The sequence below is a fragment of the Macrosteles quadrilineatus genome, unplaced genomic scaffold, assembly GCF_028750875.1.
Source record: "Macrosteles quadrilineatus isolate MER2022 unplaced genomic scaffold, UCM_ALF_1.0 Scaffold_1__1_contigs__length_201487025, whole genome shotgun sequence".
In the NCBI taxonomy this organism is placed as follows: Eukaryota; Metazoa; Arthropoda; class Insecta; order Hemiptera; family Cicadellidae; genus Macrosteles; species Macrosteles quadrilineatus.
Genome location: NW_026542594.1, coordinates 88452829 through 88510077, shown reverse-complemented (window position 1 = coordinate 88510077; position 57249 = coordinate 88452829). Strand labels below are relative to the sequence as shown.

Below are 57249 nucleotides of genomic sequence, written 5' to 3'. Positions count from 1 at the left end.
GTTGCTGACTCATTCAATAACAATTTTACTGGTATGCCGGATAAGCTGATTAGAGAATTGTATGGGCCGGGATTCCCCGCCATGCCGGATATCGGTCTAGCGTGCAGCTCAAGGTTACGTTTATCTGAAATTACTGAGGTAGAATTAGAAAGTTTAATCTTAAGCAAACCAAATAAACAGTCTGTTGGCTTTGATGGTATTTCCATAAATACTATAAAAGAAAATGTTAAGATTTTTGTCCCAATATTACGTCACATTTTTAATTTATGTATAAAGCTAGGTTACTTTCCTTCTAGTCTAAAAACAGCACTCATTGTTCCAGTATATAAGGCAGCTGATCCATTGCAAATGAATAATTACCGACCGATCACTTTTAAATACCTTTGCTAAGCTGTTAGAAACTTGTGTGAAAAGCCAATTACAGTAGTTAAATATTTTTCAGATAACAATTTATTTTCAAATAATCAATTTGGGTTCATGAAAGGTAAAAATACTGACCTAGCAGTTGAAAGACATATAAGCGAGATAGTTAATCATGTTGATGAGCGTAAACCAACAATAGGAGTTTATCTTGACTTTACTAAGGCATTTCACTTAGTTAATCAAGACATATTATTACATAAACTAAAGTTATATGGAATTCAGGGAAATAGTTTTAAGTGGTTTGAGACTTTTTTAAATGAAAGAAAACGGATGGTTAAAATAAAAAAATTTTGTGTTTATTACCATGTTAATCTTATGGAGAAATACGAAACTTTAAAGGGCTCCAGGGCCTCACTCTCTAATTATTTCCCTAAAAGAAAGTTTCCTGCACAACTTCACGTTACGGTCTTTCCAATGACACCAAAAACATGTCAATCGGTTCAGTAGTTTCTGAGGAGTAATTGTCACAAAAAACCTGCTTGCGTATTAAATAAGTAAAATATAGATATATGGATTTGCTTATGTTAAATTTATTATTTTAAGAGCAACCATCACTTAATTTGAAGACGATAATTAAATAATAAATAATAATTAGTTGATTTGGAATTAGGTAGCTGGTGCCCATTCTACGTACGGGAATCTTAGTAGACATTTCTTAAATTCAGAACAGGAGTTGGTTTCCATATTTAGTGTGCACTTTTCCAGATATGCTGGGAAAACTATTACTGTATAGGAATACATATAAACCTTCGCAAATACAATATCTGACAGTTTCAAGCCAAAACGAATGCTTCGCAATTAAATGTTACCCAATCTTGTTAGTCCATATTTTATATCTAATGAAGGAAGCAAAGGAACTGCTTTATAGATCTACTAGCAACAGTGCCCGTTATGGTTAAACACAACGGTCTCTAGTAAAATAATGGTTATGAAATCCATACACCACTTTACTCACTAATATTAACTAGTGCACATGTTGCTCGAATTCGAGCAATTGCAAAGTAATACAGGAGTTATTTCAAAACGAATAACAGTCATATTTAAAATGAGTTTAAAAGAGTCAACTCAAAGATTATCAACGTGTAACAAAAAAAGCTATTCACGATTTATATAACTTATCAACGTTTCCTGTAAATATTGCATCATATTTCATACCCTGGAGTTGCTTTTTAATGTTTTCGACAATCATTTCTTGACTTATAGCACAGAAAACATACTAATATTTTCTGTGTAAATAGCCATATAAGGTTGTCCATGTTTATCTTTGTTATTGATAAACCTAAAGCATTACGGCCGGTTTTCTCCTTCTCAAAATGCCTCGCTGTACAGGCAACACAGGTCATTGATAGGGGATCAATTGAGAACGAAAAGTCGTTTTGGGGCGCATTTGTAACCTAATAGTTGAGATTGTCCAGGGTCAGGTGCTGACTGTGATGAGTTAAGCCTTTTACGCGCCACTGTTCTGTAGCTGCGGTCGTTATCACGATTACGCCTCCTGTCTATGTTTCGTTGTCGTCGCGTCGGTGGCATTTTAAAGATAAAAAACAACAAATAAACAAATTATAGCTACACAAAACAACGATAAATGCAAAAATTTTAGTTACAATCATGCTAACCCGATCCTTCATAGCGACACAAAAAAAAAACAACGATAAATACACAAATTTAAGATACAACCTTTGACTATTAATACAACAACATACAACCATACTAACACGATCCGTCTTATGGGTTATGTTTACACAGACTCAAATAGTAAATAAATGAACTCAATGCGTTTCATTGAATTGAAAAATAAATAACAGCAATTAAATTATACAGCTGATCAAAATGTAAACAATTATGTTCTTCATAAGGATAACATGGGAACTTTCAAAGCCACTGGGGCAGAGCCCAAGGGTCTTTTAAAAAAATGTAAGGCCAGTTTGCAAATTTACGCGACACGATCTTTTCAATGAGACGTCAATGGATAAAATCGGTTAAGAAATGGCGGAGGAGTTCAACCGACAAAGTTTCATGTAGCGTATTAATTATATAGATGGTACAGTTTAAGCACATAACATTAGAATGTTTAGAATGTAGAAAATTTAATCAAAGAAAAATTAATTAGATAACAATAAGCTGTTGAATTATTAACACATGTTTCGTATGATTAGATTATACATACTGGTAAACCAATTATTACCATCTATAAAAATAATTGGTTTTTCTTTTCCGAGTCGGGTTAGCTCTTCTACCCGACCGATTTTCATAATTTTGGCCAACTAAGGACGTACCGCAGATTTATTTGAGCTACTGTATTGTTTATTGAGATCGGACTACCTAAAGCACACTGCTGAATCACGAATCAACGATAATTACCTATCTGCAATCAATGATACGTAACTCTATTTTTATTTAAGTTATTTTATATGTCTTAAAATACTTCAAAAGCTTTCACTTGAGATATTGATAGTTTTAATCAATTAAGTTCAAGATACTGTATCGCTCAATCATAAAGTATAAATTGCATTATATCTTGGATATGGAATTTAGTTTTAAATATATTTAATTAATTCTAACTACGTTATTCTATTTGTTTTGACCTAAGAACCTTCATTGAAATACCACTCCCATTTCATTAAAGCACACAGCTAAATCACGACCAACACAAATTGTTCAAAAAATTGAGTTCTTTATCATCGATTTATATCCAAACGATCTTGCTTGCAACCTCAACAGTACTTTCATAATTATTTGCAAATACAGTGTATTCACAAATTAGGTTATCCAATGACCTATTAATTAATAAAATCGGTTCAGTAGAACTGTAGATTTAATTGTACAAAGCTTAAGAACAACATCTTTAATTCAGTATTTTCTCACTACTATACATTTGGAGGTTGCTTAACGTTTTTGCAAATAACTTTGAAATGGCGAGGAAATCGACCAAAGTGGAGCGTGATATTCTGAAAGAGAATAACATTTCCTACAAATTACCATTATGTATTTCTTGAAATTACAAGAAATACATACTGTTTCATTAAAAAGTAGTGTAAAATTATACATATTGTCATATTTGATAGATAGATTGGCATTAATTTGGCTAGTTACGTATACAGACAAATTAATATTTACGTAACAAACAATTTACAGTATTTATTTTGCTTTTTGGAAATGCCACATTGCTATTTTATTTGCATCATTTGTTGCAAAAGAAGCCACATGACCATATAAACGAGTAAGCCCCTAACATTACGTAGAGAGATTAATTGACAACTTTATGTAGCCTATGTATAAGGCTGAGACAACTAACTGACATCCCCCATGTCAATGAATTTTAGCTTTAACAGTAACCCCACAACCAATTTCTCAAAACTATGATAGAGGGTTATTCATTTGCACAGAAGTACATATGTACGATATGAACTGACGCGACAAGACGAAGGAAAAATCAAAAACGGATATACATCCCTTTGAAGTTACAACGTGCCTTCTCAACAAACAGATATTTTTTCTTATATAAAATCATAGATTAATCTGCTTTACACTGGTAAAATAGCGGACATATAGAAATCACTACTAAAAAATTATAAAAATTTAGCATTTTTTTTTAAACCAGAGCAGGTAAAGTGTTTAACTGCAAAAGATCCACCAATACGATTTCAATAAACCCTGCTATAGTAGTGTGCTGCTCCTAGTATATCGAGCTCTAAATATTTGCGTTACCAACGGAAGCGCAAACAATGGCATTGTTTCCTATTGTACAAGCCTTCGAGCGCCCGGTTGGCGGTTTTTTGCTGTGTCTGTCTACTCACTACTGCTTGATTTCATCGCAGAGGCGCAGTGTGCGTGATGTTAAGCGTCACAAAAATGCAAATACCCCATTTATATTATTGAGCGAAGCACTTATAATTTTGTGCTTATTTTTGTATTTTAATTTATAAAGGCATTCTGCACATCCACAGGAAACTATCTTTCTAACAGTATGCGTAGATTTTCCCTGCGATGCACATAAGCTGAGATAAAAGGTTTTAAAGCATACTAGCTGTTACCCACGGGCTTCACCCACCCCGTTTTAATTCATAAGTATTAATAAAATTATTGATTGGTTAAGTTAAACTTGAATAAACAAAACAGAATACAGAAATACAAACAAATAATTACACCTGATTTTAATAAGGAAATACATTGAAAGAATAACATACAAATAAGGACAGCTGAGGTTTTTTTTTAACATTATGTATAAGGAAAGTTCCCTTTGGAAAGAAATTACGACCTTAAAGGGTGATTTATGAAATAATGGATAGTTTTGCGCAAGGTTTTTCTCGTCATGACGAACATTTTAAGTTTATGGTTTATGGAGGTGTGACTTGTAGTTTTCTCAAAAGTTCATGGGTACTTTTGGCTTTATATATAGATTTCTGCTTGCCTATTAATATGTAGATTCACTTAGATCAAGCATCTGCAGTTGTTCGCATTTCACGGATTGTGGCCCATTCTGTAAGTAACAGCTGTGTTTAAGTCGTATACATAAAGTTGGGCATACTTTGGTTCAATGTTAGAGGGTATTAACGGTCCAATCAGATAGTAGTATGTTTTCTGTGCCGATGGTAAAAGTAGTCCGAGTACTTAAAGTTATATAGACTAATTGAATGATGTCGATTCATTTTGACACATCGTTTTTAAAAATCCATCCATTATTAACGGAGGAGTGGTGTTTCGTAGAAATCACCTTCACGTATTATACAGTATATAAGGAGTACCATAAGATATTTTTATTAACATTTGATATTATTACACACCAAGTTTAACATGGAGGATTCGAAATGTTTAATGTCAAACTTTGTCTCAACTAATTTGAGAGAACGGCTTGATAAATAAAGGCATGTTTATTTATTATTTGTTTTATTAATTAGTTTGAAATAAATAGAAGTAGGGAAACTTCTTTTTTTTAGCAGTAGCAAAGCTCTGCCAAAACAATTACATATAAAAACCGATGTTCATAGTTTGGTTTACTGATATCAATATTTAAATGAAGTATGATAGCATTACTAAGGGACAAATTATCAGTTCACTGAGAGATTATGTGAACACGAGACATCTTCTATATAAATAAAATTAGAGTTTTGTCTGTACATTATTTCTTAGTACGATCTAGGACTTGCCTGAAATATTGTGTTCAACTGTTACGGGCTAGAACTAGCGTAAGATGTGTTGGTGGGATAGAAAAAAGGTAGAAAAATTACAGGGTCACGTGACTTTCTCTCAGTAACACTCTTAAATTGTATTTTAGCTTTTATTATGGTTTAAAACGCAATACCATAGATCCAAAATGTTATAACACACATATTTTTCCTTTGTTCAGTTGAATTAGTGATTAGGGTAGAGGCAGCGTAAAGAAAATGAGCAAAATACAGGGCAGATAGTGGCGTACACAGGGTAGTATTTAAAGGCTAAAAATAGATCGTTTAAGGAGTTTTCTTATCGAATAAATTCCTACTGTGTGTATTGATGTCATTAGCATTGTTTTTCAAACGTGCTATTATCTCACGTCAAAAATGTGCTAGTATAATTAACGACTAGTGTACATGTTGCTCTAAATCAAGCAATTGCAAAGAAGTAAAGTAGTTATTTAAAAACAATTATTAACTTATTTAAAAACGAATAAAAGTAATAATTTCCGATGAGTTTAAAAGACTAAACTCATAGATGGAACGTACCTAACATTTCCATATAATAGCCTAAACATTTCTTGTAAATATTTTACCATTTTTCAAAAGCTGATCTGGTTTTTAGTGTATTCTACAAATATTTCCCACTTATAGCCACATAGGTAGTCCATGTTGATCTTCGTCAATGATAACGTAGTCAGCATGGTACTACCCATTGTCACCAGTACAAATTTCAGTAATTTTTTTATAGAGATACAATTTTGTTTACAATAGGTACTTAAGAACTGCTTGATTTTCTGCATAACCTCTCTGTCACAATTTTATTTGCCTCAATTGGCATTAATTTGGCTAGTTACTGTTACAACGTAAGTTATATTTACCTGAAAATATGCAGAATTGTAAGGCCTACTGTTGTTCAGATGGGTTTTTGTTTCCCTTGAATGTGAATAATGCGAATCCTTCAATGCAAGTTTTAATAAGGTTTCTTGGATGTAGTCATATTATTTTAAAATCACTTGACTTTTATGAAAACATATATAATGTCCTTGCCGTACCAGTTTAATTCAGCCTTAGAGGGGTTTCCTTTGCAAATCATCATAAAGTTAAGTCCGTGTTTCCTACAAAATAGTAGCACTTCCGATAACATCCTTGTTCATTGTTTGTGGGAATCTTCGTATTGTAGGTGTTCTTCTTTTATATAGGATGATAACGATAATATTTTTAAAAAATCTCGATTTCTGCTACTTGGTGGCGTTCTATGACTTTCCTATGTTTCCTTGGAAAGCAATTACGACCTTTAAGGGCAGTTTATGAAATAATGGATAGTTTTGCGCTAGTTTTCTCGTCATGACGAACATTTTAAGTATATGGTTTATGGGGGTATGACTTGTAGTTTTCACAAAAGTTCATGTGTACTTTGGGCTTTATATTGATAAACTAGTGGCTTGTAGGGACATAAGTCCCTAAAAAGCTCAAATGTAAAACAAACTATTGTAATATTTAAACAAACTCAGAATAAAATTATCTATGTGTCAGAATCGATACAGTGCTACAATACTACATGTACTCATATTAGTACCCTGACCCAGTTATTATTTCTAATATTATAGCTCTACTCCTTTTGTAAAGGCACAACTGAATTAGTGTAAAGGCTGCCCTATAAGTTATAGTTGATTATAGTTTCGTTTCTGATCAACATAAAATATAAACTACTCTCTGTGTCAGCTTATGTGGTGGTATTCCTCCTAAAGCTGTGGTTGATTTTATACACTCTTTAAAATAGGCCAATTTAAACGTTCAATGGGTTCATAGTTTGTTAAGACCATAGTAAAGTATTTATTTGTTAATCCGTTATAATTTTTAAGTTAATAACACAGCGCTGTCTGATGTTATGATGCAATGTACAGATAGCCGACAGCTAAGCCATATCAGCTATAGTCATGTTAATAGTATATTATTTTTCATTCAATGGATGTAAATTTTGTTTGAAAACATTTTACCGTTTATATTATTTATTTAGCCTACAGTTAAAAAAGCGAATCATCGACTGATTACTTGCCATTGGTTAGGGTTCCATTATAATGTTAATGAAACCAATCAAGAAAACAAATTCATCAGCATTGATATAGGTACATATTTTTGGTTAGTGAAACATAAAGAATCGGAAACTACCTCCAGGGTTTACTGTTATATATTCTATCTTTACTATCTATATAGATTGTATATATATACAATGCATGTTGGGCTATATTATTTTAACCTTTTTTCCTTGGAGCAACAGACAGTAGATACCTGGTTAAAATCTACTCCAAACAATTTTATTTTTCCGCCCATTGGAATTTGTTATAGTAATTAATGAAAGGAATATATGTATTGCCTGTACAAACCTATTTCAAATTTTATTCCCAGGTTATTCTCTAGAGTAACTGTTAAGGGGATCCAGGCTTCAGAAAGTGAAAAAATTGCCAAAATTCACTTCTTTTTTTTATAGTATTTTATTGTTATTTGGTTATTTATGTACAAGAAAATATAAGTTTTATAGGTATCCTACACGTTTTTCATAACAAAAAATATATTTTCCCCAGATACTACATGCGCGCGTCTTAGTATTTTCTAGGACTTCGATCGCGATTCCCCGAAAGTTGTGGTTTTTAGTGTTTTGTAACAGAAAATTTGATATATCTCAGCCAATTTTTGTCCTATCATGTTGAAATTTTTACCAGATGTTCTTTATAGTATTTACAAACTTTTGGGTATAATTATTAATATAAGTCAAATAGTTAAAATAATAAAAAAAATTTTATTTGAAATATAGTATAAGATTTTTTTTTTTGTTTTTAACCTTTATAAAATAAAAACTAATTATCCTACAAACAAAGTAATACCCAGGATTTCAGTAAGTGTACATAGCTACAAAAAGACACCTAGTTGAACAAAATTGATCAACTATTTTATGAGTTATATCAAAAATAAAAATGTGTTACGTTATGATACATAAAAATACATAAAATGGTACTGTGGTACATAGAGTGGCTACAACAAATAAAATAACAGTTTTTAGGCCCATTTGATATAATAAATATCTTAAAAAAATGATAAACATAAAAAATTTAAAAAATGTATTTTCTGAAGCCTGGATCCCCTTAAGGTTATTCCACTCGATAAAATCATAGATTAAACACTACAATTACGTGTCAAATTAAATGTTATGAAATTTAAAACAAAAGTTTTGAATAAATTTTCAACATATGTTTTGAAATAAAAACAAAACAGAAGTTTTCTAACTAATCTTGCATCGTTGATTATTTAGTCAATGGGGCTATTTCATGTTAAACATTCCTTCAGCACAACAATAACCTACTAATGTGAAGAAATGTAATCAAAGTAAAATAATTTTGTAAACTTCGTGAACATATGTTTAAAGAAACCAAATCTTAAATGTTTCAGCCATTCTACTTCCATTTACTTTGATTTTAACCATCTCCCACGATTCTACTAAATTTCATGCGCTTGGCTAATTTACATACAAATACACAAATTTGCAAATTGCACAGTAAAATTAATTTCAACATTCTAAGACATAACGACAAAAGTCTCAATTGTAGGTAACGTCATCCCTGGTTTTATATAGTATACAGTACATTGCAGAATTTACTGGCAAATGAGTTAAATCCAAATGTAATATTGCTTACTGGCTTAGATGAATCACGATCAGCTGTATTGAGGTAAACAAAAATCAACAGACAAATGGCTTCTAATGCTATTCTTATGGAGAACATTTTACGTTATATTATTGACTAAGTCAAAGGTTTTATCTAATTTTGTGTTAAGATTTGGGGAATTTCACTATTTTTCCGGGATCGAGACCTTTAATTTGAACCCTCTCCCGTCGTTCTACGACTACCCAGTCGCCCACAATTTTGACGCAAAGAATCGGCTTTCGTAATTAATATATAGATAGATATTTAATTTCCACAAAATCAGTTAATGTAACCAATGCGTTTCGTTGAATTGAAAAACAAAGAACACAATTAAATTAAACAGCTGATGTAAACAATATTATGTTCTTCGAAAGGATAACATGGGAACTTAAAAAGCCACTGTGGCAGAGGCCAAGGGACTTTTTCAAAAAATTTAGGCCAGTTTGCAAATCTACGCAACACGCTCTTTCCAATGAGACGTCAGTGGATAAAATCGGTTAAGAAATGGTGGAGGATTCAACCGACAAACTTCGTGTTCGCGTATTAATTATATAGATTTCATATGTGCATGAAATGTTGGTGTGAAACCAACTTGTATAACTTTAAGCTAAATGGTTTAAGTTACCTGGCTTCGTCAAGTGATCCTTCTTCAGTATCACACTACTATAGTTTCGGACTTGAAAATAAGTCCATCTTCAGAAAACGTCAATAGGTCATCTAACCAAATTGGTTAGATGACCTATTGACGTTTTTGTTAACCTGAAGTCGGACTTCCAGAGGCTACCTCACCATGTATACCTTTGAAGTAGAGGCTATATTTATTCCCAAAAGGTATCAAACGCCAGATCCTGATCAAATCTTTTCTATCACTTTAAAGTTTGTTTCGTGTTTTTTGTCTTCACGTACAGAGACTTAAATCTTTGTATTAAATTGTTAGCAATCATAAATCGTGGACAGAATCTTCCACAAAAGATAAATACAATATAGTTCAACACCCTAGAACTCCTTAAAAAAAATATGTTTTGTTAAGGCTTCGTCATAATGTTAAAAATACTCAATACAACAAATTCATTAATTTTACATATGTAAACGTTGATAGTTGTGTGCGTATTGTATTTTAATATATCTTCTGTATACATATAGTCCTCTATATTTTCTGTGTACACAAATGCTTCTGTATACACGTTTTTGCAACTCACAGTAACTGAGAAATATTCTAAACTGGTGAACTGTTTTTATAAATTTTTGCCATTATTTCTCAACCCGTGCTTAAAAAATTAGTGACTCGTGGATAAATCCAGATACGAAATTTAATCTAAATCGGACCACAGGTTTTGTCTGTAGCTCTGTATCTGGATCATACAAGTGTGTATTATATAACCTGATATTAGTCAAAATATGTTTTATTCTATAACGTTTAATTTAATCAAACATAAAAGTCATGCTCCCTCCATTTTTAAAGTATTCAGTCCAAAAATGTAATAAATTTACTTGTGCATACATATTTATTTCGTTTTAATAAATAATTGAGGTGATGCAATACACTTATGTAGGCAGTCGCAGCAGTCGAATCCGGGCATAGCGCCTAAAGTTTCACGAACGCAAACCGCGCAACGAGTAGCTAAATGAGCCGTAGAGTAAGTGAGCCATCTAATATTTTGAAGAGGGTTCACTTACTCTACGGATCATAGTGCCAATGAACTGTAGAGTAAGTGAGCCATCTAATATTTTTCTCCAGGCTCGTATAGTATACGAGCCTATTCCTATAATTTATATTATTCATTATTTTGGCTCGTATACTATACGAGCCGATTCCTAAATTATCAAATAATTCGTAAGCTTGGCTCATAGTCACTATGATCTGTAGAGTAAGCGAACCTTCCTACTGTATTTTTAAATATAATACACGAGGCTCATAGGCACAATGATTCGTAGAGTAAGTGAACCCTCTTCATTTATTTTTTATTTTCGATAGGCTCGTATAGTATACGAGCCTGTAGTGCAAGTGAACCTTCAATATTATTTAAAAAGCTCGTATAGTCTATGATCTGTAGAGTAAGTGAGCTGTCCCCGGTATCCACTGCCCTGAGCTATAATATCTCAATGGGGGTATCATACCTTATAAAGGCATAGCTTATAATCGTGAATTTTTTCCATAGCTTACAGTCTTGAAAAAGTGGCATAGCTTATAATCAGTTATAAGCTATGCCACACTTTCACGACAAATTATAAGCTTACAATTTCTCTAAAACGTTATAAGGTATAAAACGTTTTAGGTTTCACAACTTATAATGGTGAAATAGAGGCACAGCTTATAATTCCAATTTTGTTCTATAGCTTATAATCCTGATTTTTAGTCATAGCCTACCTATAATTCTGATTTTGTGGCATAGGTTATAATCGAGAAGAAAAAATAAATATAAATAAATAAATAAAAAGGTCTTTATTTAGCAAGCGTTTTTCAGATACGATATTTTTTTCTGCTTTTCAAAACAACTCTTGTCCTTAAGTGGTCACCTTTGAGGTTTGAGGAAGGCTGTATTTTTCAGGATTAGTTTTGCGAACAGTGTCATTTGGAGGCTTCAGATTGGCTGTGGGAACACCATTACCAAAACAAAACGATATGAAGAGATGACATCGGCCTCGGTGGTCTAGTGGATAGCGTGCCGGGCTGCGTCATTTTTATTTCAATATGAGTTGCGGTATATAGGGGGATTCAGTATATTGATTGGCTTGAGAGAAGACCATTACCGCAACGATACGGTGAGCAGCCATCGGCTTCGGTGGCGTAGTGGATAGCGTACCGAACTGATAATCTAAAAAGGTACCAGGTTCGAATCCCAGTCATGGCACTAACTTTTTGTCTAAAATTTTTTCACCATCAGAAGGTTTGGTTAGGTTATGATAGTTTAATTTTATAATTTAAACATTATAAAAATGAATTAGAGCCATTTAATTATAGTTTTATTTTATAAACATAACTATTTTTTTCGATTAGTAAACCTTCATTGGATTTTTTCATCGTCAGCAAGTTTGGTTGGTTTGGTTAGGTTATGATGGTTTAATTTACAATTAAAAAGTTATAAAAATGAATTTGAGGCATTTATAATTTTATTTTATGAACAGATATATTTTTTAGATTAGTAAACCTTCATTATAGCCAGTCAAGCCTCCAAATGACTGCATTATGCCCTATATGCCGGAACTCCAATTGAAAAAAATTACGCTGCCGGGCTGATAATCTGAAGATACCGGGTTCAAATCCCGCTGGTGGCACTAACATTTTTTCATCATCAGCAAGTTTGGTTGGTTTGGTTAGGTTATGACAGTAGTTTTATAATTAAAACATTATAAAATTAAATTTAAGTCATTTATAGTTTTAAGTTTGGTTAGGTTATGACAGTTTAATTGTATAATTAAAACTTACATATTTGTAACTTATTTGTTACTAATTTGAGGCATTTATAATTTTATTTTTTGAACAGAACTATTATTTTTCGATTAGTAAACCTTCATTATAGCATTGACTATAACACTTGTAGGGTTATATAGTCAATGATTTATAGTCAATCAGAAGCCTCAAAATGACACTGTTGGCAAAAATAATCCTGAAATAAAAATTGTGCTTGAGGAAGCGCATCGATGTTTTGTGGTTCCTCGTCGTCTGCTTTTGTTTTGGTTTTTTCCACGGAGTAGATTTTTTCCAGCTCAGTCAGAGACGTCAGAGTCAGAGAGTGTCAGTTCAGTTGGATAACTGATAACTTCTATAATAAGTGAAAGGGGAAGACAATGGGAGTTGTTGTTGTTGCTGACATATTTATAAAGAAATTAAAAGTATGTAAATACATTTTATGGTAGCCTATTTTTATTATTATTAATTATCTCAACAAGTTGTTACAATGTTCTACATATTTCTGCCTAAGCATAATTTCTCTTAAAAATGTGTTACGAAGGTCACTCGGTGAATGTATGCTGATGCTGATCCCAGAGTAAAACGTGAAATGTTGTGTTAAATATGCTTTTCTTGGCCAAATACTGTAATGTTATAACCTATTCCGTAATTAAAATAGCATATTGTACTAAGTGTTTGTATCTATATGGGCATTTTTGGCGGCCGTTAATTAAGTTTACCCAAATACATTCTAATGTTGCCACATTTTTTATCTTGTTTTGGTGCCTCAGGGTTTAGTTCTAGTTTTCCTAACACTCAAGTTAATGTTTGCGAAATCAATTTTTGACAGATTCGTATGAAGTCTTAAAGGAAAAAAAACACAGCAATTAGCATATTTGAAGTCATAAATATTTAATTGTTGGAATTAACGGCAGAGATTTTATTGCTGGAACTTAGCCTAACTTAAACGTCAAAACTTCAAAATACTGCAATAGATTTGTTCGTAGTAGGTCCTATCTGGTCAATCTAAATTAGGCCTAGCGATTTATTCATTGTTTTGTGATTAATAGGATTTGATTCAATAACTTAACCGTAGGTGTATGGCTCTGGGGAGTGGGATTTTTTGACCGATATTTATCTCTATTCGGGGAATAACTTAACAATTAAGTTAACTGATAACTTGTAGCCTTATAGCCTAAATTCAAAAGTGTTCTATCATTAATATTTAATCATGTAAGAAACCCAGTGGGTAGGCCCTACAGTTCCACAGAGAACCTGCGATATATTATTGTATTATATAGGTAAGATATCAGAATAAAATATTAAAAGGGTAGCCTAGACTTCCGCATCTGTTGGCACAAACAACCGAATGAAAATATTGGTCGATATATTGTTTGGTTAGTTAAGCTGGGTTTTCCTAGACGCGAAAGAGGAGAGCGGAGGGTGGAGAGTGGAAAAGCAATTAATATGGCGTTCTGCTCCGCTTCTAGGAAAACAGTAACATTACTTAAAAACTACTTAAGACAAGAGGAGTCCGCTCTCCGCGTTCATCTCTCCTCGCTCCGCTTCCGCGCCTGGGAAAACCCAGCTTTAGGTAAGGTTCCTAACAATATATTGAATGAAACAATAGAATAGCCTAATCGATATTTTCATTCAGTTGTTTGTGCCAACAGATACCTACGTAAGTCAACCCTATTAAAATTTTTAACTTAAAGGCCCCTATAGGCCTAGCCTACCTATAAAATATTGAAAAATATCAGTTTTTCGATAAACCTTCTTCCAAGGGTAGGAACCTCAAATAACTTAAAGGGCTGTAGGCTAAGTATTTAATCACATTTAAACATGAACCATCGAGTTTGGTACCGGCTACCATTTCGAACAATAGTGTAACTTAGTTGCAATTTTTTTCAACATAGCCTACTGTAGGTATATACATTAAGAGGCGGTTTGGAAGCTCGGTATTAGCGCTAGTCCGTGACTAAGAACCGGATATTTCCGGTATTTAAGCTGTCCTAGAAAACGGGTTTGGGAGCTCGAGATCAGTTAGGCGCGCGCCTAACTTGTGCAGGTATAATCTCGCGCCTAAATATTGTTGGTTTAGGAGTCAAGTAGACTTAGGCACCAGCCTAAGACAGACTCGGTGGGTGGGTTTGGGAGACCAATTTCGGGACTAAGAGATATATTTTTGTCGTAAAAATTAGTGAGTTTAGTCCCCAACTTTAGTCCTGCCAGGGGGCAGGTCTAAGTCGACATCATGCCGGTATTACCTCATTAGCAAGTTGATTGTTTACGTATTAACTAAAAGAATGTTGTATTGGAATTCGTTATTAAATTCCGAACGATTTCATTACTCTCAAAGCATATTTGATAAACATTTTTTTTTAGGTTTCTGTTGTTCAAAATAAAACAAAAATCTTGAAGGAAGCTAAATTTATTGAAATATTAGGCCTTTGTTTTTTTAGCGAATTTCCCTATAGGGAAGTAGCTATTACCGTAGGTGGCACGGTAAGACCTAGACCCGGGACCGCTTTACTTTTTTATTTTGATGTCACCAGAGGCCAAAAACACCATTCGTTCAAATTTTTATATATGTATACGGGGTTATATATATATACTGGGGGTTTTATGGGGTAAAAATTGGTTTTTCTCATTTTTGACCCTCAAAACACAAAATTTCCCAATTTCTATTTAGACCTTTTATAAGAGCTTAAAAAAACAAATAATTTAGTATATTAGAGTATTTTTGTTCGGTTTAGTACGGTAATGGAGAAAATTTAAAAAATTGTAAATTTAAAATTTCCATGTTATTCTTATGGAGAATATTGTCAAATGTTGTAGTTTGCTTGTTTATGGATATATTTTGATCAAACTTGACAAATTTATTTATTTTGTACTAAGCTATCAATATTTTACTAAAATAACACACTTTATTAGTTTCCTTGTAGCAGCAAACCTAGGTACTCGTTAAACCTAATGTTATTAAAATATATTTAACTGAAAATCAATTCAGACAAATGGAAATTCGCTTAGTCGGCAGGTTTGCTGCGGCGGGGGTATTTGTTTTTACTGTTAACTGCAACGAAAATATGGACCCTAAAATAGAATTTCTTTCAACTGAGAGTTTGGTTAAGCATCCGTACCTTAATTATAAATATTTTATTAGCTAGGAAAAAATTAGCAACCACATACATACCCACTCACCCCCTACGAAAGAGTGAAGAGATAGTAAACAAAACATATAAAAAATACTGCAAATAGCTCACAGTCATAATCGTTTTCTTTTAATTGCGTTGTGATTGAGCTCAGTTCAGTGTCATTGACCGAGTGCTAGTTACATCAAAATGGAGTACCTAGATTATTTGTAGTATAAGAAAACAAATACAGTATATCAATAACCCGCCACAGAAAACCTGAAGAATAAGCGACTTTACAATAACCTAATGGAACTTTCAATTAAATTTATTTAAATAGCTTTAGGTTTAACAAGTACCTAAAACTACCTACGTGTAGGTATGCTACTACAGGGAGGGTAATAAAGTGTGTTTTTATCAAAATATTAACAGCTTTATATAAAATAAATAAATTTGCCAAGTTTCATCAAAATATATCCATAAACGACCACAATACAACAGTTAACTTATTCTCCCTAAGAATCAAATTTACAAATTTAAATAAATTTACAATTTTCTGAATAGTCTCTGTAGCCAATAACCGTACAAAACATTTTAAGATACTAATTTGTTTTTATGCTCTTTAAAATATTTTAAAGATAAAGATTTATGTTATAGGGGTTAAAATGGAGAAAAAAACTATTTTTATCCCATAAAACCCCGGGTTCCCATGGTCTGATCATGCTGGTTCGCGAACTCATTAAGGCGAATCGCGCCTTACATTTTCATGCCAAATTTTATCAAAATCAGACAAAAAATACTCTAGTTATCACGTTCATGGACGTATATATAATATAGGCTATACACATATAAAATTTTGAACGAATAGTGTTTTTGGCCTCTAGGGACTTCAAAATGGAAAAGTATATCGGTCCCGGAACTAAGTGCTATCTACGGTAATAGATACTTCCCTAGGAAAATTAGATAAAAGAGTGTCATGTAAAAAAAAATTAAATCGACAAAAATTTTTTTCTAAGTACTGTATTAAAAGATATATTTTACATTTTTACCTTGGCTTCGCACAATCATAACCTCCGCAATCACTTTTTATTTTTTTCGTCAATACCCCTATTACTGTGAAATTACTGTTTAATTTTGAAGCTTTTTATTGAATGAAACCGAGTTTCAGATGTTAATCCTATGTTGCTCTGTACGCATTTATAAGGTGTAGTACTTAAAGACAACTGATTAAATAATTATAAATCGTAAAGTGAAAATTAAGTTAGATCTTAAAAGAATTTAATATAAAGAATTACGGTTCTTCAGTCATTGGGATGTAAAACAACGATCTTACAAAACTAAATTTTTGCAATGGTACAATGCAGAAACTACACCATAGTCTACTAATTAGCCACCATTGATAGGACCAAGATAAAATTGTATCCATCTTTAATAATTGTTCATCTTTTGCTGTTGTCAAGGGAAACGGGTTCTGCAATGGCCGTAGCCAACGTCAAAACCTGAATTCCCCACGATTCCCTGTCCATCTAGCCGCACTGCAACTTAAGCGCGACTATACTTGATCTACGACCATTTCAACTTAGGCGCGAGCTCCCAAGCCTGGTTCCTTGTCCGGGGACTAAAGTTAGGCGCGTCTAACACCAGGCGCGTACTAGCTGGGCTCGAGCTCCCAAACCGCCTCTAAGAGTCCTTGGAGGCTAGTGGCCATCTTGGATGATTTCAAACAGCTGCTGAAGATTTATTTACTGTCCAAAAATATTTTTTCAAACACCAAAGTGATCATAATTTAAATATCTAGTAGGGCCTATAGGCCTACTGTGAAATTAGAAATGTTCTTTGTAGTTTTGAATTGTTCTCCAAGGGAGTTCATGGAAGCCAAGCGGCCATCTTGGATTTGCCCACCATAAGAGCAATGTTAATTTCGTTAATTTCAAACAACCGTTGAAGAGTTATTTACCATCTCAAAATATTGATTTCAAACACCAGAGTGATTGTAATTTAAATATCTAGTATACTGTGATACAACAAATTGTCTTTGTAGTTTTTTATTTGTTTAACGAGTTAGAACATCTAGGCTCCAAGGACTCTTTAAGTACAACATTTTAATTTTAATTTTTCTGTAAGTTAGTACCGTAGGCTATTCTTTGGTCAGTTAAGTTATCATCCTCTTTTGTCCGGGTAAACAACAGTTGTTTTTGTATTCAGGAAGCCATTTAGCATCTTATCGGTGTAAGAAATATACTACTTTAACGTGTGACGTCTGTGATCGATATAATTACCATAATAATGCACCTTACTCATAATAACTGAATTATCGATACACAAATTAATTGGACCTACCTACTCTATAAAAGATGGTAGCATTAGGCCTATGTGATAAAGTTGTAAAATATTGTGTTAACTTATTAATTTTTTTACCCATGAACTCTCTCTCTTTATTTAGTTTCAAATATCATTACCTCCTAAAAGATGAGTTAGTAGCATTCTTTATAGTAGGAACATATTTTCTTCACAACTTAGGCTAAATCGTTCAGTAAAAATAGTTGAATTAAAAAAATTCTGTACCGGTAGGCCTACTTATAACATAATTCGCTCAGAAAAATAAGTACCGGTACTTAGTAAGTTAGGCCTAGACCAATTTTTTTCATTCCTTTGTAGGAAAATAAATTGGAAACACTCTGTTTTATCTTGGATTTTCGTTGACAATTTAAAACTTACGAAAATGTAAAAGCTTTTAACTAAAAAAAATGTATTTTTAGGTTAGGGGCCTATATTGTTTCAAACCATTTTTTTAAATAGTCCTATTTATAGTTCAGAAGGTAATTGCCATATTGGTTTGAATTAATATGAGTTTAAAAAATATGTCTGCATTGTCCCAAAAGTTTTCTTGCCACTTTACTAACTTATGCGAGTTAACTGTGCGCCAGATAGAGGGTTAAAGGTTACTCAATTAATCAATTAATTTACTATCAATTTATTTATTAATCAATTAATCAAGTAATTAATTTTGTGGTCCTTTCAACTCATAAGAACTCACAATTTTGTTTTCTGTTCTAGGTTGGGAAAATGTCTTCGTCATATTCCTAGTTTACACTAGAAATTATCAATATAGTTTTCTATTGTTGTTATACAGTACGTGTTCACTCAGTCTACCAACATTTTACTTTCCACATTAACTGTAAAGAATGGCTTCATCAGACTCAGAACGTTCTATTGCTGGAATTTCCCTCCCACAGTGGATGAAAAATAAGATCAACGACCGGTGAGTTTGATTTAACCTAGACTAATAAACTGAAAACAAATATTTATAATGGTTTAAATACCTGCATTCAGTAATTCATTATGCTGCTTGTGGCAACTATAGTTTCGGTTCACAGGGAACCATCTTCAGGCCGTACAAGGCGTCGTTATTCACTTCCATATATGAAGGTCGTCATAAGTACATAGAACACGAACACACGAAAACACACATTGACACGAACATTTAACATTAAAAATACCGAGTATATATTTTTTTTTTTTACCGAGTATACTCGGTATTTTTAATGTTAAATGTTCGTGTCAATGTGTGTTTTCGTGTGTTCGTGTTCTATGTACTTAATGACGACCTTCATATATGGAAGTGAATAACGACGCCTTGTACGGCCTGAAGATGGTTCCCTGTGAACCGAAACTATAGTTGCCACAAGCAGCATAATGGATTACTGAATGCAGGTATTTAAACCATTATAAATATTCAAACGTAATCCGGAGGCTAACAACTCTTAAAAATGAAAACAAATAGCCTAGATTACAAGGAAAGATATGAAATGGGAATATATTATCTTAAAATGTTTAACTATTATTTTAATTAGATATATTACCAACTTCAATCATTATAGTTTAAATGCTACAAACATTGAAAGCGAAATAAATAGTTAGTACCAGATGACCGAGCCTTGCTCGGCCGTGGTAGATTGGTTTTTAACTGTTAAAACAATATCGTAAACAGACATTTTATAATTTACAAAACACATTTTTATTACAAACCATAGACATAATTGATCCCTGAAATAATAACAACTCTTTAAGTAAAAGTAAGCAATTAAACCATAATAAGATACACTTTTATAATCTTGCTTTAAAGTTTAAGTGCTACTCGCACAGAATTTATCTATTACATATATATTTATGCTATTACTAACACAATTTCCCTGATAAGCTAATACCATTGACTATTGGATACTGAAGCTAGGCCTACTACCAAATGGATACTACACTGCTGACGTTACAAAAGCTGTAAAAACATGCAATTTACATTTATATGCTAATGGTTGCCAGATTCATTTGTCCTATGATTTTAAAGCATCTTACTTTAAAGCCTTTGATGCCATTAATAATGAACTGAATGCTATATCTGTGTGGTCTAAAAGACACGGATTGAAACTGAACAATGATAAATGTTTAGTTCACCATATTGTGCCACAAAATACATTAAACGAAATCAGGCAAGGCATGGTCAGAAAAATTTAAATGAAGCTATCAATATATGCGAGAAATTAAAAACTCTTGGAGTGACTCTTGATGAAGACCTGACGCTATCTGACCATGTAAACCTCATGTGTCAGCGAGCCCTTGGCCGGCTGTGGGGTCTATATAGATTGAAAGGGATTTTTCCTGAGAGCGCCAAAATCAAACTAGCCTTGGTATTGTCAGTATTTGATTATTGTCTCCCCGCTTACGGAAATAGCATTACAAATGATGACCTAAATAAAATCGAACGATTACAAAATGCATCGTTTATTTATAACTGTAGGAGAAGAGACCACATAATCCCTTACAGAAACGCTGCACACGTTATGCCAATTAAAGAGACTTGTATACACCTAACCTGCAGTCTGATACGTAAAGCTATAGAGCTCGGCCAGCCTGAGTATCTGTATGAGAAACTTCTCTCTTGCCAAGATGTCTCTGCCCGCAGCACAAGGCAGAACAAATTGTTGCACTTTCCTAGAGTCAAACATGAAGTGGGGAGGCGCGCCTTCTCATACTTTGGTCCCGCCTTGTATAATGCTCTCCCTAATCAGGTAAAGGGGGCCAACACTGAACACATTTAAAACAAGGTTAAAAGAATATTTGTGTAGCAAATGAATTAGTATTTTAGGTACCGTAAATTTATGCTTTTTTTATTTTGATTGTTAATTACTGTTAATTTTTTGTATAGAAAATTCTGGACATGTTAAAGTAATGTTTTCAAAAATCTTTTTTAGAAATTGTTGTAATAGATTCAGATTGTTAGTATGGATTGTTTTTACATATTTTTCATAGATTGTTTCATAGTAGTTTTCATATTTAGGTATATAGAATGTTTTTGTAGCGTGTTTTATATGTATAGTTTATTAGGATTAACCCTCGAGGAGGCACTTCACCAGTAAAACGGGAGGGGGTGCATGCAGAGTTTTATTCCGCAACATTAAACAGCATAAATTTTACCCATTTTGCTTGTTATTATAACGAAATATTATATGTAAATGTTGAATAACATAATCAGAAACATAATTTCTTTGTTAATAACATTATTAACAATATTTAAATATATTATTAAATAACTTATTATTAAATAATATTATTATTAAATATATTAGTAATATTTCAAATAAACATATTGCGCAATTTTCTAGCATAATAAAAGTATTACTGTGGGTGTTACGAGAGAGGGCGCGCACAGAGTTTTGTTCCGCAATACATTTCCATTCAAACAAAATATATTTTATATTAATTATAAATGAAATAATACATTTAAAAATGTTTATAATTTCGTATTTATAAAATATACACGCAGTTTCACAAGAGCGCATGAGAAAATAAACTCCCCGCTAAGGACTTACGCGATAGGGCACACGCGGAGTAAACCTCCGCAAACTGACACCTTGTGACTGAATTGCAACTGACAACCAAATGAGGAGGAATTGGGGGGTAAAAATAACTTATGGGCATACCCGGGATGTGGTGCGAGAAGTGTAGAGCCGGACATGATTGCCGACACCCATTATGCATATTTATATTAACAAAAACTACAAGTGCGGAGGAAAACTCCGCAAGCGCCCGCTCGAGGGTTAAGGATTCAATTGTTTGGATTCAATTGTTTCTGAAAAACGCTTGCTAATAAAAACCGTTTTATTTTTTAAATATTGTAATGAAATTTAAAAATAGCTTCCTCAGAGGTTCTATTAGGAGACTGTATGTGTAGATCTAAAAAACCCCTTTAGGATATAATCAATGACGCAATCAAAGATCTGCCCCTTGTGCAATCAAAGTTTTGTTGTTATTATCATGACATCCCAAATACCCCAACATCATAAATCCCAAAGTACCCATGAACTTTTGAGAAAACTACAAGTCACACCCCCATAAACCATATACTTAAAATGTTCGTCATGACAAGAAACCTTGCACAAAACTATCCATTATTTCATGATAAACTGCCTTTTAATTACTTATTTACTTAAGTACTTATTTCTTTGTTATCCTTTCAATTTACTACCTAAAATCTGGTGTGATTATTTATTTGTACTGTATTCGTATTCTGTTTTCGTTTTGTTTATTTCAGCTTAACTTAACCAATCAATACTTTTATTAATACTTATGAAGTCAAACGGGGTGAAGCCCGTGGGTAACAGCTAGTATAAATTATTCTCATTTTATGTCTACAAATAAAAAGGTATACAACTAATTCCTTTCAAAATAATATTGCTGGGCTTAAAACGTGTTTTATAAATTGTGATTAGGAATTCTCAACTGATCTATCTGGGAACCATAGTTTGGTGTACCAATGAGTTTTATGATTAGTTTGAATTCAAAACAGCTATTAATATGTTGAACGTACATTTAGGATCTTGGCTTAACAGTTCAAAATTTTATTTTTGATATCCATGGTTGAAACAAATGATTGCAATATCGAAAGTGATTTCATTAGGTTAAGTAGGTATTAGTTTAAAAACCACATTTACTGTATTAGTGATATCACTTATAATGTAGTTAAGGAAAAGAACATTTTTATTCTGACAAGTTTATCTGTGCTGTTAACTTATTTGTTGTTTGGTGACCTGTTGGCTATTTTTAGACTAGCTTATTGACCATTGCTGATGTCAACAACAAATCAAGAATTCTTATAAATTTCTTATTCTTTAATTTTTATTTTAAGTAATAGTAAAAGATATTATTAAAAAAGAAATTATCACTTGAAGAACGCAAAATAAGATAATAATGAAGCATTGTTGAGAGTAATGATGAATAGTGTTAATTTAATTGGGGTATGTTTGTAATAAGTAACAGTTAAAAATGCAAATGCAAACAACTATTCTTTTGCAAGACGCCTGGAGTACATCCATAAATTGGCATACAACCTGGCTGTAAAGGTTCATTATAAGGCGCCATGTAATATTACCAGATATTTGATATTCTTAATACCAAAATATGAAATCGATTGATTGAGGTTTTATACTCATACCACTCCTCTCGCGCTCCTTGATTTTTCCAAGTCTTCCGTTTATATTTCCGCGTCAAAATTTGTTTGAAACACTGATGTAGGCCTACCGTTTAAGATTGTACCAAGCAAGGAAGAGCACAAACGGCGATGGCCACGTAGCATTTTTGTACCTCAGTAGTAGCTCACTGGGTCTTCCTACAGTGTGAGCACTGTAGTATATGATGGCTAGAGGGTAAAGGAAAGCAGAAGGGTGTACGTTGAATAGAACTTGCTCTAGACACCAGGGAACGGTGCTAGACACCACCTAAGTAAAGTGACCATTGAATGTCTCCTATGTTTCTTACTTCCCTGTGAAGCATGGTAACCAAAAATCTAGCAAAATTTACAAGATTCAAATTTTTAGGATCCAGGCTTTATTAGTGTAGTAGAAGTCATTATAGTTTCATATATGAACAGTCATAATTATTAGTAACGGAAGAGTTATTATGTTTTGCGGGGTGGCTGCACTGTGCACTGAGCCCTGAAGTGGGATGATTCGTCACGGCTCCTTCTTCTATGTCCACCAACGATAGTAAGTGGTTCTCTCTTAATTACTGTCCACTTTTCTTGTGTTCTAACGTAACGGTTAGGTTACGACATTTTGGCGCAGTCGGTAATAAACCTTTTTATCATAGTTAGGGTAGTACGCGATAACAGTTGTTGTTTTAGTGCGTATTATAGTTGAGATGATTAAAAATGGCGAGTATTAGTGTTGGCAGGATTTCTGAATTTAATCCAAGTGAGGAGGACATTGTGCCCTATTTGTTGCGCCTGAAACATTTTTTCAAAGCGAACAATGTCAAGAAGGAAAACGAGGTGTCGGTTTTAATTACAGTTATTGGTCCCAGGGTTTTATCGGTCCTATCCGATTTATTATCACCGGTAGAGGTAGATTCTAAGACCTATGATGAACTTGCAGCGTTGTTGAAATTACATTATGCGCCCAAGAAGTTGGTTGTGGCGGAGCGATATGTATTCTACTCTCGTGTGCAAAAGCCGGGCGAAAGCATAGCGGAGTTTGTGGTTTCAATAAAACATTTGGCTAGTTCGTGCAAATTTGGTACCTTTTTGAAAGACGCTTTGAAGGACAAAGTGATTTCCGGCATTTCTAATGAAACTATCCGGCAGAAATTGTTGTCGGAGGAATTGTACTTTGACGAAGCTTATGCGTCAGCGCTCAGGCTGGAACAGGCCGAATCGCAGTCAAGCCTATTTGTGCAACCTCGTGGGGACATTGCGAAAATCAATGTGAAAAGTCAAAATAGGCCTAAAACTTTCATGCATAGGAGTAGTGAAAATCAAAATTCTAGAAACTCTTGCTGGAGGTGTGGTTCTGCGGGTCATTGGCCTAGTGCGTGTGCGTTCGCCAGTTACAAGTGTCACGGTTGTCAGAGAGTAGGTCATCTCAAGAAAGTGTGTAAAGCCAAGAAATCTTCTAGTTTCCATGGTAAAAAGTCGACACCTAGGATGGGGGTCCATCAAGTGGAGGAAGAGGTAGGCCTAGGCCTAGAAGTTCCAATGGCAGAGATAGGTCTGTACAACCTTAAATCAGGATCAGACAACGGCTATAAGGTAGGCCTAGTGGCTAATGATGTATATTTAGAAATGATTCTAGATACAGGCAGTGCCTTGACTATATGTCCTTCTGAGATATTTTATGAAAAATTTTCTAACCTCAAACTTAGGCCAGCAAATGTGAAACTTACTACTTATTCAGGTCATGATGTACCTGTTCTGGGACATGTGAATGTCAATGTTAAATATAATAATCAGCAGGCGAGTTTGCCTTTGACAGTAGTTAGTTTAGAAAGTAAGAGTCAGCCGATTCTGTTGGGGCGAAACTGGTTAGGCCAGTTGAGGTTAGATTGGCAAAATGTGTTTTCATGTAAAGCCACTGTGGATCACAGTTCTGATTTGGACATTGCTAAATTGAAGAGTAAATTTAAGTCAGTTTTTCAGCCTGGAACGGGCGAAATTAAGGGTGTTAAGGCTCATATTGTCTTAAAGGAGGGGACAGTCCCTAAGTTTTGTAAGGCGAGACCAGTGCCTTTTGCGTTAAGGGAGAAAGTTGAGAGTGAGTTGGACCGCATGGTTCAAGAGGATGTTGCGTACAGAGTTACTAATTCACAGTGGAGCACTCCACTTGTGGTTGTCCCTTAGCCTAATGGTGTTAGGCTTTGTGCCGATTATAAGATTACTCTTAATCAGTGTATTGAAATGGAACATTATCCGCTTCCTCAGGCTCAAGATATTTTTGCAACTCTTGGCGGTTGCTCAGTTTTTAGCTGCCTTGATCTTTCAAATGCGTATCAGCAATTGGCGGTAGCGGATGAATCGCAACATCTGTTGACCCTAGCTACCCATAAGGGTCTGTATCGTTTAAAAAGGCTACCATATGGTTTGTCTTCAGCTCCTGCAATTTTTCAGTCAGCCATCGACCAAATTTTAACAGGTCTTCCAGGAACGGTGGCGTACTTAGATGACGTCTTAGTGGCGGCTCGCTCTAAGGAAGAGGGGCTTGCCCGTCTGGCGCAGGTGCTGCAACGCCTTGATGAGTTTGGTGTTCGAGTAAACCAACAAAAGTGTAAGTTTTTGCAATCTTCAATCGAGTATTTAGGACATGTGATTACTCGAGATGGTCTCCGTCCACAAGAAAGTTTGTTAACTGCGCTGCGTAAAGCGCCTGAGCCTAGTACTAAGGAAGAGTTACGAGCCTATATTGGTCTAATAAATTATTATCATGCATTTATACCTAACCTGTCTGCTAGAATAAGCTGTTTTTATGACTTATTACATAAGGATCATCCATGGGTGTGGTCGGAGGTGTGTTCTAAGACTTTTCAGGAGAGTAAATCATGGGTGTTGGACTCAAGTTTGTTAGTTCACTATGATGTGAAAAAGCCCATAGTTCTGACGTGTGATGCGAGTCCCAGAGGGGTGGCTGCTGTTCTATCTCATCTCATCGATGGGCAGGAAAGGCCAATTGCCTTCGCATCGAAAACGCTAAGTTCTAGTGAACGGAATTATTCCCAGTTACATCGGGAGGCTCTGGCTTTGATCTTTGGAGTCAAAAAGTTTCATAGTATATATATGGACGACATTGTATTTTACAGACTGATCATCAGCCGTTGACGGCTATTTTTGGCTCTAAAAAGGGCGTTCCTAATATGGCGTTAGCTAGGCTGCAGAGATGGGCCTTGATTCTATCAGCATATGATTTGGAGAGGTTAGGTACCGGAAGGGAGTGGATGTCCCTCACGCTGATGCGTTGTCTAGGTTACCCTTAGCAGAAGCGGAACCTATAGAGCTGGATGCTAATTTTGTTTCACATGTAGATGTGTGTACAGAAGTGATGAACAATTTCTGTGTTGTCAAGGACATTGCACCTATTACTGCCTTGCATATAGGTAAAATGACGGATAAGGATCCGATTCTTTCGAAGGTCCGAGATTTTGTGATGTACGGCTGGACGAGCTCGGTTGAGCCGGAACTAGCTATTTTTCTAAGGAAGGACGAGTTGTCCGTGGAACAAGGTTGTTTGCTGTGGGGTTCTCGTGTAGTGATTCCAAAGAAACTGTATTCATCTGTGCTTCAAATGTTGCATGATCAACACCCGGGAGTTACACGCATGAAGATGCTGGCGAGAAGTTATGTCTGGTGGCCAGGCATGGAGAAGTCGATTGAAGACGTGGTGGCCTCTTGTTCTGCGTGTCAGTTAACTAGGAATTCGATACCTAAAGTACCGTTGCAGCAATGGCCTACAACATCAACCCGATGGCAGAGGATACACATTGACTTTGCGGAGGATCCAGAGTCGAGACAGCAACTTTTAGTTTTGATTGACACATACTCTAAATGGTTAGAGGTATTTATCATGAGTTCCATGAATTCTTCCAAGGTTATTGAGAAACTCCGTACCTTGTTTTCATCGTATGGATTGCCTGTCGAACTGGTGTCGGACAACGGAAGATCTTTTACTAGTAAGTGGTTCTCTCTTAATTACTGTCCACTTTTCTTGTGTTCTAACGTAACGGTTAGGTTACGACAATTAGCTATTATTATTATTTATTAGCTAGTTTCATTTGTCATTCAAGCTAAAAAAAATATTATCTGGCTACCTCTATTGTATTTGAACTTTGTGTTATTGACTAGTTAAAATTGTTGTTTATAAACAGCTATTTTAAAACGTTTTTATTAGCTTGCTTTCTTGTCCAGTAAAAATTTTGCAATCGATTTTTTACTAAGTTCCCGATGAGCTACAGACGTGAAACTTGAAACATAGCTCACAAATGGATGACAATGCAATATTATATAATTAAATTTTCATATTTCCCTTGGGCTACGCCCCATGGACTTGTTTTTATTAACTCGCTTTCTTTCAAATTTTGATACTTCCCGATGAGCTAGAGACTTGAAACTTGAAACATAGCTCACAAATGGATAAAAATGCAATATTATATCATTTAATTTTCATATTTCCCTTGGACTACGCCCCATGGGCTTGTTTTTATTAGCTCGCCAGTCACTTTCCTACCAATTTTGATATCAATCTTAAACGAAGTTCCCGATGAGCCACAGACTTGAAATTTGAAACATAGCTCACAAATGGATGACAATGCGATATTATAACATTTAATTTTCATATTTCCCTTGGGATACGCCCCATGGGCTTCCACATTTTCCATGTTTACATTTTGAAAGAATGTAAACATATCAATTAATTTTAAGTCAGCTGTAAATACTTAAATTTGACAGTTCGAAGAGCAGAGGTTAAGAGGTACAGGTTCTGCTCCAGATATAATCTAAAAATATAAAACAAGCATTTTAAAGTAAAGATGAAACATCGGATTGGAAATAATAAGGTTTTGGTTATATATTAACTGGCCATATAAAATACTCAAACATATATAAAAATTGTAGAACATATTTACACATTAAAGACTAAAAAGTTGAAAATAATTTATAAATAAAAAACTTTTTTAAAACAAAACGTTTTTAAACGCACTAAGAAGTAGAAAATAATTTATAAATATGTGGACAGTATAAATACTTCTAAGATTTAAAACGAAAAACGTTTGTAATATCTGTAATATAGGTAATTGTAAATTATCTATTGCATGCACCCCACGTTTTTCGTTTTAAATCTTACAAGTATTTAGACTGTCCACATATTTATAAACTATTTTCTAATTTTTAGTGCGTTTGAAAACGTTTTGTTTTAAAAAAGTTTTTTATTTATAAATTATTTGAAACAATTTTTTAAATGTTTTTATTAAGATGGATTACAGGCCCCAGCAATGAGGAGGTTGTTTTCGGTTTAGTGTTCTTTTGTTTATGCTCATCACAGTATCATTGCTATCTATACATTATCAAGACACATTTGGGTTCAAGGCAATAAAGCGGGTTAGCAACTGTTATCACCTTATCTGTGCTCCTACCAAGTCAACTGCTTCAGTTCTAGTGTCTCCGTTTAACACGAATAATTGCCAAACATTCCGAACCTTATTCAAATTTTTGCATCTTGGTCTTGTGTTATTTTTAAGTGCCAAGTGATTGACTTGATTAAAGGAAAAGTAAGTATCCATGTTTATTTTGATCTTCAATTCCATTTAGCTATATGCATACTGTCATTTGACCAATTTTTCAAAGTTTTAAAGTAATCCTTGTAACATATTTCTTTCCCTTAAGAAGATACCTGAATTGAAAATAAATTTCTGTATTACTCTCATACATTTTTACAGATTATTTTATTGGTATTGTGTTGCATAGATTAATTACTATTAATCTACACAAATTTAAACATGAAAATAAGAGTGCCGGTAATATGAATGTTTGTTTAAGTTAATAATGAGATTGATAATACATTACCATAAAACTAATTCACAATAATTTAAAAATATCTGTATTGCTGTTAAATTAAAATTCACATCCAAAATCTAATTGTAAGGTCAGCAACACTATACCTTTGAAAGTACCTTCCAGAAATAAATCATAGAATATCGTGGGGGAGGGGAGGGGGGGTGAAGGCCTAAACTAAATTACCATTTTAGTTGTCATTCATAGGTGCATTAATTTTGTTAAGATTAATTACCATTAATCTACACAAATTGAAACGTGAAAATAATAGAGTAATATGAATGTTTGTTTAAGATAATAATGAGATTGATAATACATGACCATAAAACTAATTCACAATATTTAAAAATATCTGTATTGCTGTCAAATTAAAATTCACGTCTAAAATCATAAGGTCAGCTACACTATACCTTTGAAAGGACCTTCCAGAAATAAATCATAGAATATCAGGAGGGGGGGAAGGCCTAAACTAAATTACCATTTTAGTTGTCCTTCTTAGGTGCATTAAATTATAATCTTTAAAACAACACCTCAATCATAAGAATTTGTTCAGTAGGACTGGAATGGAGAAAACCTGTATTTCATTAATTAACCTCGTATCTGGCAAACAACTAGTGACTAGTTGCTAACAAGTTTTCCTCTATGGCAAATGACTAGTCACTAATCTGACTTTGAGCATCGATCTTTTAAACTGCTTTTACGTATGGTTTATTTTGTTATCATTGAGGATTTATATCTTAAGGCCCGTTGTCCAAGAACGCGTCTGTTGCGTCTGACGCTGAGTAATAGATGCTAGCGATGGACGCTCAGTGACTGCTAAGCATTGATTTCAATGGACCCGTTGTCCAAGGGAGCGTCTCTAGCGTCTGACGCTTGAGACGCTGAGCGTCTGACGCGGAGCACTGCTCCGGGAGCAGACGGGATCGCTGACGGCCAGCGTCTATTGCGTCTATTGCATTGTTTTTTCTGTGTTCTCCCGTATACTCCATAATATACAGTATCTTAATGTAATGGCTATAGTCAAAGAAATATAGAATATGACCTAAAAAGATTGCAAGATAATGTTTTAGGGTTTTATTTTGTAGTGTTGAGTCTGCTGATTGATATACTAAAGGTTGCCAAAAATCGGTCCATGAGAAACCCCCTAAAATCATTATAAAAAATGGTGGCTTTTCCCAACATTGGAAAAATAATAAAAAATGATTCCACATGCATCTTTTATGCACATTTTCGAGATATTGACTTAAGATCACCACCAGTATTTATTGGGTGGTTAGTACTTCATTTCGATAGGAAACACGTTTATGGCCACCATCTTGGATCCGCCATATTGGATATACATATTGTTTTTATGTAATGATAGTTTTGTGACACATAATTTACAAAACTAGATTTTCATGCTAATTTCAATGCGGGAATCCGTTTTTATTTATTTTTCGTTTTAAAGAAATTCAAACGAAAACTCTTCCCTATACATTTCTTATAGACGTTTCGTACTTTTATCATTTTTTTTAAATATCTCCAGTTCTTATTAACGCTTGCAGTTCGTTTCAACCTTAAAATATTCAGTAATGTAAGGGCTTCCATTTGAGTTATTGATAATTGAAATCAGACGAGTTAGAGACCCGCTACGAACAAAAACACAAAATTAAATCAAAATTAAATTAAAGTTATAGTCTAAAATAATTCACCAAAGTATTGACTTTTATTTTAGCTATGGATTACGTATTGGGAGTTATTTAGAATAGGAGATATCTGTATTTAAGTAAAGAAAAATTTCAAAATAATAATAAATTAGTGTTAAATTAAATTATTACAACTTAAACTTTAAAGGATTTAACGGAACTTAAACTGTTGCCATTAAAAGTAAAACAAAATCAATTAATGCACTCTTGTCTGCATTAAAGTGGTTTTTGATAGGTATTCTAAAATATCCTTCCTCACTTCTCTTTTTGAAAACACTGTGGGTACACAATCGAGGTTCACTAAAGGTCCAGAATTTCCTCGTTTTCTATCTCTTCGATGAATAAGATCTTCAACACTTGGCTCTTAACGCTAATAATAGTGAGAGCAAAATAAATTTTTACACAGTCAGCAACCAACTGTTGAACTGAATAGACGCGTTCTTGGACAACGGGCCTCCAAGCAATCGACGCCCAGCGATCATCGCTCGGCGATCATCGCTCTGCGTCAGACGCAACAGACGCGCCTTGGACAACGCAGCTTTAGTTGTTTACTGTATTTGAATATTTATGAATGCTTCCACTAAAGCTGCGTTGTCCAAGGCGCGTCTGTTGCGTCTGACGCAGAGCGATGATCGCCGAGCGATGATCGCTGAGCGTCGATCGCTTGGAGGCCCATTGTCCAAGAACGCGTCTATTCAGTTCAACAGTTGGTTGCTGACTGTGTTATAATTTATTTTGCTCTCACTATTAGCGTTAAGAGCCAAGTGTTAAAGATCCTATTCATTGTAGAGATAGAAAACGAGGAAATTCTTTACCTTTAGTGAACCTCGATTGTGTACCCACAGTGTTTTCAAAAAGAGAAGTGAGGAAGGATATTTTTGAAAACTTATCAAAAACCACTTTAATGCAGACAAGAGTCTGTTAAGTGATTTTGTTTTACTTTTAATGGAAACAGTTTAAGTTCCGTTAAATCCTTTAAAGTTTAAGTTGTAATAATTTAATTTAACACTAATTTATTATTATTTTGAAATTTTATTTACTTAAATACAGATATCTTCTATTCTAAATAACTCCCAATATGTAACCCATAGCTAAAATAAAAGTCAATACTATGGTGAATTATTTTAGACTATGACTTTAATTTAATTTTGATTTAATTGGGGTTTTTGTTCGTAGTGGGTCTCTAACTCGTCTGATTTTAATTATCAATAACTCAAATGGAAGCCCTTACATTACTGAATATTTTAAGGTTTAAACGAACCTATCGTAATGAAGTACTAACCACCCAATAGATACTGGTGGTGATCTTAAGTCAATATCTCGAAAATGTGCATAAAAAATGCATGTGGAATCATTTTTTATTATTTTTCCAATGTTGGGAAAAGCCACCATTTTTTATAATGATTTTAGGGGGTTTCCCATGGACCAATTTTTGGCAAACTTTAGTATATCACTCAGCAGACTCAACACTACAAAATAAAACCCTAAAACATTATCTTGCAATCTTTTTAGGTCATATTCTATATTTCTTTGACTATAGCAATTACATTAAGATACTGTATATTATGGAGTATACGGGAGAACACAGAAACAACAATGCAATAGACGCAATAGACGCTGGCCGTCAGCGATCCCGTCTGCTCCCGGAGCAGTGCCCCGCGTCAGACGCTCAGCGTCTCAAGCGTCAGACGCTAGAGACGCTCCCTTGGACAACGGGTTCATTGAAATCAATGCTTAGCAGTCACTGAGCGTCCATCGCTAGCGTCTATTACTCAGCGTCAGACGCGACAGACGCGTTCTTGGACAACGGGCCTTAAGCCGTGTTTACACGAGGCCAATTTGCGGGCTGGTTACTTGCCCCAGGTAACTTGAAATACATTAGAGGCAAGTAACCTTCCTGCTCCACTGGCCTTGTGTAAACGGGGCTTTAATAACAAATTTCAATTTGTCTGATTGGATTTTAACTAAATATTTCCACAAACTCATAATGAATTCTACATTTAAATAACATTAGATTTAACTAGTACTTAGGATTGATGCTACGTAGAAGGAAAAAAATGGACTTTGATAAAAATTTAACAGTATAAGATCAAAATAAAAAAAAATCCAATTGAATCCAATGAAAATATAGCCATAAAAAAGCAAACTACAACAATTTTTCCCATAAAAAACGTAACTTTCAATGTAGGCTAACTGTTTTTCTAGAATTTTCTCCGTAACTTTTAATTGTACAACAATGCTTCAAGGTAAATTTTTTTTTTAGTTTTACACAATAACTGTAATACAAATTGAGAATTTCTATGGGTAAAATTTTGAAAAAAACTTACAAACCTCTCATAATACCCTTGCTGGTTCACAAACTCAATCAGGTTTAATTATCTAGCTGCTAAGGACGTTCATGGCAAATTTAACCAAAATCTGACCAAAATTACTTGAGTTTTAGTGTTGACGGATTATATGTAGGCCTACCATGTTTGAACAAATAAAGTTTTTGGTATCGGGGAACATCAAAATGAAAAAGTAAATTGATCCCGGGTCTAGGTCTTTCTATGCCACCTACGGTAATAGATTGTTTTCTTTAGAAAAATTTGCTAACACTCGACTCATTCAATTATTCTAACTTTTTTTTAAATTTGCACTGCCATAGTGTAGTTATTATTCATATTTATTTGCAGTCTGGTTAGTATTAAAAATATGAGTTTGTATGTAGAAATCTAGCCAGGGGGTCACAGCTAGTTTTTGTGTAGAGTTATTTTCTAATTCAATGAGCCGACTTTGCTGTAATGGTCATCATCACAGTTTGTGACTGATGTTATCTCACAGTGGTTAACAATAATGCACTGCTATGTTTCTAATTGTAACGCTATTGGAGCCACTGAAACCTCAAGATTTAAATAGAATGGCTTTCTGAGCAATGATCAGTACGGAATTTAACCACTGTGTAAACTATTGTTCACTTTTCTAAGGTGATATTAAGATCGGGTGACTGTTTTGTGATGTTGGTGAGTCTTGGCAGCAGCAATACCCTCCCCAGTTCAACCTGTCACTTTCCTTGTTTTCCTTCTCAACATGATAATTCTTTTTGGTGTTTGTCTAAATGTTTGTGACATGTTATAGAATTTTAACTAAGTGACAATTGAGATGAATACTATCCCCATTATTTCTCCTGCTGTCTGTAACAAATCTTGTGTTTAAAGTTACTAACATAGTAAGTATTTTTGGCCAAATCCTGGTCTTAATTAACATTGTTCTTTTGTTAGATAGGTCCATCATTAATTAATTTCCCATTTGACCAATTTATCTCACTCTGAAAATTATCTCGCTTGGAATCGAATTAGCTACCTTCATATCTGAAGTGGAGCACTATTACCACTTGGCTCCCCAGACAATTAATTATGTTTGTCTTCTATGTTTTATGAGAAGTCACTAATGCATGTAGACCAAACAACCGTAAGATGAAACTGTTCAATAGCAGGGTTTCATGTTATCTGTGTTTATGAAAATCGAATACTACTTTCAAGTCTGTTATTATCCTGTCAGTTATTTGAGTGTTTATGATAAATTTGCATATGGATGAAGTTAAGCAATACTCAAGTTAAGACAAATATTTTGTATTTTTAAACCAAACACTTAATATCTAAGATTTGTGTGTACAAGATCTTGAAAGGTAATTGATTTGTTTGTTTAAATTTGACACTTAAATAACGATATGCCGCACATGGAGGTGGGGCATTGATAAACTACCGGTTGGTTTAAATTTAGATTAAAGATTAAAATGACTCTAATTAATTATAAAATAATTAATAAAAACACGCATATTTACTCAACACAAATTCTATTTCATGAATGTTTGCATAACAAAAACAATATAAAAAATTATGATAGTAAAAATAGATATAGGCCTAAATGAAATATTGAACAGTCTTAAAGAAGTCACAACAATCTCCCCCACTATTTTGAACTGGCAATGGAATTATGAAATACCCCCGCTGCAGCAAACCTGCAGACTAAGCGAATTTCCATTTGCCTGATTGGATTTATACTAAAATGACTACTTAAAAATATAACATTTATTACTTATTTAAATAGAATTAGTTTAACAAGTACTTAGGTTTGCTGCATCAGGGAGGGTAAAAATGTTTTTGTTTTTTTTTATGTTAATAGTTAGTAAGAAATAAAAACATTTTCCAAATTTGATCAAAATATGTTCATAAACAAGCAAACTACAACAGTTTACTCTTTCTCCATAAGAATAACATGGGAATTTTAAATTTATATATTTTTTTAATTTTCTCCGTAGCCATTAGGGGCATAATAACGCTTAAATATACTAAATTATTTTTTTTTTGAGCTCTTCAAAATGGTTTGGAAAGAAATTGCTAAATTTTATGTTTTTTGGGTCAAAAATGGGAAAAACCAATTTTTACCCCATAAAACCCCCCGTAAACCCCTGTTTCCATAGTCCGATCATGCTGGTTCGCGAACTCGTTCGAATAAATGTAGGTTTACACGTGTGTACCAAATTTCATCAAAATCGGATCAGTTTTGCTCGAGTTATCGTGCTAACGGACTCCAAATAATGAATAATGATGATAAATAATAAATAATAATGATAAATAATAAATAAAATGCAAGAAAATAATATATATATATATATATATACTATATGAATTTGAACGGATGGTGTTTTTGGCCAGGGACCTCAAAACGAAAAAAAAAATCGGTCCCGCGTCCTGGTCTTACCATGAGTACTATGGTAATAGCTTATTCCCTATATGGGAAATTCGCTAAAAACCAAGTCCTTGTATCGGCACGGCATTTTCCTTTGTCGCCTTGATCTCTCTTGATTAACAGAAACTTGGGCATTGTTTGTTTCTGTTTCCTGAACTACTGGAACCTCTGAATTGTTTGCTTTGGAAGTTGATGGTCTTTCAGGAGTTGATGGTCTTACGGGAGTTGATGGTTTTTCAGGAGTTGATGGTCTTACGGGAGTTGATAGTCTTTCAGGATTAGTTAATTGATTATAATGAGTAACAGCCTTAGTATTTTCTTTTGTGCTGTGTTTAGAAGCCCGTGGAATATCAAATATGTAGATTGGTCCCGCACTAACAATTTTTGGTTTTGGTATCAAAGTAGACCGCAATTGATCAACGTGTCGTTTTACAAGTCGGCCTGACTTGTCAAGGGAAACTTGATCGTGTCGAGTTCCCAACTTTTTATTTACCTCTCCAAACTCCCAAACGTTCTTGTTGTTTATGAAGAGACAAACCTGAACTCCCCCCCCCCCCCTCATTGAATGAACGTGCAGAAGGAGCATTTCTAGTTGAAGCTTTTTGTACGTTAGGAAAAATGGCATCCATTTGTATTCTTAACTTCCTGTGGAGGTTAAGTTCAGCCGGTGATTTGCCACATGCTACAGGAGTTGTGTTTTCCGTAGCTGTGGACTTCAGGCGGTTGTTCAATGTTAAGCCGACGTCCCCAAAAACTTGTTAAAACGGACTGTTTACTGTGATATTCGACTTAAATTTAGGAGAGCATTGTATTTAGATACGTGATCACTGGTCTCAAATCTTTCCCACGCCATTTCAGTACTGCCCACTTTCTGCCAATCTAGTCCGGTTAAACCAATGTGCTGATAAAAATTGTCCGGTTAAAGAGATGTCATTTCCGCCGAGTGTAGTCCGGTTAAAAGGTATCCGGATAAGAGGGAGTCTACTCTATTTTAATTTTGTAAACTCAGATTACTAAAATATGGCTGTTTCTATGAAAAATGTCAAGTACCCTTTTATTATCATTTTTAATTCCCTATCAAACGACACCAAGTTAAAAAAAAATCTAATAAAATATAGCTGAAATATCTCAATTTTTAGTTGTAAAGTGGGTTAGAATAAGAGCCCTTTCACATTAGGTTGCTGCGCCTTCACATAAAAGTTACCCTTTCAGTTTTGATCGGGTTAAAAAGGTCTGTTATTAATTAACGTCACCATACTGTGTCAATGGTCTATTAAACTTTTTTCCATTTTTAGCAAATTTCGCTATAGGGAAGTAGCTATAACTGTAGGTTGCACGGTAAGACCTAGGCCCAGGACCGATTTACTTTTTCATTTTGATGTCCCCAGAGGCCAAAAACACCATTCGTTCAAATTTGTATATATATGTATTATATTTTATACATATACAGATTTATATAGCCTACATATATATGTGCCCGTGAACGCTATAACTTGAGTAATTTTTTTCCGATTTTGATGAAATTTTGGTTTAAAGGTGTAAGGTGGGATAAACTTGAATGAGTTCGCTAACCAGCATGATCGGACCATGGGAACGGCCCTAAAAAAACAAAATATCTTGTTGGAACCATACATTACGTATCTCTACCCGTTGACGGCACAGTTCTGGCAAGAAATATTCTTCCAACATTTCTGTGTACCGTTGTGCATTCACTGTCACTGCTCTGCCTTCGTTGCCTTTATAAAAATAAGGACCAATGATCCCATTTTCACTAACCGCACACCACACAATCACACGTAAGCTATGAAGAGGTCTTTCAACTACGTTTTGAGGATTTTCTGCACACCAAAATCGTAAATTCTGTTTGTTGACTGCTCCGTCCTAGTGGAAATGCGCTTCATCACTCATAAGGTTAATTGCTTTGTCATTTTTGACTAAAATTTCACTCATTGTGTTACAAAAATGTACACGTTGCCTCTTATCTGCTTGACTCAAATTATGCCATACTGCCAGCTTGAAAGGATGAAATTTAAGATCTTTGACCAAAATCTTTCTCACAATGGATGGGCGAAGTCCGAGAGCAGATGCCCGCTTCCGAATTGAGCGGCTAGGACTCTGAACTGTTGCAAGGCGCACTCTTTCAAACTGTCTCAGGGGTACTAATTGTCCTTGCCGGTCCAGAAGGTTTCTTCTCAAAGCAAAGATCCAGTTTTGTTAACATTATGTATCCAACGTAATATCGTGTTACAATTAGGGATAGCACCATGCCGTGCAATGTTAAAATGTGCACGAAAGTTTGCCGAGTCTGAGTGAGTGATTCACCATTTGCGTAATATCGTTGCATGACAAACGTACGATGCTCAAGGTAACAATTAAAACTGCACACTTCCCCCTCCACAGCGTAACAGCTTCCGGCCGTCGCCGAACTATATTATTAGTGAGTTCTACGACTATCTGCAGTACTATCCTGAAAATTAGACCAATTCGTGTATACCAAGGCAAAAATGTGGTTCGGATTCCACTATAAACTGGAGGTCCCTTAGGTGCCATAAGTTGTTTGGGCTATTAATCAACAGCTGTGTCTAAGGAATAAGTCGGCCTAGTCACTAACAAGACTACAAGATCGCCCCAATCATCTCCATTCATACTTGGCTTAAAATACCTACTTTGTATGGACGCCATTTCATTGAAAAGTATTAAAAGTATTTAAGTACGGTATTAAAGTATTCTTTGTATACTACGCAAGTCAAAAAAATGCGTTTCCCAGTAATCACCCTTTATTAGTTTCCTTGTAGCAGCAAACCTAGGTACTCGTTAAACCTAAATGTTATTTAAATAGATATAATTGAAATTTGTTTAGTCGGCAGGTTTGCTGCGGCGGGGGTATTATCATTTAGTCGTAGCTGTCAACTCAATAAGAACAAGATGCAATGCGCGGTCAGTCTACCGTAATATCTGCTGCCTGTGCGTGTTTTGGACAAAACAAAATGTTCCTAGGTGTTTCATATTTGTGTTACTGTGTGCAGTGAAGCCCTGTTGACAGAATTTGTTTTACATTGATTCTGTTCCTTGTCCTTTTTCTTTTTATGTCCTTTCCTATGTAGTGAACCAGTTGGACCTTATCAAGGTGTTTTGGAAAAAAAATGTTACCCTTTATTTTTATTTTTCTTTACCAAAAACCTATCACAGAATTTTTATACTTGCGTCGGTTTGGAATAACCTGACTACAAATGTATAGGTAATACAGGAGATTTACAAGTTTGTAACAAGTTTGAGACTGGTATATCAATTAAAAAATAGCAACCTCTTAGTGGGACACGTGGTATAAGCTTATATATTAATTTAAAAAGGTTAAAAAAGTTTTTTAGTTTTGCTTATTGACCCTTCATAATATGCAAGATGTAGTACAATCTGAAGGAGTTGCTCAACTTTAATTGAACCAAGAGAAATCACGTGAGCACAGTCTGCAGTGTACAACCAGTTTTCAAGGCTGTCCAAGTAGCGTTCAGTGTTCATACATACAGTTAACCAATCTTCTCATACCATTCTTACGGGTCTATTGTCCTCCTTTGGTGTCCACACTTCTGTTCATTTGCAAATATCAATGAATGCCTTGAAACTTTTAAAAGTAAACAAAAGTGCCATCTATTAATTTTATTATTAGTTAAATTGTTTAGTTACAAAAAGGAAAGACATAAAAGGGCATTTAAGTCGACTGATCAGATGATATTAGGGTCAACATAAAAGAATATAGAACAAAAACTCAGAATCTTTTTTTAAGTACTAATAACTTAATTAAAAATTATAATTATGAGCTATTCTGTTATTTTTAATGCTGGTTTCAATATTGTATAGTTTTAAAGTTTTTTGAGGTTTTCTACACTGTCAACTACTCTTAATAGCTGTTTCATTTTGTCACCGTAACATACATATTTAAGTACAGTATGGTGGAATTCAGAAATATTTAACAAAACCTATTTTCCCATATTTAATTTTTCCCCCAAATTAAAATACAAATTTTATTACAACCTACTCCAATATGTTAAACTGTTGGTAAACACAACACTTGAATGTTGGCTACTGCATCATGCCTCAGGAGATAGTGTGCCTGGTAGAATGGCCTTGCTCTGATATTATGTCAACAGGCCAACTGATGCAATCACTTAACTAGCCTCCCAGATAACACTTCTCAAATTGTCTTACTTAAAAATAAAAAAAATAAAAATAGTTGCGTACAACTTTTTAGCAAAAACTTTTAGCAAAAAAAGAAATGGTCTAGTTTAAAAAAAAATTTAACATACTTATTGAATGTTATCTCTTCAGCGTAAATGTATGTTTGTGTTGTTGTTTGGGGAAATAAAAAGTCTAAACCATTTCCTGCCAAAGACATTTGTAAACACAAAATGTAAAAAAAAATAGATGTAATTAATATTGTTGTGTTAATTTCATGTATTTAAGGTCTGAAGTCACTGTACAAGCTACATAAAAAAGATATAGGTAATGATTTGGGTTTATTACTTAAATGAGTATATTACTGGGAGCAAGATGGTCTAGTGGTAGAGAGATTTCTCTTTCTTGTCCGGTACAAATTTTGCAATCAATTTTTTACTAACTTCCTGATGAGCTAGAGACTTGAAACTTGAAACATAGCTCACAAATGGAGGACAATGCAATATTATATCATTTAATTTTCATATTTCCCCTGGGCTACGCCCTACGCCCCATGGGCTTCCAAATTTTCCATGTTTACATTTTGAAAGAATGTAAACGAGCTGGTGGCCCGTCCTACGTACGGGAATCGAGCTGTCAACTAAAACGGAATAATTCAGAACATCTAGTTTACACGCATAGACACAAATTATGGCAGTTGTAATAAGAAGATCACCTTATAAACAAATGTAACGTGACCAAATATTTATTCTGTTCGAATATAGACCTAAAATATGGCGATATGCATTTTAAATCCGATAATTTTACCATAAAACAGCATTTGTGTCGATTTGAAAAATCTTGAAGTGAGATTGGCGACCGATTCACACTGGTTTTGAGTAGAGTAGCTACATGCCACCTCCAATTGCATACTGTACTGCTTATGTACTTACCGTACCTTATCTTACCTCCGTGACCACTGAAACTTTTATGAGGATTCTCTTCTATCACCTGCATCTTTAAAATTTAGATCCCAGTCTGAGGATGCATTTCATAACTTGATATTTCCCGTCTATTGTGTGGTACTCCTTGGAATATACTTTTTAAAAGTTTATGCACAGCCTGTCCACCCAAGCTTTACCTACTTCTGGAAAGCATCCCTGTATTTGGGTGTTGACACATTTCTCTTAGCTCTCTGTTCTTTTTTATTTCGACCACCGGGCCGTTATCTTTCTGGTCTGTATATTTTCTCTGCACTTTATTATCTAACCCAGCATTATAGTTTTTCGGTTCTTTGGTCAGTGCCCAAGTTTCTGAATCATCAGTACTACGGGGATAGTTGGTATGGTATGAGTCGACTTTGGTTTCTGCTGCACCCTGCAGTTTATTTGACAGTTTTATAGAGACCTACTACACCGATTGACGCTTTCATTATTAACTAAAATTTTAGTATGCCGACATACTCACATTCAGACATTCAGAAAAAGAAGTATCAACACGTAAACCACTTATATCTTAAACAATTAAGCGATAAACTGCTCAAAAAATATTTCCCAAATATGAGTTGAAATTTGCAATGCATAAACTAAATACTTACACAGATTGCATTTATGACAAAACTTGATTAAACGCAAGTGTTTGAGATGTTTAGTTCAAAATAACACATTTCCTGATAACGCAGATCCTTCACAGTAGGGTAAAACTACCTACATTTTAAATTGAAATAGTATGTAGGCAAACACTAACGAACAATATTTTTGTAAACAAACAACTCGTAACATAAACATTTCAATGACAGTTATAAACCAGCTGTTACTGTTAGTTAAACCAGCATTGAAAATACTTTAAATTGCTAGCGTCGTCTGCTAGACTTTAAAAAAATTAAAACTTAATTTCTAAAAAACTGAAACCCTAAACTAAAATTATGGCTTCGAAATTCCCTAGTTCTCAAAATTATCTTTCTTTCAACACAAAAATCATGAAAATCCGTCAAGTGGTTGATTCAGAATCGTGAAATAAAAAAACCCTGTTTCGTTTTAATATTATAGATATATCAATTAATTTAAGTCAGCTGTAAATACTTAAATTTGACAGTTCGAAGAGCAGAGGTTAAGAGGTACAGGTTTCGAGTTTGGTTTTGTATTAACAGGCCATATAAAATAGATTTAACATATTTACACATTAAAGACTAAAAAGTAGAAAATCTATTTTACTTATTTAATACGCAAGCAGGTTTTTTGTGACAATTACTCCTCCAAAACTACTGAACCAATTGACATGTTTTTGGTGTCATTGGAAAGAGTGTAACGTGAAGTTGTGCAGGAAACTTTCTTTTTACAGAAATAATTAGGGAGTCAGGCCCTGGGGCCCTTTAAAGTTTCGTATTTCTCCATAAGATTAACATGGGAAAGAAACATTGTTATGAAACTCCAGCTGTTGTCAGAAATTAAAAGTGAGAAGAAGATATGTTAATTGTAAACAATCAATAAGTTTGCTAATTTAACAGTTTGCTACAAACGTTTACTGACTTGGTTGAAATGAAATTTTACTATTTGAATTTGAGTTGGCGTAAGTATTACAATGGAAAAAAGCGAGAGAGCCTGGATAAATTGATGCTCTAAAAAGAAAACTGAATCCATACTGTGCTGAATTTCTTATAGTAATCATTGAAAGAGCCGATTTGCAAACTATGGAAACATAGGAAAGTCATAGAACACCCCCAAGGAGAAGAAATAGAAATAATGTTGTTTTTTTTTTAGAATTTATAATCGTTATTATGGACAACCTAATGCGGCTATGAGTAAGGCTATTTGTAAAAAACAATAAAAACCAGATCAGCTTTTGAAAAATGATAAGATATTTACAAGAAATGTTGATTATATCAATCTGTTATGTGCATCTTCAGTATTTCCATAATCTTTGAGTCGAATCTTTTAAAGTCATCAGAAATTATGACTGTTATTCGTTTTAAAATAACGCCTGTAATACTTGGCAATTGCTTGAATTCGAGCAACAGGGACTCTAGTAATTTATAAATATGTTGAGAGAATAAATAATTGTAATATTTGAAACAAAAAAACGTGGGGCGCATGCAATAGATCATAATAGTTCAATAGGTGAAGTTAATTGTAAATTAGCTATTTTCTACTTTTTAGTGCGTTTAAAAATGTGACATTTTAAAAAAGTATTTCTATTTATAAATTCTTAACCTAAAATTGATTTATTGTGAGGAATGTCTGTAGTGACTTTTTAATACCTTTGATGCTGACTCAGATCAGCTGATTTTAGTCTGAATAATTTATTGTGATCAGTGATCAATGAATGACAGCTGAGCCTAATTTAAAACCAACAAAAACTAGATTTGTCTCAGAAGTAAACTAGCATTTTATTTAATTTATTTGTTATTACTAGTCAAACTGTATAACTTCGCTAACTGGCCCTTTATATTACCAAAGCTTATCGTGCCATTCAAACCAACACAGATTAAGCCTAGGTTATGTGTTATTTAGTACTGATAAAATAAAATATCCTTTACATATAATTAAGTATCAGGACACCCACAGTACTACGAAGTTTAATGAATGTGTTTATTTTATATCGCAATCCTATAAAGGCAAATTCATGTTTTACTCCACCCACTACCATATAAAGCCTGTACAAGATATACTTATTTTAAATAATTCTAACTAGTACGTATATTGGTATTTGGTGTACAAAGTTGTTTAGACACCTATAAGATTACGTCTGTAAACAGAGTTATCTTCAAGGCCTATTATTGTAATGAAGCGTCAAGAGTAAAACGTCTTTGCTCATGTGAGACACTCAACAGTGCTGTTGATTGTTGTTTGGGTCAACAGGCCAAAGATAAGATGAGAGATGACATCATAATGGGGTGATATATTAACAAGTCTTGCCAATCGACAAGCAGTTTACAAGTGACATTTGTAGTAGTGACATTGTCAACATGTGCATCACGGATTCTGACTCTACTTTTGAAATTTTCCATTTCAGTTACGACTTGGACCAAAACACTTTCTCGCCACCCACAGAAGACGACAGTTTCTTTTTTATCAGATACCCCAAAACGGATTCAGGACCAAAGCAAATTGAAAATGACAACCATCACGGACCAATATACAGGAACCTCAGTGAAGTACTGGAAAACCACACATTGCCTTGCCAGGAGTTCATACCCGCTGCTAAGTCAAGTGAGTTAAAACCTCTTATATCATACCCCTTAAAATAACACAGTATGTTAACTAACATGTAATTCATTATTTTGTACTTTATGTCATTTAAATATTTTAATCCAACATAAATCATATTTTTTTTAGAAATGTGTATAATTTAAAATATTTTTTGTTTGTTTAGTAAAATGTTGATTAGTATAATTAAAGTAATCACCATTGAGTGAACAATTTCCTGAGGATATGTAATAAGACTATGTAAATAATGAATAGCATCAATGTGTTTGTACCAAGTGCATGTAGAACGTAGAGTAGTGTGGTGTAGTGAATGAGTCATTAGCCTTGAGCACAAGGTTTCCTCGCTCTCTCTTCCTCCTTCCTTCCACCATCCAGCCACTAACCAGTCACTACTCAGCAGTCAGTCTTCCCCAGACACACAGTGCAGTATGGAAGTTTCATACTTTGTGCAATCCCTAACAATTAACGCTTTCTCTGAGCCTTTTACTATACCACGGTTGATTAATTTATAACTTCAAATTTTAAACATCCATTATGGATGGGTGTAGATGTTTTGTCTTCTTTATTCTTCGTGGTAAGTGACTTTAAATTAGTTTGTTAGTTAGTTAATTAAATTGGCTATCATCCTATCATTTAATATTTCTATTTCTTAATTTATTTTGTGAAGATAATCCGTTGTTACGTGTTACATTTTCCCATTATCTGTTGTAGTTTAAACAAAGATTCTTATTGTGACATTTGTATTTTAAGCTTTCTATATTAATATAATATACTTATGTGCTAGGAGTATGTTGAATGACTTTAAATGATCTCAACATTTTCAAAAGTATCTGTTGGTTATTAATTATCGTAACTGTACAAAATAAAATACCTATTTTTACATTGAAAGTGAACAGTACTCCAGCCAAACCTTACTGTAAATCTATTATTTATATGTCTTATATATCTTTAGTTAAAAAGTGAGTTCATCATGCTATTTAAATGTGCCTATATTTTGAATTACTTCCATTCATCACATGCCAGTAGTTTAATCAATCTCTGCCCACAGTTTTACTCTCATAGATGAAAACACTCTTGGATTTTTTCTAAACACATTTGCTAGTACATCAGAAAGTAAGGTTGTGTTTGCCCTACAGCCCCACGGGAGTTGGGGTTGAAACGGGGCCCATTGGAGCCGCCTCTGGGAAAGCCCAAGTCTACAGGGACAGACGACGGGTTCCATAGTGCAGCAGCAGCGTGTGGCCACTCTGTAGTGGCTGTGGCTCATCAGATCATAGCGGGGGGCAAACTACTGCCCCGCTACCCTCGCCAAAACTCCTCCTCTAGCCTGGAACCTGATGATGAGCCGGCCACTCCCCCCGCCTCTCACATGCTGGCCAGACGCCGAGGCAGCAAGTCTCTTCCCTCCAGTCCACAGACATCCCCCAAGACACTGAGGAAGAATCCGTACTTCACCAATGTTTTGTTGGGTATGTATCTGAATTTAATTTTTTTATCCCTGAATTTAGGCACTCCTGACTTTGAAGTCATTTTTATAAAATGTCTATATATAAAAAAAATCCATCAATTAGTTGCTTACACCCATAATAATGTATAAATTATAGCTGACACTATGGTTACAACTAGTGGCGTAAGCAACTATTCAACGAGTTTGCTGCAGTTGTGCGAAGGGGGGAGCAGCCAATGCGCTATGTGAATGAGTGTGTGAAAATGTTTAAATTTATTTTCATCCAATAGGAGAGACATATGTTAGCATGTACTGCATTTTAGTCATTTTGGACGTAGTTTTACAAGAACCCCACAGATAACAGCACTAGGCAGCAGGCACTCAGTATGCCAAATGGAGGGACGACAAACCCGGATACACCATCAAAAAATATTGCAAAAAGGCGTCGAGTACAATTTTGAGGTTAGGTTCTTTCCACAATGCTTCACTACAGTTATTATTATCATTATTCTCTTCCATTTCACTAAATCCAAGCCAAAACTAAATTTGGAACAGTCCCTTCCACCAAGAAAATAGTCGTATATGAAAACAAATTTTACTGGATTGAAGATAAAACTGGTACAATAAGCGGCTTTCGGACACAAGGTTTCCCATGTGAGGCTGAGCTCACACTAAAGCAAGCTTGTTGTTATGGGAGGAGGACTAGAATTACTGCTCAACGGCACACTCAAAGTGTTAATTATGTAATTTCCATAGTGAACAGTATTTAAGAGAAGTAGTATTATAACTTCTGCCAGAAAGAACAATACTCTTAATGAACGATTTTTTTCTAACTAGACTCTCTCTGGTTCAGATTATTTTGGCTTGGACTTGACAGCTACTTGGGCATGACTTACACAGTCACAGTACAAATTCATTATAAATGATAAATGGTTTTGAAACACAATAGCCTACATAATCTTGTTTCCACAGTTTGGCTTTTAAGTACTAACTTCTGATGGGTCGGAGTAATTTCCTATTTGATGGTGTCCAAATGAGTCGGATTCAACTTGATTAGTATCTTTATAGTAGAATCATATTTATTATTAAATCATCTATTAGGTAATGTAAAATTCCTAATACATTATTAGAGAGTATACAGATAGCCTACTCATGGTAAATAATAGTAATTTAAAAATGTGTCCCGACTGTTTGCTGTACATACTTTGTTATACATATCACTTACCCTTAATCAAGTGATGAATTACAACCAAAATGGTAAGATTTTCCAAAATTATTCGATTTCTGACCAAATAAATACTAAATTATTATTTTCATGCTGCTCAGGATATAATATTGAAGAAAGTAAGTAGCCAATATTTTTTGATATTTTAAACTTGCTATTGTAATAGGATGGGTACCTGTAATCACTAGATCACAGTCATATTAACTCATCATAATAGATTAACACGTTCGTTGCTACGGACATTCCGGAACGTCACTGTTCATTGTTGTATAACGTATCCATGGATAAACCAGCTCGTCACAAGAGTCCTATATTTCTTACAATAAAAAATATAGTTTCCCAAAATCACCACCAGGTTCGTTTGGAACAGGGCTTTGTCCCACCTCTTTCCTGCTAGATAGCGACACAAATTTACTGACTGCAACATGGGTAGTGCTGCTATCTATCAGAATCACTTAGTACTATGTCCAAAGCCAGTTTTATTGCAGAACATACTGTAATTCAGTGTATCGGCGGCAATGTCACACAGCGGCCGAGCGTTAGTTCAGCTCCTGGCACCGTTCCGGCATATAGCGGTTAGCAGCGAACGTGTTAAGATTGAGGAGGTTGTGAAAGGGACAAACAATTTGTTAACTGTACATTTATAAACAAATTCTTGGAACTAGTATTCAGTGAACCTGGCAGAGGTCGCATTGAATTGAAAACGTGAGGAGTCGCACACAGTCTTTTTGACCGAGTACAATTAAAAACCCATATTTCAGTAAGCATTATATTTTATGTCCTCAAAATTGTAAAAATGGTCTAATTTACAACCTTGATTTAATTTTATAACCTTCTGGATATGCTTTAGATAATACAGTAGACCTAACCGACCTAACGGGACCGGACCTAGGACGGATAACACAAAAGGTCTGTTAAAACGGGTAACCCCTAAAAACATAACAATATGATCTGCTGCCCATTTGGAATTATATAATCATTATTTTGAAGTCATACTTGCATTATTTATGAAATAAACTACACTTATCTCCTTTTTTTGTATTGATAGAAAAGTTACAATTTAAAACACAAAACACGGTTAAGTCAAATACTTTAGTGGAATAAATTACAGTTGTAGGCAAGAGTCAATAAAAAATCTTATTTTATTAACTTTAGTACTGTAATTTTAATTGATGCTTCCAAATCTATCGTTACACAGTACATAATATTTTGTCGAAATTAAAGATACGAGCAAACATTTTGTTACAAGACAGGAGTCACAAAAACTATCTTCACCATGGAGTAGTTAACCCCCTCCCCTGTCCTCCCTACAAGTTGTGTTGTTTGTTTACTCTACTTATAAGACAATTCTCGATTTATTACAAAAATAACAGCTGTTTTCAGATACATAAATTTTTGGGATGGATACAAAATAACTTATTTTTAGTCACATCCTGTGGAGATAAGCATCCTGTGGTTCCCATTGCCGAGCGTGGGGTGGGAATGCCGAGATTCCTAGAAAGCCGCAGTTAAACCAAACTACTCTCATAGCAAGGTCGGTTAAGCCCCCCATACACAGGCGAGCATATTCACGAGCCTGTTGGCAAACACGCTCCCGACCATGCTCGGCGTTTCCAACAGACGGTCGAGCATGCTCGCGAACATGCTCAGTGATTCCGACAGACGATTGAACATGCTCGTGAAAATGCATCACAGTACTCATGCGCTGTGACAGTCGAGTTGTGTTTAAAATAAATGCTAATGCTGTTTTGGCTATTTGTGGTAAGTTTGTTTGTTTAGAAGATGAGAAAAAACACAAGCCACGAAAAATGTAGTATAGGAATTGGTATAAGAATACGCTCACGCACATGTTGGTCGTCCCCACAGACAGGCGAGCATGTTTGTGCTGGGGCTCAGGCTCGCCGGGTCCGATGAGCCGAGCGCCGAGCCCAACATGCTCGCTGGTACAAAGGCTCGCAGACCCCATACACGGGCGAGCTTCAAATATCCTCACTAAACGTTCTACATCCTCATCTCACTCAACACTCGATGATGGACTATCAATCCTATAGGCCTATTTTACTTATTAGATTCCAAGTCTAGCCACTGAGAGGTACATAAATACTTCTCTATGGCCCAGCATATAATTAAATGTTAATACTAATGGATTAAAACGGTAGCCAATCAACAATGAAAATAATAATAACTAATAACCATTAATTTACAAACCACGAGAAGACGCACAGGGTGGAATCGACCAGAACATGACAATATGCTGTTGCTAGACTAAAATGAGGAGGTGAAGGATGGCAAAAAGTTTGTCACAGTGTTCCTGGAATGTGGTGTGTTGTGCACAATAAAGGCTGACAATACCAACAACCAATAAATACAATTTTTTCACAAAAAAGTACAAACCCAGTCATTTAGACAGCTGCATGACCTCTCGAAGGTTAATTAAATTTAGGCCTAATAGTCTACTACTGAGTAATTGTTATGAGCCTGAGATTTTCAAAAAGTTTTTTTTAGCAGAGCTTTCTATATAATGAATTTGACGTAAAGCCACCTAATAAGTTAATTTTTAATTTATCACAATTTTTTTTCAAAATGCAATTTTACATGTTGCATACTAGCAAAATAGCAAGTAGCGTGTATGTAGAAATATCTCATCTAACGGATAAAAATAAAGTAATAAAATCAAACTCAGCTTATAGACCAGTCAAATTTGGGGTGCCTCAAGGTTCTATTCTTGGGCCTTTGCTCTGTTTGTGTTACTTGAGGGGCATGGAAAATATGATAATTCATAAAAAAAATTCAAAACTATGTCTCTACACTGATGACTAAAATTTAATTTTGTCAGCTGACTCATTGGAGGAGATAAAATTTGTTTCTTCTAATGAACTTAATTACATTGGAGACTTCTTACATGATCATAACCTTATTTTAAATTCTGAAAATCTAAGTTTATAACTTGTTTTTAGTAAAAAGGGCCTATTTACATAAGTTAATGTTTAGGGTCAAAATATAAACATTAATTTGACCTTTGATAGGAACATTGTTTTATATCAACCATACAGATTAGAGAATCTTTGTAACCTAAAGGCGGCTCCAGAAATGCGCCATTCGCCAAGCAATGAGCAGCGACTCGCCAAATCACGAGTAGTGTGGATAGGTGTTTGTCTATTTGGCAAGCAGCAAACATTCGTGCTCTTTTTTTACTTTCTCCCCCTATACCATAGTATATGGAGAAAGTATTGTTTTCGTCAAAATTTTCGAGTTTGAGTTTTGAGTGGATATATTCGTTTTGGGTCCCCCTGGACCCAAAAAAGTGGTTTTCGAAGTGATGTCTGTGTGTGTGTGTGGGTGTGTGTGTGTGTGTCTGTGTGTCTGGATGTGTACAGAGCTAGAGACCACACCTGTGGTCCGATTTCGATGAAATTTGGTATGTAGGTTCTAATCCATGGTATCTCCAGGCGTTTTTTTCATTTTTTTGAAATTTTGATTTTTAATGTGGATTTTCCCATAAAAGCCCATAAAAAACCTGAAAAATCTGATTTTCTCAAAAATGGCCCGAACGATTTTGATAAAAATTTAGTATGTTGTAGCCCTTTAAATTCTGAATAAAATGATACAAATCCCATATCTGTAAAAATTACGGTTCAAAAGTTATGGTCAAATATGTTATTTTCCCATTAAAAACCCCATAAAATAACAAAAAATAGGATTTTAGAAAAAAAAAACCGGCTTTGATTTAACATAGTATGTTATAGTCCTTACAGTTTTGATATTTTTTTTAATTTTTTATAATTTATTATTTTTAATGGGGATTTTCCCATAAACCCCCATAAAATAATGGAAAAATACGATTTTCCCAAAAATGGCCCGAACGATTTTGATAAAAATTTAGTATGTTATAGGCTAGTCCTTTATATTCTGAACAAAATGGTACAAATCCCATTTCTGTAAAAATTACGGTTCAAAAGTTAATGTAAATTATGTCATTTTCCCATAAAACCCCCATAAAATAACAGAAAAATCAAATTTTCCCAAAAATGGCCCGAACGATTTTGATAAAATTTTGCATCTTATAGTCTTTTAAATTCTGAACAAAATTTGTACAAATCCCATTTGCGTATATTTACCCTCACCACTTACACGTGATAAAGGTTGTTGACAAACTTATGGGAGAAAGTATGTGTCAGAATGCTGATACCGTTTATTCTCGTTCATTGTCGGTATTTTTGCACACATCAAAAGTGAACGAATATTTGCTATTTCAATGCTTGAAAAACAAACAGTTACTCTGAAAACAACAAATGTGTAGACGTCTACTCGTTTATCGGTGAATAGCAAGACATCTAGATTGCCGAATATCAAATATTTCGTGCTTGGCGAATGGAGCATGTCTGGAGCCACCTTAATGTGCATTTTACTTTTAAAAAATTTAAGTATTGGTTTAAAAGGTTAGATTGTTTTATGAGATTACATCCATGCTCTAAGCTAGATGTATTGTGGTGTAGCTAGATTTAATATTTATTAATTTATAGACAATTCTATAGGTTTTGTATTAGACAGTTTGTAAACATATTTTCCAGATAAGTTTAGTTTACTGGTACTTAAAATTTAAATGGCTCTCAAATTATTAAAAAAAATTCATTATTTATTATTTAACCCTCCAGCTGCTGATCGACTCGAGTGAGTCGATTGCCACACCCCGGCCGGCTGCTAGTCGACTCGAGCGAGTCGATACGTAAGGTGTCGTTTAATCTGCTTCACTCCGTTCCAGTGTACAAGAAACTGGATTGAGTTTGGTATCTCCGTAAACGTCAGATTTCAGGCTTTCTCCCGATACCTGTCTCTAATGCTTTAAAAATCAACAAAATGCTTTGTAAAACGACTTGCAAAATTGACTACGTCGCGCCAGCTATCTGCTGTCTACAAACAGTGCTAACCTGCGTAGGTACCGAGTCTGTTTGTTTATGTCATCCAAAGCGGTTTATAATGTAATTATTTAGTTTTTTTACGTAAATAATGGATAGTAGTGACATCCGTATGTGTTTTAGTAAGGATCTTAGTGATCCTGACGATGATTTGTTTTGTGTTGGTAATGAAAACATACGCATCCTAGGCCTAGGCCTATGCCTACTCTTGATCCTTGGGTGAGGGTTTCTGTATATAAATGAGATAATATTTTATTTTTTATTTTATGTGCATAAAAGGATATATTTTCTTGTTCCTTATTAAATTCGCTACAAAATGGCTATTTTCATTTTTAGTTCAGAGCAAAATAATTTTATTTTTATGATGTGCAAAGCTACAAAATGAAAACAAATTTATATATTTTGTTTGTTTACATCTTTAAAAATATTTTTATAGAAACATAACCATGCAATAATATGGTATGTTTTTGTAGATAATTTTATACTGAACAAGAAAATGTATAATATGTTATGGTTTGTTTAATTTTTAAACTTTATTATTAATTTTTTTTTGATTGCCGCAAATTGCCTAAAAAATGCTTAGCACCAAGGGCAAATATAACCAGCAGTTGGAGGGAAAATTTCATTTTTTTTTAAATTGTCATATATTATAAACTATGGTTTCATTATAAACTTTCATTTCTAGGGGCTTTATTGAGAATCAGGAACAAACTGGAGAATCAGTGTTTGGATATCTTTCTCTCAAATTATCAACTAAGAGTATTTCGGTGTCCGTTTATCTTTCAATCACCAAAATTACATGTTATTTCTAGAACAAAAAAACTTATTTATATGCTCTTGTTATAAAAAAAAAAACAATTGCCAACATAAAATCTAAATGTTTCCTTGACATGCCTGGGAGCACTAGCAACACTTGAGTGATGGAGCTTTTGTTGGCAGATATTTAAAAAGTCTACATATATTGTCTCATAGCTAATAGTTGTGTATGATGCTGTTGCAGGTTCATCAGACAATGTGTCGGATGCACATCAGTGCCGTGGGTGGTTGCTGTCGTATGTCAAGGAGTCCAAGAGTTTGCGTGGTTCATTGTCTGACCTCAAGATAGCAGAGGAGAGTGATAGCCCAGTCCCGGCTCCCCAGCCTAAGATCATCAAACCCAAACAGGTCAAGCCAAAACCTTCTCAGCTGCGTGAAATGAACTTCTGGTCTCCAACCTCCATGTAGTCATTTTATATTTATTTTATTTATGCAATAATCTTAGACTGGTGTCAACAATGTTCTACACACTATTTTACAAACACTCGTTCCATATTTTATTCACTTTCTCTTTCTGGTATTTTACTTTGCCACTAATTTAATTTACTACTTAATAAATTATTTTTATTTATTTAATGTGATATCAAAACTTATTTATTTTTAGGCTACGATTGAATCCCAGTTTAAATTGGATTTTGAGGTTTCAATATGTATGGTTTCTAATGAGACTAAGTCAAAGTTTTTGTTTTCCGGTTAGAAATGCAATAATTTAAGGTGTTGAATATTGCCAGTTAGACTGTTCTTTGAGACAGAATTTGTATTTTATGTCTTTCTTTTTATCCATTCTTTTAAGTGCTGGATGTATTTTTGGCATGTTGCACCACGATATCATAATATTACAAAGCATATTTGTGTTATGTATTATCGTTTTCAAATAGTTTTAAAAGTAGCAGTTTTTAAAAATGACTTCAATTTGTTAATAACATTGTTTTGCGTTTATATATTTGGACTGTTGTTACATCGGTTTAGTACGGTTTTCAATTAAATTATTTATAATGAGTTAGTTGAGGTATTTACAGAATATTATGTATAAACAAGCATGTTGACTGATATTATGTATTTTATACTCATAATAAAAAATTGTGGTTTAATGTTAAAACTACTTATAAGGAGATTGAAAAAATTGGATTGTTTTCTTCATATAAAAATCTAATTTCACTAAAAGTAAATGTTGTCCCCAGTGTTTAATAAATATTGATATGTATATATTGTGTAAACAGAAGCTATAAATATTTTTATTTTTGCACACTAGAGTGTAGGCCTAAACAGTATGTATGTTGTGTCTTGTGGTTATCAGTGGATGCGCCAAGCCTCTAATGCAATAATGTGCTTGGTGACTGAGTGATTTTACTCTTTACCTTTTTTGTTTTTCTGTTATTTTCTTTACAGTGTGATCTGTCTTTTTTTAATAAAAAGAATTCTTCAAACATATTTGTCTTCATTTTACAAACCTTCAATTTTTTTTAGTTTAAAAGAGTGGATCAGACTTTTACAAACAGAAAGACATTATAGTATATACTAGCTGTTGTACCCGTGCTTTGCAACGGGAAGAGGACACAAAATAGAAACATTTTAATCTTTACATCTGTTGCTATAATAGTTACACATCCCCCAACGCTTTTAGAAACAAAATTCAACTTTTATGGCCAGCTAATAGAAATGTTTAAGTTATGACTTTAATCTGGTAAGCAGTGGATACCACCATTTCATCTCCCTTAGTAACATATCTTTTTATTTATTATTGACATTTTAAATTTCAATTTTGAAGTTACTACTAATTATTAAATTTATATGAACATTTTTTTTAAATGTCACTCTTCTTTACCCTATATTAAATCACAAATACTTCCATCTTCAGTTACTTCACTCACAATAAATCATTAGCACAAACTAAGTCAGCTGTTATAAACTTTAGAAATATTGCTATGCCTTTTCAATACAGTCTTTTAAATATTAAAGAAACTATATCTACAGGCACTATAAAAAATGTTAAACAAATAATTTAGCATTAAAGACAGCAGACAAAACTAATATGATTATCAAAGCATCAATGCCTAAACAATTTAACAGCAAATACAGTGTATATGTTTCATTGCATCTCTGATTCTACTCTAAAAAAATATCAACAAACAACTTAATATACAAACCAGTTCTTTTATGTAATCAGTTCCATCGTCCATTGGCTTTACATTTTCACACTTACCATAAAGTAAACATAGTAACAGATATTTCATTGATTTTAGAAACAAAAGAACACTTTGTACTGCTTAGTTTTATGATATTTTCCTTGGTTTAATTTAATCAGTGGTGTAGCAAAATAATAAATGTATCAAATAAAGTAAATGTGAACTGAAAGCTATGTTAAGATAAAATAAGAGTATTTTGTATTACCATTTGATAATTAATAATTATAATTACATACAACAGTTAAAAAAAAATCAACACAGTACAATTTAGTTATTGGTGATATTCTTTAGTTTAATTTATGCATAGGTTTAGCAAAACACAATCACTTAATTTACCTAAATACACATATAAAAAACAATGTGATGTGCAAGTTATGTTAAGTTAATCTAAAACATGTTAAGGAGTTGGAGTTAGAATTTATTTAAAGTAGCCTCCAAATCCATATAAAATATCTATACATTGTAATTTTCATACTGTTTCCATCAAATCACATTAATAACATTATTTTCATAACTTTTAAACGCTTAAAAAAAATCCAAATCAGAGCCGGAATTGATACAGCAACGGTTATAGAATCTTTTTTCATATAATCATTGACATATTTTTAGAATAAATAATCCATGATAAAAGGTTAGATTAAAATAAACCTACCTCATAGTTATGGAAAATATTATATTTAATTTCTTTGTATCAGCTGTCTGAAATTGTGAAATATGCAGTTTAGCAGTTCTTCTTGTTTACATTTAAATGACAAAGCAAATGTAAACAAACATTGTTAAGTGTTCTCATCTGCAGCCATGGAGACTAATCAATATTTACTTTTAAAATCTTCACCTCACAACCTTTAAAGCCAAAGGGGCAAAGCCTACGGTCAGTATCGAAATGTGAATAGTCCTATAATGGTCCTCGGTATGGTAACTATATTTTTGTAAAATTTTAGTCCAGTTTGTAAAGTAGCTTTTGCACCTATTAGTAATACACATACAGACACCATTAGATTTTTATATAATAGTATAGAGTATAGATATAGATTGGAGGGGCTTAGTTAAAAGTACTCATATTTACTCTATCTAAGTTACCGAAATGCAGGGCCGGCCTGAGGGATGTGCGACGTATGCAGCTGCACACTCGAGTTTTTTGGAGGGGCATAAAATTGACCATTCTTGATCAAATTTTTTTTTAATTGGCAAATTTGTGGAAATTGATTTGAATGTTGGGCAGCAATATTTCAAATAGAAGGAACATTGTCTCAAAACTGTTACAGTTGAATTTAAAAGTTTAAACCGAAGAGTTCTGAAATATATTAGCCTGATGCCCTTGACCAACATCCAAGGTCAGTAGAGCCCGTCTACGTCTACCAATGAAGCGGGACGCGGGAAGGGTTGTGGTCGTGACGTATTTCATTGTTAAGTGACTAAGAAGCTTAACATCAGTGGTTTAAGGTACCTACAAAAAAAGAGTATTTAAACCTATCAAGTCAGTCAATACTACATCAAATTGAAGGACAAAGATTTAATGTTCTAAAAGAGGCTCAAAAGTGCAATAAAAACTGTTTTAAGACCTTAAATTTCAAAACTTTTATGGGGGAAGACCCCCGGACCCCCCATTTCACCTGGGGGATATTCCCTTCCCCCCCCCCCCATAAAATGTGAGTCATGCACACATGCAATTTTTTTCTTAGGCCGGCCCTGCCAAAATGCCAATGTTGTATGGTACTTGTGATTATGTTAGTGGATCAAACACACACAAATTTTTTAATTACTTTGGGAATATGTCCCGGTCACAGCAAACATGAAGAATGTTAAAATAATAAATATCTATATTATTAATAACTAGGTGGCGTTCGCAGACGCGTCCACAAAATTGAGCGGAGTCATCAGGGCATCATATTACCATTGACCCTTACCATCATCACTTATCATTATTTTTTCCTAAAATTTCGGCTTCTACCATTTTGGTTAAACTTACTGAGTATCCTGGATCTAAAAACAGTTGATCGTTCAGACGCGGCTCACTGCAACATACGTCAACCTAGCACTGAATTCTCTTGGTCAAATATAAACAACTGCTTGGTTCAGAGTCATGCCTTGGAATTTGTGAATTGTGGGACAATAGGCAGTTGTCAATGGAAACTGTTTTCGAGTGCACTTTATGTCACGTTTACAAATTACCATCTTATACCATCTTAGACCTACCACATTATTGTATGACAAAAAGTATTTCAACTAATACACATATATGCTGCATTTCCAACTGTGATAAGACTTCTTCGTTTGTATAAAATATCGTGGATAGTGTTTAGCGAAATATTGACTAATGTTGCATCGGTCTATAAGTTGTGGCCTAACATGTCTCTACATCCTTTGGTCTGGGGTTGTTTTCAAGAGATTGGCATTCATCGGAACTCACTATGGCGGCATGTTTTTTTTTGTGGCATTAATGAATGCCACAGGACTTTGCAGCTTAGCCAATTTGATAAGTTTGTAGGTACTGTGGTCACGTTTACTTTTCTTGCCATGACACGAACGAATACGCGAAGTTTTCGTAATGAATGAAATGAAATTAATTTATAATCCTTCTCCTTCGTTCCATGAGCAATGTTAGTAAGAGGATTAAGAAAATGACTTTGATCTTCACCGTATTGATAGTTTTTAGTTGAAAAACTTGTGTTGGTATACTAAACGTCCAAGTGTATATCATTGATTCGAAAGATCATGATTGCATAA

At 34.0% G+C, this 57249-nt stretch overlaps 1 protein-coding gene across 1 annotated transcript; it reads left to right on the top strand.

The window, feature by feature from the left end:
* Positions 1-12997: 12997 nt before the first annotated feature.
* Positions 12998-53763, top strand: LOC128985008 (uncharacterized). Its single transcript, XM_054404410.1, has 5 exons — positions 12998-13111; positions 18857-19061; positions 43739-43935; positions 45069-45401; positions 52521-53763. The coding sequence occupies exons 2-5, from the start codon at positions 18985-18987 to the stop codon at positions 52742-52744; spliced, it is 831 nt and encodes a 276-aa protein (XP_054260385.1). The 5' UTR covers positions 12998-13111; positions 18857-18984; the 3' UTR covers positions 52745-53763.
* Positions 53764-57249: the final 3486 nt, after the last annotated feature.

Coding starts and splice junctions, on each gene's coding strand:
- LOC128985008 (XM_054404410.1), top strand. CDS start 18,985: ATGGCTTCATCAGACTCAGAACGTTCTATTGCTGGAATTTCCCTCCCA. Junction 43,936..45,068: donor CATACCCGCTGCTAAGTCAA/GTGAGTTAAAAC, acceptor TTTGCCCTACAG/CCCCACGGGAGTTGGGGTTG. Junction 45,402..52,520: donor CTTCACCAATGTTTTGTTGG/GTATGTATCTGA, acceptor ATGCTGTTGCAG/GTTCATCAGACAATGTGTCG.